This window comes from Callorhinus ursinus, unplaced genomic scaffold (assembly GCF_003265705.2).
Source record: "Callorhinus ursinus isolate GAN/ISIS: 27379988/994484 unplaced genomic scaffold, GSC_fseal_2.0 scaffold23, whole genome shotgun sequence".
NCBI lineage: Eukaryota > Metazoa > Chordata > Mammalia > Carnivora > Otariidae > Callorhinus > Callorhinus ursinus.
Genome location: NW_027397085.1, coordinates 13,805,546 through 13,877,634, shown reverse-complemented (window position 1 = coordinate 13,877,634; position 72,089 = coordinate 13,805,546). Strand labels below are relative to the sequence as shown.

At 43.2% G+C, this 72,089-nt stretch overlaps 1 protein-coding gene and 1 long non-coding RNA gene across 3 annotated transcripts in view; both read left to right on the top strand.

Annotated features, from left to right (window-relative positions):
* IPO11 (importin 11) overlaps positions 1-14,924 on the top strand; it is a 194,692-nt gene extending 179,768 nt beyond the window's left edge. Inside the window, exon 30 of the mRNA XM_025892346.2 lies at positions 13,508-14,924. Coding sequence (XP_025748131.1) covers positions 13,508-13,672 — 165 coding nt within the window. The 3' untranslated portion in view covers positions 13,673-14,924. The remainder of the gene's footprint in view (positions 1-13,507) is intronic.
* Positions 14,925-18,058: 3,134 nt separating this feature from the next.
* LOC112839503 (uncharacterized) lies at positions 18,059-44,437 on the top strand. Of its 2 annotated transcripts, XR_003212220.2 has the most exons (6): positions 18,059-18,820; positions 19,141-19,261; positions 25,650-25,794; positions 41,295-41,387; positions 41,667-41,773; positions 43,889-44,437. It is a non-coding gene; the product is annotated as an uncharacterized lncRNA (long non-coding RNA). The 2 variants fall into 2 exon arrangements; XR_003212221.2 differs by lacking the exon at positions 19,141-19,261.
* Positions 44,438-72,089: the final 27,652 nt, after the last annotated feature.

The following is a 72,089-nucleotide window of genomic DNA, read 5'->3' as shown; positions in this document are numbered from 1 at the left end:
TACCATATGGTTTTACTCATCTGTGGAGTCTCAAAAACTAAACAAATGATAAACCCAAAGCAGAAACAGACCTATAAATACAGAGAGCAAACTGATGGGTGGATGGGCAAAATGGATGAAGGGGAGTGGGCTATACAGGCTTCCAGGTATGGAATGAAAGCTGTGGGGGTGAAAGGTACACATAGGGAAAATATCCAGTGGTACTGAATTAGTGTTGTATGGTGACAGACCGTCGCTACATTTATGGTGAGCACAGCATAAGATGTGGAGTTGTCAAAGCACCATGTTGTACACTTGAAACTAATGTAACTGTATGCCAGTGGCACTTCAACAGTGCCCTCCTTAATACCCATCCCCCATCTAGCCCAGCCCGCACCCACCTCCCCTCCAGCAACCCTCAGTTTGTTTCCTAGAATTCAGCATCTCTCGTGGTTTGCCTCCCTCTCAATTTTCATCTTATTTTATTTTTCCTTCCCATCCCCTGTGTTCATCTGTTTTCTTAAATTCTACATATGAACGAAATCATACGGTATTTGTCTTTGATTGACTTATTTCACTTAGTATAATATACTCTAGCTCCATCCATGTTGTTGCAAATGGCAAGATTTCATTCTTTTTGGTGGCTGAGTAATATTCCATTTTACACACACACACACACACACACACACACACACACACACACACACACACCACATTTTTTTATCCATTCATCAGTTGATGGACATTTGGGCTCTTTCCATAATTTGTCTGTTGTTGATAATGGTGCTGTAAACATCAGGGTGCACATTCCCCTTTGAATCACTATGTTTGCATCGTTTAGGTAAATACCTAGTAGTGCAATTAGTAGGTCGTAGGGTAATTCTGTTTTTTACTTCTTGAGGAACCTCCACATTGCTTTCCAGAGTGGCTGCACCAGCTTGCAGTCCCACCAACAGTGTAGGAGGGTTCCTCTTTCTCTGCATCCTTGCCAACATCTGTTATTTCCTATGTTGTTAATTTTAGCCATTCTGACAGATGTGAGTGAGGTGGTATCTCATTGTGGTTTTGATTTGTATTTCCCTAATGATGAGTGATGCTGAGCATCTTTTCATATTTCTGTTAGCCATCTGGATGTCTTCGTTGGAGAAAGGTCTGTTCATGTCTTCTGCCCATTTCTTAACTGGATTATTTGTTTTTTGGCTTTTGAGTTTGATAAGTTCTTTATATATTTTAGATACTAGCCCTGTATCAGATATGTCATTTGCACATATCTTCTCTCATTCTGCAGGTAGCCTGTTAGTTTTGTTGATTGTTTCCTTCCCTTTATCTTGATGAAGTCCCATAGTTGTTTTTTTTTTTAATTGAACAGCTACAGATGCATATTATAATGGTTGTTGGGTTTTTGTTTGTTTTGTTTTGAGAGAGAGAGAGAGGGCATGCGCATGTGATGGGGGGCTGAGGGGCAGAGGGAGTGGGGGAGAGAGAATCCCAAGCAGCCTCCATGCCCAGCTCAAGCCCTAATGCAGGGCTCAATCTCATGACTCTGAGATCATGATCTGAACCAAAATCAAGAGTCGGTCGCTCAACCAACTAAGCCACCCGGGCGCCCCTACACTACATAGTTTAAATCATGCATGAGGTCATGCGAGGTACTCCAGCAAATTTAGGTTAAAGAGCCATAGAGCAGTATTTCCCTTCCCAGAAATAGTGAGTTAATGCAGGTCTTAAAATACTGCAGTTTCTTCAATGATTTTGCTATATCAGCAGATGGTCACAATAGAAAGTTTTTGTTCCCCCATTCATTCCCATCATATTCTGTCATTTTTTATAAATTATTGATGGCTTTACTTTGATGAAATGATAAGCCCAGTTTTTGAAATAGATTGAGAGCATTGGCTTATTATTAAATTTTTTTGCCTTTGTAAGTTCCCTTTCAGCATTTCCTATTTATAGCACTTTTTAACCTTTCATCTGATTAGCTTAAGCTTATAAAGCATGTTATCAAAAACCTTGAGATTCTCATAAGATGTGCTCAATGATCTCACTTCTTGGAACCATAGAGACAGTTGGAGCAGTAAGGAGATGTAAGGGAGCAGGTGTTTCCTATAATAGGGTGGCTTACACTTGTGATGTTGATTTCTCGATCCCTTTCATAACAGTATTGGCAGGAATAAGTGATATTCAGAAAACTCAATCCAAAGATGACATTTAAATTGTGAATAGAAATCTCATCTGATTTTTCCTGTTTCTCTTTATCCTCTTTCCATTTTCTCATCACCTGGAAACTACATATAACTGGATCAAGGTATTCGGGCACATGTTTGGTTTTATAGTATATTCTCTCACAGAATGGACCAACATGAATATTGATATTTCTGGAAAAGAAGTAGTAGAACACAGGCACTACTGAGAAGTAATACATTTAGATCAGTCTAGTAGGCTTTTGTTGCCTAATTTAGGAACACTGATTGCACACCCCTAAATACTCGGTTACACTTTGTTACGTAGTCATTTTATTTTGATAACAACATGAATGCAAGAAGAATATCTTTCAATTATTTATTAGTTTAATGATGCATTAAGAATTTTTTTAATATTAGAGATACTCCATGAAGATCGTTCTTGATTTACTGCTGTAATGTATAGGATTCTAAAAATGCACCTATGATCATAATTTTTTTTTAAAGATTTTATTTATTTGACAGAAAGCACAAGCAGGGCGAGTGGCAGACAGAGGGGGAGCGGCAGAGGCAGAGGGAGAAGCAGGCTCCCCCCTGAGCAGGGAGCCCGACTCAGGGTTCTGTCCCAGGGCCCTGGGGTCATGACCTGAGCCGAAGGCAGACTTTTAACCGACTGAGCCACCCAGGTGCCCCTGATCACAACATTTTTAATGGTCCAAAATTTATTGTATTCTCCTTAAACGTTACCATTTTGTGATATGTCCTCTTCCCTCTGCCCTTCTGAGTAAACTGATGCTAAAAATAGCCTGTGATGGTCTTGGGGTCTTACATGTTTAGTTGAACCTAAGATGGTCTCCTACAGGGTATGTGGTGACAGAACTGAACAATGTAATCAGTAATATAATCAGGCACTTAATTTAGTGCCTATAAATAAAAATTCTATCCTATCAATGGAATAAACATTTTTCAAATGTTCATGAAATGTGTATAAAAACTGAGCATATTCTAGGCTTACAAAGGAGACCAAATTTCTCAGAGTAGAAATAGTACAGATCATATTTTTTGACTACAGTGAAGTAAAACCAGAAATTAAACAACGGTTGAGAAAAAATACTGGTCACATAAAGTTTTTAAAACAGTATTTTAAAGAGGAAGCTTGCAGTTTTGAACAGGTAGGTGACATACCACAGTGAGATTATTACACTTAAAATATGTGGATGCAACTAAATTATTCATAGCCTTAAGTAATTTTATTAACAAGAAAGAATGAAAATAAATTAACTCAGAACTCATTTCAGGGGCGCCTGGGTGGCTCAGTTGGTTAAGCGTCCTGGAATCAAGCCCGGAGGTGAGTCGGGCTCCCTGCTCAGCAGAGAATGTGCTTCTCCCTCTCCCCCTGCTTGTGCTCTCTCACTCTCTCTCAAATAAATAAATAAAATCTTAAAAAAAAACCCAGACAACTCATTTCAAGATGTGAATAAAAGAAAGCCTTAAGGAAACCCAGAACCCAGTATGGGGATTCTGCCAGATGCTAAATATGTTCAGTCCAGTTACACATTCTGGAACTGGGAAATTACCAGAGGATGGGCAACCCACGGGGGCCCGCTGGAAAATGGACCTGAGCAAAAACTCCATTGCTCACGTGACCTCCCTAAGCCCTACTCTGGTGGACCACAGTCAAGGGGGGATGTGCGCGGGTGAACATAAATACAAAATACTAGGTATAAGGGCACCTCTAACTTCAAGGATTATACATGCAAGTCCTGGCTAGTCAATGCAAAATCTTGTCAGAATAGACAATTTTTTCATAAAATATAATTACCAAAAAATGAAAAATTAAAAAGGATCAGGTAGAGATAGACTTATAACCATGGAAGAAACAAACTGAGGGTTCTAGAGGGGAGGGAGGGAGGGGGATGGGTTATCCTGGTGATGGGTATTAAGGAGGGCACATTCTGCGTGGAGCACTGGGTGTTATGCACAAACAATGAATCATGGAACACTGCACCAAAAACTAATGATGTAATATATGGTGATTAACATAACAATAAAAAAATTAAAAAAAAGAAATGTTTTAGGTTGTCTCCCCATTTTTCTAAAAAAAAAAAACAAACTAAAAAAACCCTCCCTTAGTGATGTTTCTTGTTTGCTCATTTCATAAGTGGTGTTACTGGGATGTACTATTAATTTAAAAAGAAATGTAGTTTAATGCATTTAATTTTACTAGTGGTATCCTTTTAGCAGCAGCTTGTCTTCCCTCTCTCTCTCCCCCCTTTGTCCTTTTTCTCTCTCCCCATTTTTCCTTCATTCCTTTTTTCTTATTTCTTTTTGAACTATCAAATTTTAAGGAAAAGATTGAACCTAGAAAACTGTGGCACCTGTCAGGAGAAGAATAAAACAAAAAAGATAAGAGTAATTTTTTTAATTTATAAAAATAGATGCAAAACAGTAAGTTACTATTAGCAAATTTAATCCAACATTAAAAATTTGGCATTTATTCCCGGCAAAATTTGTTAATGAAATAGGAATAGAAGAATATGACTTTAATGTGATTTTTGAAATAGCTATTTGAATCTAAACATAAACATACCACTGTTGAGAATGATCTAAATGCCAGAGAATGTCATCTTCAAAAACAGACCCCTGGAATCTCAGTATATTTTTTTCACTCAGGAAAAACAAAAAAAAGGAGAGAATTATGAGTGGCTATGTAATTCACAGAGTCATTCAGGGATGATCTAGATGTATTGAGGATGCTGCCATCTTGGCTTCTGTCTAGTTGGAAGATAGGGAGAAAAAGAATGAGATGGAGTGGTTTAAGGGTCAGGCTGGGTTATGACATATCTTTTTTGCTCACATTCCATTGACTGGGAGATGTGATCTATCTATGTACCTAGGAAGAAGAGTAAAAAATTTTGGTGGTAGTGTGTCACGTAGAACTTTTAGCCAATGTGATGAGAAGAGAGTAAGAGTGCGTTTGAGTGAATGTGGATATAAGTATTGGCAAAGAGACAAGTCATTAGTCATTTAAATGAATGTTTAAGTCAGAAAAGTCCAGGAAGATCAACAAATCAAGTGGCAAGTAAAGAGAGTTTAACAAGGTAACCAATTAAGTGATAAACATGCCAGTGTGTATTGCTGATGCTTACTAGCAATAACCAGTTAGGAAAAGCAGGCAAAATAAAGGTCCCTTACAGATTTGTATTTTACTTACCTTGTGATGTGGGGAATCAAAAACTACAATCAAAAAGGCATCAAACTTTTGGTTGGTGAAGGAGTCAAACATTTATTAAAAAAAAAAAAAAAAAAAAAGGGACACTGCCGCTTCCTAGTCTGCCTACAGTAAAGCAAATGTCTCTTGGAACCGAAGGAGAAAGGAAGCCCTGAAGAGTTTGTAGAATACGGGGTTGTATATGGGAATTAAGTTACAGGGCTTAGAATTACTAGTTTAAGAGTTTTTATTTTGAAGTGTCATATGTTTTATTGAGTCTATTACCTATACTTACTTTAATGAATATGAAGATATCTGTAGAGATTTTCTTGGGTTTACTTGAAATTTCAGTCCTCAAAACTTTTTTCAAAATTTTCTATAGCATTCTTTCTCTTAAATACATATCAGATTCTTGTGAGCTTTTAAAAATTCTAGTGCTGAAACCCAGTTACACCAGAATCTCTAGAAGTGAGACTTAGCCATCAGCAATTCTTAATGTTCCTCAAATGATGCCCAGTGTGCTGCTCAGGGTGAAAACCTCTGCAGAAATGTTTGGTTACATGGTGTGGGTTTCCTCTCCTCCTCAGGATTCCTTATTGTGAGTTTTAAATGAAATAATGTGTGTAAAAGCCTTAACCTGTGCTTAGCACATGCCTTGCTTGTGATTAGAGTTTAGTAAATGCAGATATAATATTGTGATTGCTATTTAATCACTCTGATGAAGAACATACGATACTGAAACAAATGTGAAGAAATAAGCAGATGTTCTCTTGCTCAGATCTGGGCTTGAATACTTACTTTGGCTCACTGATTAAATTGTGCATTTTTCTTAAGCTTACTTTATAAAGATTTGAATGAAGCACCTAGAAAGACATAACCAGAATAAGACTGAAAGTAGAGTAAAAATACCCAAGTAGTAATGGTCTCGGACTGATGGAGAGAAAAACAGTTTTATCAGAAAACCTGGGTTATAAACTCATTGCTAAATTATAATTTGCATTTTTGTCACTGAGACATATATGCACTGTCATTTTTATCTCATGAAGCCTGGGTCCCAGTCATTCTAGACCTAGCAGTGTAAAACAGCTCCTTTACTCACAAGTTCATCAGATGGAAACTGTGGTCTAAATTCCTCAGTGGACAGCTACAGCAGTGATGATAAAAATCTTGCTGGCTACCTTGGAATTTGAGTTCCACACTGGGTTTAATTAGTGACTGAATTTGCATTGCTGGGCCCTATTGATGAGATGGGTTCAGGTTGGCATCTATAGGACTCAAACTCTTTGTTAAGCCACTGAATTAGGAGAGTTCACATCCAACAGATTTTAGAAATTTAGATGTAGATATATTTCAGAAATTCACAGTTCCCTATAGTGAAACAATGAGGGATCAAAAAAGGGAATTTTATTTTATTTTTTTTTAAAGATTTTATTTATTTAATTGACAGAGAAAGAGAGAGACAGAGAGAGGGGGAACACAAGCAGGGGGAGTGGGAGAGGGAGAAGCAGGCTTCCCGCCGAGCAGGGAGCCCTATGCGGGGCTCGATCCCAGGACCCTGGGATCATGACCTGAGCCGAAGGCAGTTGCTTAACCAACTGAGCCACCCAGGCGCCCCAAAAAAGGGAATTTTAAACCAAAGATCAAACTAAGGAAGTTTTGAAGACTACATGGTTAAATGCATTGTTGTAGGCAAATTTTCCTTTTAAGATTTTTGGTCTGTTGCATAGCTAGTGTGGTTATACATATTCTACCAGGTTCCATGGAAAGTATATCACTATTCTTACAAAAATCTTTTGCATTTTTAAAGGTAGGAAACTTCTCTCTAGCAAAATTCCAACAAAAATAACTTTATAGAAAATTTCTGAAAAATTATCATGGGTATATGGAGGCTTATAAAGTGAACAGTGATATGATATGCCACATAACCTAAGAAAAATAAAGGATTCAGCTATGTGAATTCCTGCTGGGTGAAATTGCTGATTTAATGCAGTGAAATATTTTTTAGTTTTAAGGACTCAAAATCTCGAAGAACAAGAAATGTACATCCTGGTAAGTGGCACCACAGGAGCTAAAATCTTACACCAACTTGAAGACTAACCACATTATGGGTCCAGGCAAATGTCAGAAGGCTATAATTACCAACAGAGGAACCTGATAAACCGTTCAACCAGAACCATTCTGTCTTAAAGTAATAATTTCACAGTCAAGGAGTACCAAACTACTTGCTTATTAAAATCCAGTGTATGGACTTTTGAAGTGAGTTAGGCTATTAGCACTTAATTTATTTGGCATTGCCCTGGAGTCAGGATTTTTGGGTAATTATCTTCTAATAACGGAAACCTATTATAAGTTTCTAATTTTATCTTAATCATTTTAATGGAAATATTTCTTAAATGATCATGTACTTTCTTGGAGGATGAGAGTGGGCGTTAGGCATATGGAAGTAATAGGAAGAGAACAAAGCCAGAAATTTGGAAGTCTGTATTCTGGTTCTCTTGATGTCATTACCTTGAGAAAAATCAACCTTGGATGTCACTCAAAGCCTAGAGACCTCATTTTTTTCTCATTTCAAAAATGAGCTTGCCAGCCTTGCTGCTTAGATGTTGTCTAATTGAACATTTGTTTAAGTTAATTGAGGTGTCTAAGGCAGCTTGTACCCGCACCAAATGACCTGAGGGATACACTTTTTAAGTTTCTTTAAATAACTTATAAAATTTGTTTATTGTAGTCTCCCTTGCCAGTTTTCCTTTTGTTGACGTATCTGTGAAATCTTCACCAAGGCCAACCGGCATGAAGCTTTTCCCGTTTTTTGCTAGGAGCCTTACGTTTAAGTCTTACTTATTTTGAGTTGGTTTTTGTGTGTGGTGAAAGATAAAGATTTATTTCTTTTTCATTTGGCTATCGAGTTTTCTCAACACCATTTGTTGAAGAGACTATCCTTTCGTCATTGTCTACTTTTGGTACCCTTGTTGAAGGTCACTTGACTATGTATGTGTGGCATTACTTCTAGACGTTGTTTTTTGTTAGTTGTTCTGTACATTCTACGTAGTACCTGAAATCCTAGTCGGAGCAATTAGGCAAGAAAAAGAAATGAAAGCACGCAAATTGCAAAGGTAGAAGTAAAATTGTCCCTTTTTGCAGATGACGTGATCTTATATATAGAAAACACTGAAGACCTATTTTTATTTTTTTAAATAATTTTTTATTATGTTAATCACCATACATTACATCATTAGTTTTTGATGTAGTGTTCCATGATTCATTGTTTGTAACACTGAAGACCTATTTTTAAAAACTCCTGGAGCCAATAAACAAATTCAGTAAAGTTGCAGGATACAAAGTCAATACACAAAAAATCAGTTGTATTTTACGTACTAAATGAACAATCTGAAAAGGACATTAAGAAAACAAATCTCACTTTATGGCAGCATCAAAAAGAATAAAAGACTTCAGCATAAATTTAAGGAAGTGAAAGACTTGTACACTGAAAACTACAAAATATTGATGAAAGAAATTAAAGAAGACACAGGCAAGTAGATACTTGTATTCATGGGTTGGAAGACTTATATTAAGATGTCCATACTGCCCAAGGCAATCTTCAGATTCAGTGTAATCCCCGTCGAAATTCCAGTGGCATTTCTTACAGATATAGAAAACACAGTTCTAAAATTCATAGGCACCACAAAAGACCTTGAGTAGCCAAAATAGTCTTGAAAAAGAACAGAGCTTGGGAAGCATCACACTTTGTGATTTCAGAATTGATCACAAAGGCGCAGTAATTAAAACAGTTTGGTACTGGCATAAAGAGAGATGCCCTTTTTATTTTGGAACAGTTCTAGGTTTACAGGAAAGTAGCAGATGTAGTACAGAGCTCTCCTCATGTGCCCCTCAGCCAGTTTTCCCTAATGTCAGCATCTTATGTTACCAGGCCATGTTTGTCAAAGTTGAGAAACCATGGGCGCCTGGGTGGCTCAGTTGGTTAAGCGACTGCCTTCAGCTCAGGTCATGATCCTGGAGTCCCGGGATCTAGTCCCACACCGGACTCCCTGCTCAGCGGGGAGTCTGCTTCTCCCTCTGACCCTCTTCCCTCTCGTGCTCTCTATCTCTCATTCTCTCTCTCTCAAATAAATAAATAAAATCGTTAAAAAAAAATGTCTAAAAAAAAAAAAGTTGAGAAACCAGCAATGGTGTATTACTGTTAACTAACCTGCAGGCTTTATTTAGATATCACCAGTTTTGCACTAATGGTCTTAGTTGCGGGTTGCGATCCCCAGTACCACACATCACATCTAGTCTGGGTCCGTTTTGAATAGTTTGCTGTCTCTTCCCATTATTCCCAATATTTCTGTGTTGTCAGCAGAGCCTCAATACTGTTGCCTTTGTTTTTTCTGTAGAAGGTTTTTATGTCTTCATATTTGTACATCTGAGCAAACCTGCACCTGAGCAAAAATAATCACACTTGTTGGAAATGTGTGGAAAAGAAGAATAAACGGTTTCTGATTTTATAAGATTCTTTGGTGATTAACTTGTTTCAGTTTGGGCCCGTAGGTACCAAACTGTTTTGGTCATTTACCTTCAGGAAATTAATGCCGCGGCTCCCAGTGTACTCTTGGTGTTTGAGGTTAGCAGATCACTGAGCGCTCTGGTTTGTGATGTGTTGCTGTCCGTGTCCCCCACTCATAGCATCTTGCAAAACTATAGCCTCACGACCAGAATATGAGTCAAGATACAGAACATTTCCATCACCCAAAGACCCCTCTGTTGCCCTTTTGTAATTAAACCGTTTTCCCTCCTGCCCCTGACACCTCTTTTTGGTGATGAGTGATTTTTTTTTTTTATTGAAACCTGGATATTTTTTGGTATTTCTGGATTCTGAATCTTATTAAACCTTCTGTTTTAGCCACCTTCTTTTGACACCACTCTGACAGAAGTGCCTGTTGCACTTGGTCACTGCCAGAAGGGTGCAGAAGGCAGGGTTCCCCACTAGGCCTCCACTCATACCTCCCTGGGACTGGAAGGGGGTTCCAGGCTGGCCAAGCATCTCCACAGACTCTGTTGCGGGATGGGTGGGTCAGATCCTTTTCAACAGCCTGGCATGAGTGGGATGGAACCACAGTGTAGGCTTGGTGTTTGGCTGAATGAAATAGACCAATTACTGTCTGAAAGTTTTCTGTCTTGCTATGCGGTCCCTTACTGGCCCTTTGGATAGAGGGCAGACTTTTTGTTGGAGCTTTTTTCATCTGTGCTTGTTAGCATGTCCGGGTTGTGGGCGTCTTTAGCCCCAAATTCGTGATCTATGAGGCGAGAAGAAAGCCAGGATGCTCAGCGCTGGGACTTGCCTTCAGGACTGGAGCCCTATCCACTCCGCCTTCTTCTCTTCACCTTTTTGTTTCCTATGTTATATATATATATATAATGTCCAAGGGTTTTAGTTGTACTTAGCTGGAAGAATTAGCAAAATACTTTATTCTCTTATTTTGGAATTAGAAGTCTACTTCATATCTACTTTTGCAGTATAGTTTTCTCAACAGCAGAGTTATCTTCCTAATTATAATTTGCTTATTACCTTATAAAAATAATTATTTTCTCAGGAATGTACCACCCAGTGAACATGTAAATATTCTGTATTTTTTCACATTAAATCAGGTAATTGAGTTTATTACATAATGTGGGCATTATTTATATAAAAACAACAGTTTTGAAAATGCTGTTAACGACTTCAGTGTCTTTTAATTCTAGCAACGGCACTGCAACATTCAGAGAAATGATACCTGGATTTTTAGTGGATGCACAGCAGGAATTTTTCTCCAGAAAATCATTTAGTTAATCTATTTCATAGATTTCTTCAGAAGAAAGTATTAATAGCTATGATTAATGAATTTCTACCACAAGCCAAAATAGACATTTGTTTGCTAACATGGTATTTTAGCTAAGAAAAGCTTTTTTTTAAAGATTTTTTTAAAATGTCCATTTGGAGATTATGTATTTTTTCTTCCTTCTCCCTTCCACAGCTTTCCTTCCATAGGAGACTAATGCTTTTAATCTTTGTATGACTGATGAAGATACCTAAAAAAAATATTATACCAATATAGTGGTATGCCATATCTGGTGGGTACTAATATGATACTTTTCCTTTTTATTAATCTGTTGAAAATTAAAGGGTGGAGATTTGATAAGTTAACTGTTCGCAGTTGTTTATAGGAAATTGAAACAGCGTTTAAACCACTCTGCTAAGCTCATTTCAGTAGTTGGAGTCCCTTGTTCGAACATCAATTTCAAGCTCGGTTCTGTTTCTCTCATATTGTAGCAGATGGTTTTAGTTACAGATAATTCATGATATTTCAACAAAGTGCACATCCTCTTTAGCAAGAGATCTATTTCACTTTAATTAAAATAATACTAAACATTACTGCGTTTTGCTTAAGAGAGCAAATATTTGGAGAAGTTCATCCTCAGTTTTTGTGCATTTTGTACAGTGGTATCTTCAGTCTTGTGAAGGCAGGGCTTTGTGTTTGCAGTTCTTCTTAGTGTTCTCCCTCCTGTCCACCTTCAGTGAGGATTGAATTCATCCTTGCCTTGGATTTATCATACAACTCTGGATTGGTCACCTACGGGGTTTAATTTCAAATTCATGCCATCTTTGTCTCTGCCTCTCAGTTATATTTCCCATTTATGGGCATTATTTTAAAATTTCTTTACATTGCTCAAACAGCAGATATGATCCAACTACTTCATCTACCTACTTCATCTACCTAAAATAAAATTGAGAATCAGTAAGGAAAAAGAAGAATTTCTGTGCAGCCATATTGGGCACATAAGCTCATGTTCTTTACTTAAGCCTTGCAGATGTCCACCTTTATTAATGATGAGAGAAATGTACGGCTTCAAGTAGGGTGTGTTATTTTTCACTTCTTAAATTAAAAAGAATTTAGGGGGCGCCTGGGTGGCTCAGTCGTTAAGCATCTGCCTTCGGCTCAGGTCATGATCCCAGGGTCCTGGGGTCGAGCCCAGCATCAGGCTCCCTGCTCCGCGGGAAGCCTGCTTCTCCCTCTCCCACTCCCCCTGCTTGTGTTCCCTCTCTCGCTGTGTCTCTCTCTGACAAATAAATAAATAAAATCTTAAAATTATAAAGAATTTAAATAATGGTAATACCAGTGTTGAAAACAATGTCACCATCTGAAAACTCTCATACCTTTTAAATCTGTACTAACCATAGGAAAAACAACTTGATAATATGTATCCGGAATCATAAAATTGTCTGTGTCTTTTAGTAAATTCTTCTAAAGTCGAGCTAGGTCTAAGGAAATAATCTGAAATGTAGAGAACAGCACTTGTGAGGGATTATTTGGCAATATTAGAATTGTATTTATACCACGATTATTTCAACATGCCTATAACAAAATTATGACATGAGTAGATACAGAATTCTTAAAATGTGTTGGAGTGGAGTTTTTGTGTGATAGTATAAATTTGAAGAGCAGCACTAATTGTGTAGCTATATGTTTGGCACATGCGCAGAAAAGACAAAGGAGGCCACGGTGTTTTCTGTTTTGATCGTTATCATTAGGAAATGGAATGGTGGGTTCCTTTTCGTTTTATTTCTTTGGATTTCCAAATATCCCAGGGGGAGAAGAGGAGTACGTGTTTGTTTTGTTTTTTTAAATCTTTTTCTTGATTTTCTTTCTCTTTTTCTCTTAACTGGAAGCATACGTGTGAATGTCAGTAGCTTGGCAGCGCAGGAGAGGGCAGTGTTTCCTCTTGTCGATCCTGAGGGCCTCCCTGAGCTGCACCAGGAGCACCTGAGCTGCCTAGGAGGAACCCAGACAGTTGTGTTTAAATGCTCTGCGGCATGTTCTTTCTCCCAGGTTCTGAATCTTTACGTGGATGAACCCTGAGCTGTTGAGAAATTGGGCTCATCGGACAGCTTAGGCTCAGAGGCCCTAGGGAACTGAGGATGGACAGACTGAATGAAATCTCTGGCAAACTTTTCCACAGTGGGACTATTTGAGAATCCCTTATAAGAAGGGAGGTAGAAGCAATTGTGTTGCTGCAGAGGAGATTACAAAGCCTTGTAGTCACAGGGAAGAGGGACGTGTTTTGCCTCTTTAACACAGTGTGGCTCCTCTCTGTCCCACAGCTGGCCCTGAAGGACCCGGTGCACACGGTGTCGCTGCAGCAGTTTATCTACGAGAAGCTTAAGGCACAGCAGGAGCTACTGGGAGAGCAAGGCTTCCAGTCCCTCATGGAGACGGTGGACACAGAGATCGTCACCCAGCTACAAGAGTTTTTGCAGGGCTTCTGAGAGCACATGACCTGTGGCTGCCTCCCCTTTCGGAGACAAGCCGAGGAACCCAGCCTGCCGTCTGTGTGTGAGAGCCTGCTGAGGCGATGAAGAAATCCCTCGTGTATTACAAAGACGTGAAGACCATGCATTTTTACTACAAAATTGAGTGAATAAATGTACATCCCGCACAACTAAAATCACAAACCTATTCCTCAAAAGAATTTAATTTTGTATTTCAGAGGGGCCCTGTGTTTACTAGGTATAGATTTGATGACACTAGCTGCTTAGTTTTCTGTTAAGAGAGAGGAGACCGTGTGATTACCTTTTAATCATGTGCTCTTAACACTTGAGAAGATGAAGGTTAATGTCTGCGATGTCTTTCTGCAACCAGAATTAGTATTAATTTGGCTGCTTTATCCCTTTTTTAAGCTAATGAAACTGCAAGTTTGAAAGATGACAAAGCTGTTCAGATGATGCGATTGAAGAAATGTGTGCACCAGGCAAAAATATATAAATAGTGACAAATATATATTACTGAGGTTATCTTGCAAGGGAGTTGCTTTCATCTGACCTAGAAAATATGTTTTATCAAATGTTTTTATTTTCATTTTACTAATTTGATACAAAAAATTAGTAAAGGAATTTTTTTCTCATTTTATTTTCAGTAATTACATTTAGTCTTTAAATGCATATCGTAAGGCCCGCGGAAGGGAACCTGTGGTACTGCGGCATCAGGTGGGAGACCTCTGGTGGTGATTTGGCCCCAGCTCCTTTATTACTCCTGAAGGCCAGGAGCGCTGTGAGCCCCGAGAATCCCTGGGCAGCCCGCAGAACCCCCTGTGCTATGACGTGGCTGTGACAGGCCGCTCCGCACTTACCCATCCCAGGCTCCTCACCGCAGCGGTGCATCGGGCCCACAGTATTATGGGTGCACCTCAGAGGACCCAGCAGCAATCCCCAGGGTACCAACACTCATGTGACAAGTCTTCCTTCCTTATTCCTCCAACATGCAGTACCAAAAAAGGGGAAAAAGGAGAAAATAAAGCCTTACTTTGTTTTACTTGCCATTTATTATAAGGAACCTTTAAAGCATTTTTAAGGAAATACCCAAAAGCAAGGTTGGAAAATGATCTTTCTATAGAAAGTTGGGTACAGTATGTGACTGCAGGAAACCCACTGCCCCTTTGTAAGCTCTGGAACCCAAAATGTACGGAAATACTTGGTGTTTTCAGCAAGAGAAAGAAAATATGGTCCAAATTAAATTTTCAAAGCTACCTTTGATTTGTCTGATTATTTTTCCCCGCCCCACGAAAAATGAGTTTGTAAAAATTGCCCCATGGATTTGAAAGGGATGTTTTCTTTCATACTCTGGGTGTTGGCTCTGCCCTGGTAGGTGGTGGTGCTGTATGTAGCAAATCCTGGTTATTCTTCTTTTAGTTCCTCTTTTCATTTAAAGACTTAAAAGTTTCTCTAGTGTGATATTTCTTTATCATTTTTATTCAGTCCTCAAGACTGATCTAAGAAGAATTTCTTTTTGTTGATGTAATTATTTTCATTTAGGGCGCTATTCCCAGCGTTACCAGAAATTCTCACATGTGCTCCAGTTTTTCAGTTATAGTAAAATAACTCCTCTTTTCCAGTTCCCGACAGATTTCATTATAGTGTTATAGCAAATACTACTAAAATAGCTACATTGCAGAAACAGTAAAAAACTTACCTCAGGGAGAGTTTGGTTCATTTTTTTATTCTGAAATGTTTAAAATAAGCTTTAAGTAGGAACATTAAGTAACATGACTTAAGGGACATTAAGTAGGAAATGTTTAACACAGCTCAGAAAAAAATCATGTATCTTGAAGTTTTAAGTGCTCAATTAAACAAAATACAAGTTTTGATTTATGGAATTCTGTTCATTAATGCAGCCTTATAGCAAACATTATTAAGTTTTGGACAAACGAGTAAACTCAGGCCTCTGGTTGAACTGTGGCTCCTGATACAAGGTAATGGTCATTTCTATTCCATAAATATAGCTTCTTTTCTTTTTATCTTACGTTTCAGAGACTTCTCCATTCCTCTAACAAAGGCCCATGTGGCCAACAAAAACATTTTAAAAGTTTTTATTACAAGTGGTCCTTTCTCCATCTGTCTCCCACCAGTCATTTTAGAGAAACCACATCATTGCATGTTAAACACTCATGTTTATTGTTTCCCTTGAGAATCTTCACCTTAGATCTTTATTTTACCTATTCCTCTCTTCAACTTGTAATTGTTCAAGTTCCTGTTTTGTGCCATGGTGCTATGCTAAATTCTGGGATTAGAACAGAGTACTTACACCTTATGAAATTTTTTTTTTTTTAAAGATTTTATTTATTTGAGAGAGAGAGAGAGAGCATGAGAGGGGGGAGGGTCAGAGGGAGAAGCAGACTCCCCGCTGAGCAGGGAGCCCGATGTGGGACTCGATCCCGGGACTCCTGGATCATGACCTGAGCCGAAGGCAGTTGCTTAACCAACTGAGCCACCCAGGTGCCCACACCTTATGAAATTTTATAATTCAGTGGGAACACATAGTTGCCAACATGCTATATTAAAAAATAGTGGTTCTAATGGAAACGTATGTTCTGGAGCAACAGGAATGTGGGGGAAGGAGACCATATACAAAAAAGAATGTATAATTTGGTATGTATTTAAAAACTACCCCGAGACAGCATAGTTTGGCTATGTAGTTATGTAGAAGTCAGGGACATTATGCTTCAACTGGGACGCTCTGATTTCAGACTCAGCTGGAACTGGGACGCTCTGATTTCAGACTCAGCTGCTTGAAATTACTCTGACATAAGGTATCATCAGTGAGATTCTGGAAATGTTAGAGCTTAACAGCTTCACAACTATCCCTCGTTCCACGAATTAAAACAAAGCTCACCTATTAAGGGTAGTGGTCTTCTGCTCTGCTTTTAGGAACCTTGTAAATCCCACATGAATAAAAACTTGAAAGTTGTCGAAGTGATAAAAGGAAGACGAGATACATGTCGTGGAAAAAAAAAACTTTCTTCCCTCAACTTAGAAAGGCATTTTAGTCTACAGAAGCATTGGGAGAATAGTATAACGACCAACAGCCCTTTATCTGGATTCACAAAGTTGTTTAACATATTCTCCATACATATGTACACACACACACACATACATACATATAGTTTTGCTGAATCATGAAAATAAGTTATAGACACTCCACCCCCACATAGTCCAGCATACCTCTAAGAATGGCATTTCTCTATATATCTACTAATATGTTAGAAGGTTCACACAATGATATAAACAGTTCATACTCCAGTTTTCCCCAATATCCCAAAGATGTCTTTTATCTGCTGCCCATTAGTTTTACGATCCAGAATCCATTGAATGTGTATCATTGCATTTGGCTGTTCAATTTTTAAATCTAGAATAGTCCTTTTTACATGTCATTGGTTTTTTTGAAGAATCCCAAGCAGTCGTCTAGTAGAATGTCATTTACGGTCCAGGGTTCTGATTATTTGCTCATAATTCGGTGCAGTTAACATTGGTTGGCAATGAGACTGCATCAGTAATGTGGTAACCTGCCCTGGCATCACGTCCGGAGGCCCGTAATGTCTGCTTGTCTCCCTGGTCAGACTATAATGGTTAAGGTGGTGATAGCCAGACCTCTCCTTTATAAGGATAAGTTTTCAAAGACAACCTTAACAGTCCCAGAAATTTCCAGTGGTGGTTATGTTTCTTTTCTGTTTTTACCCTAGAATTCTTAACCGCTACTAGCCTGCTTTTTCATTCACAAAAAGTTCCGCAATTGTATTTTAACTGGAAAGGTCTTGTGGCTGAGCTATGGAAAAAGTATACTGAACCTGGTGTGGGTTTCATCAACCTTTTCAAGTTCTGAAAATCCATTATTGCCTTGGCACACCTCTTAGCCAACACTTCTTTCCTCTTTTTTTCCTCTTCCCTCAGTCCCCCACTCCCTCATGTTTTTGAGGGGTATATAGATCTTGGTAAATACCAGTATAAGCTGAACTCAAACACCACTAAAAATGAAGAAACAAAGGGAGGTGCTGTCTTTCTATTTTTCTTTTTTTTTTTATTTTATTTTTTTAAGATTTTATTTATTTATTTGGGAGAGAGAGAGAAAGAGAGAGAAACAGCATGAGAGGGGAATGGGTCAGAGGGAGAAGCAGGCTCCCCGCTGAGCCGGGAGCCCGATGTGGGACTCGATCCCAGGACTCCGGGATCATGACCTGAGCCGAAGGCAGTCGCTTAACCAACTGAGCCACCCAGGCGCCCTGTCTTTCTATTTTTCATTTGGGTTTGTAAGCCGTTGGCCAGGAGGTAAAAATAGTTTTTATTATTTTTATCTATCTTTTCTTTAAAATGCTTTATCACATTTGGGCTGGACTTAAAAGGCAGAAACATGCCAGACTTTAGAGAGTTTTCATTTCGTGTGGTTTAGGAAGAGAAGCAGTACATTATCAGCTGGCAAAATGGGGAGAGAAAAGAAAATAATCATTTCCTGAAATGTGCAGCTTTGATCTTGGTACCTCCATAGGACTGACATCTGAAACAGCAGTTTAAAGTCACCCTTTTCTCCTCAAGAAGTGCATTCTGTCCCAATCACATCCAAATTAGAACCTGATGTCCTGTGAAGATCTAGCCATGGAAGCTCAAACTTTTTCCACAGCTGCTGCTCTTGTCTGAGTAGAGCTTTAGAGCCCTTATGTGAATACCCTAATGTCCTGGAAAAGGCTCTAGCTATTAGTCTGAATTTCTCCGTTTTTAGTTCTGGGAAGTTGAATTCCTGGCCTGAGGGACTCCTTGTGGCCTGCAGCATTTGGATAAAATTCAAAACCGAGAGGCATTGACCACATTTTCTCTTGAATTCTTTCTTACTCTAAGAAGGAGAGTCTCCATTAGCCAAAGATTTTAACAAGCAAGATTTGCTCCTTGTTCCAGCTAATGCCGGCATCCGACTCATTTGGACCACTGGAATTTATTTAGTCAAGTGTGCTTTGAAGAACTGTCTAATCCGGGAAGGAATGTATTGAAGTCTGGTCATCCAGCCCTTTCTTCCTTCAAAATGAAGTATTGATTTTCATGCCACTTTAATTTCCCAGGAGGGCAAAAATGGAATGGAAGTAACTCCCAGAACAGGTATGAGTCCAGTGAGGCTTAGCACACTTATATATGTCTGGTACTGGGCACTTGGTTTTAAATTTGGAAATTGGCCTTGTGACTAGAAGACTGCCAGCTGGGGATTTTTATTGCTGGGGTTAGAGCATGAAAGGCTGGAGATGAGACTGGGAGTAGACCTTCAAGTGAGCTTTTCAATGATTCTCAGTAGCTTTAACCTGAAGCAAGATCAGTATCTCATTTCAGAAGGGGCAGGTCATTTTCCCAGTGCTCTCTAGGCTAGCCCCAGAGTGACTTTTTTTTCTTCTTTTTCCTTTTTTAATGAACTGCAATTTAAGCAGTGATCTAGAAGAGCAAAACTTTTTGATTGACAAGGAAGTTGTAGCTCATCACCGTGTACACCGACCTCATAAGTGTACCGACAGCCAGCCAGGAAACGAAAGTCTATGGACAGATCTGGAGGTAATCACTATGAGCTCTATCTAGGGAAGGAAGGCAGCTTGGTTTATTTCCTTTTGGATTGAAAGTCCCATATCTTGTCCTGTCTCTGGCAATGAGATCAATACCGTGAAATGGCCTTTTCCTTTCAGCCTGGCGTGTTCTTTACTCAGCACAATGCGCTGAGAAATGGGGAGCCAGGTGAGCAATATTTTAAGTTCCCTGTCTGATGGTTCTAGTAATTCTAACACCTGGGTCATTTTTTTTATTATACTCGGTAGGTAAGCTTGCTAAAAGCAAACTCACAGTATGGAAAGAGGAAAGCCCAAACTTAATGAAGTAATAGATTAGGGAATTGATCATTCTAATGGGCTGTTATACCTTACAAAAGCTCCTCCTTGCAGATATCCCTCCTTGTAGATAGAGTTAAAAGAAGGTTGGCTATTTATTTTGATTCGTTTTTTTTTCTTTTTGTCAGAATTTAGAGCAGGAAGGGAATAAGAAATGACTGTCTTACCTTACTCTTTCACATGAAGAAATGGGCCCAGAAGGTAAGGCATACTGCCTTGGGTTCCTCAATAATATATATGTATTTGAAAGTTAGTGGTTGCCTATGTTTACACTGTACATATTTAATCTACCTTCAAATAACACTGTTCTTCATATGTAGTGCATGTAGTGTAGATACCTTATAGTAGAGTTTCCCAATTCCTACCCCCATCCCTTCTGATGTTGCTACCACTTGTCTCATCCGTATTCTATAATCACCAATACGTTGTTACCTTATCGATCAATTAAGAATTTAAAAACTCAAAGATTTGATCTACCTTCATTTGTTTCTGCCCCAACCCCCATCCTTTCTTCATGTAGATCCAAATTTGTGACCTATATAATATTCCTTTTAACATTTTTTGTTTTGCAGGATAGATCTTCAGGTGATAAATTCCTTCAGTTTTTGCTTGTCGGAGGAAGTATCCCCAAATTTTGAAGAATATCTTGCTGCATATAGAATTCTAAGTTGGAGGGTTTTTTCTTACAGTGCTTTAAATACTTCACTTCACTGTCTTCTTGCTTCCATGGTTCCTGAAGAGAAGCCCACCGTTACTTTTTAAAAAAAAAAAATCTTTTAGGGCGCCTGGGTGGCTCAGTTGGTTAGGCAATTGCCTTCGGCTCAGGTCATGATCCTGGAGTTCCAGGATCGAGTCCCGCATCGGGCTCCCTGCTCAGCAGGGAGTCTGCTTCTCCCTCTGACCCTCCCCCCTCTCATGTACTCTCTCTCTCTCATTCTCTCTCAAATAAATGAATAAAATCTTAAAAAAAATCTTTTAAATTTATTTAAATTCAATTAATTAACATATAATGTATTATTAGTTTCAGAGGTAGAGGTCATTGATTCGTCAGTCTTACATAATACCCAGTGCTCATTACATCACATGCCCTCCTTAATGCCCATCACCCAGTTACCCCATCCCCCCACTCCCCCACTCCAGCAACCCTCAGTTTGTTTCCTGTGATTAAGAGTCTCCTATGGTTTGTCTCCCTCTCTGATTTCATCTTTTTTAATTTTTCCTTCTCTTCCCCTATGATCCTGTTTTGTTTCTTAAATTCCACATATAAGTAGATCATATGATAATTGTCTTTGATTAACTTATTTCGCTTAGCATAATACCCTCTAGTTTATCCATGTCATTGCAAATGGCAAGATTTCTTATTTTTTAATGACTGAGTAGTATTCCAGTATGTGTGTGTGTGTGTGTGTGTGTGTATACACACCACATCTTCTTTATCCATTCATCTGTTGATGGACATCTGGGCTCTTTCGATAGTTGGGCTAATTGTGGACATTGCTGCTTTAACATTGGTGTGCAGGTGCCCCTTCATTTCACTACATCTGTATCTTTGGGGTAAATCTCTAGTGATGCAATTACTGGATCATAAGGTAGTTCTATTTTCAACTTTTTGAGGAACCTCCATACTGTTTTCCAGAGTGGCTGCACCAGCTTGCATTCCCACCAACAGTGTAGGAGGGTTCCCCTTTCTTTGTATCCTCACCATAATCTGCCGTTTCCTGACTTGTTAATTTTAGCCTTTCTGACTGATGTGAGGTGGTGTCTCATTGTGGTTTTGATTTGTATTTCCCTGATGCCAAGTGATGTTGTGCATTTTTTCATGTGTCTGTTGGCCATTTGGATGTCTTCTTTGGAAAAATGTCTGTTTATGTCTTCTGCCCATTTCTTGACTGGATTATTTGTTCGTTGAGTGTTGAGTTTGGTAAGTTCTTTATAGATCTTGGATACCAGTCCTTTATCTGATATGTCATTTGCAAATATCTTCTCCCATTCTGTCGGTTGTCTTTTGGTTTTGTTGACTGTTTCCTTTGCTGTGCAAAAGCTTTTTATTTTGATGAAGTCCCAATAGTTCATTTTTGCCCTTGCTTCCCTTGCCTTTGGAGACATTTCTAACAAGAAGTTACTGGTGGCTGAGGTCAAAGAGGTTGCTGCTTGTGTTCTCTTCGAGGATTTTGATGGATTCCTGTCTTACATTTAGGTCTTTCATCCATTTTGAGTCTATTTGTGTGTGTGGTGTAAGGAAATGGTCCAGTTTCATTCTTGTGCATGTGGCTGTCCAATTTTCCCAACACCATTTGTTGAAGAGACTGTCTTTTTTCCACTGAATATTCTTTCCTGCCTTGTCAAAGATTAGTTGACCATGGAGCTGAGGGTCCATTTCTGGGCTCTCTATTCTGTTCCATTGATCTATATGTCTGTTTTTGTGTCAGTACCATACTGTCTTAATGATGACAGCTTTGTAATAGAGCTTGAAGCCCACTGTTATCCTTATTTCCTTCTCTATAGGGATTCCTCTATAGATAAAATGGTTTTCCCTCCCTTTCTCTGACTTCTTTCAAGATAATTTCTCTTTGTCTGTGATTTTTTGCAGGTTGAACATGATACGCCTGGGTATCTTTTTTGTTTTACATCTGTTCAGTGTTTTTAATTTCTAGCATTTACTTTTGATTCTTTCTTAGAATTTCCTTTGCTCTGCTTACATTACCCATCTGTTTTTTGTCTAGTTTTTCCTTTAGAGCCCTCGACATATTAATGATAGTCACTTTAAGTTCTCTACCTGATAATTCTGTGTCATATATGAGCCTCATTTTGATACTTGATTGAAATCTTCTCTAATTTATTTTTGATCACAGAACTTGATCTGTGTGTTTTGTTAGTTAGGCTGTGATTGTTTGGGGTAGCTCTTGGTATCAGAGGTCTCAAATTCTGGGCTTCTTATTTTGTTTCCCTTCTTTGGGCTTCCCTAAGTACTCCTCCATACAGAAAGCCTGTATCTCACAGCTCTTTCAAAAATCCACCATCACACTGGACACCTGCTGGTGTAGTTCTAAAGTGTGTGGACAAGAGAGTGTTCTCTAATCTTAGGATTAAACCTTGAGTCTCTGGCCTATGACCCTTCACATGTGTTTCTTCTTTGATAGCTTCATGTCATGAACATGCTATGAAGGCACACACATGTGCTGTGTCTTTCTACAAAGTCAGCTTTATTCAGTCATAAAGTTAATCACAGTTATAAAGCATGTTCAGGCTCCCAAACTCAGTGACAATTCACCATGTGATTAAACTTTGCTTCTTACACATCACACAGAGCAGGACAGAAGACAAGCCACACCACAAACAAGATAACAAAAGGCACAGGAAGTGAACGAACCAAACACAGTCTGTGGGTGCACAGTTGAGATAAGACCTCCCCATCTGGTCCAGGCCAGCTCTCTGCACTTACTGCTTCTTCTGTTCCAGCAGTGAAGGATCTCGGTTCTGTTCAGAGATCCAACGGGCAGAACCTTTGGCGACAGTTGCCTTTTTTAAGTGGTCTGACATAGACGGGTCACGTCTAAAGAGTCTGACATTTTGCTGCCAAAATCCTTCCCTTTTTAAAGGGATTTCATTAGTTTTGGGTCTCTGCAGACCTCCTCTGTTTCTCTGCTCGTTATCAGTTCTGGGGGGTCAGCTGATGGTCTGAGCAGCGGTACCTTAACTGCTTGCGTCCTTTCTTGACACAGGCTCCCGCTTGATGTGAGAGACTCCATTTTGCTCTTTATACTTCCTCATCCTGTGAGGTGAGGCAGGAAGGCTCACAGGGACTGGAGTGAGAGGAATGCCATTGTCTCACAACTTTAGAACAAAGCACTGCTAGAGTGGTTCCCCTGGTGGGTAGGCCTGTATTGTGGAGCAGGTTCTGGGGGTGTTCACAAGCATTACCAGTCCCCTCCACCTGCCAGAGCCATGAAGAAATCTTTCTCTGATCTTCCCCGTGAGCAAGTGGTGGGGCTCGTGGAGGTAATGCTCACCAAAGCAAGAGGTGGTATCCCCCAGTCGTGACGCTGCCAGTCTCTGGCTCCGGCACTCCTTACGCAGACACTTGGTCCTGCACACTCAGTTCTCTGATGAGTCCAAAAAAAGTCACTGATTTTCAGTTTGTCCTGTGTTTTACTGTAAGGACCAGGGCGATGACTTCCAGGCCCTTTATGTGGTGGAGCTGGAGCAGTTGGTCTCGTGTATTCTCCGTACAGTCTTCTGTTATATAAATAACCTAAAGGATGAACATTAGAAGGAAAATCCCTCAAAGGACTAGCAATTTTGTCCCAGTAATAATTCAGAAATAGCAGTTGAAAAACTGATAAAACACCGGAGAAATCTTTTGAGCAAATTACATGCTCAGTTGCTTTTTAATAACATACTTTCCTCACTATAAAAGGAATGTGTGTTCATGGCAAACAGTTAAAAATACAAGGAGGTATATGGGAGGAAATATAAATTGTCCATAATCTTCCTCCCTAGAGATAACCAGTTGACATTTTGCTGTATTTTGTTTTATTTTTCTTCACTATGATAGAAACACCTGCCCCCCAAATTGGGATCATACTAGTGTCCCTTTGCTAGTCTACTGCCCTTTTAATTATTAAGTGTTCCATTTAACCATTTTCTCATCATTTAAATATTCTTTAAAAAATATGTATGTAGTATCTGCATAAAAAATTCACTGTAAGGATGTATCAAAATTTGATTATCTATTTGAACATAGTACTGTGGTGACCATCCTTGTTCATAAACTCCTGTGTACATGTCTTAAAATTACTAGAAACAGAATTACTAGGTGAAGAGCTATTACTATTGAGACAATACTAACATTCTTATGCTTTTGATGTACGCTGATTGCTTTTGGATAGAAAAAGTTTTCTCACCTGCATTTAGTGGTATCCCCCAGTCGTGATGCTGCCAGTCTCTGGCTCCGGCACTCCTTATGCAGACACTTGGTCCTGCACACTCAGTTTGGGGGGGGAACGCGACCTCTGACCCTGCCTCTGGCAGAGTTAGCAGGGGATATTGTGTGACATGATGAGAAACAGAGTACACAGGAAAGAAGATGAGCTTTATAATCGGACAAACTGATGAGTCTTTGATTATCTACTAGTTAAGTAATTTAACTTCCCCGAGCTTCTTAATTTTTCTCATTTGAAAAATGGGAATAATTGCTTCCTTTCCAGGTGGTCGTGAAAATGAAATATTCATTCAACTTTCATTGAACAATTACTGAGTACCTGCATGTGATGTATGCCGGGTGCTAAGGACACAATGATAAAACCGTATAAGACTGTTTGTGTTCTGAGTTTTCCGACTACTGGGAAAGACACCTATCAAATAAGCCTGCAGATAAATGTAAAAATGGAGGTGTGGCCTTGAGCTCTGAGAGCATCTGATAGGGATTTACAGAAGGCTAGATCTCTGTGGAGGTGATGATGGCGGGGAGGTGAGAAGAGCGAGGAGGTGACATGGCATGGAGTGTGGGATGACAGTGAGTGTTCTTGTCAGAGGAGCAACGTAGAAAAAGGCTCCATGGCCGTGTGAAGGAGGGAGCCCATGGGAGGGCTCGCATGGCCTGGGTGGGAAGAGCAGGGGAAGCACCATGATGATCTGCCTCCCATAGAGGTCAGTTCTGTCGTTCTTCCAAGAATAGGAAGTTCTAGGGAGAGTGGAAGGGAGTCAAGAGCAGGTTTGCATTTTAAAGCCAGAATCCTGAATGCAGTCAGAAGACAGTGTGTGGGGGACAGGGAAGGTGGGATGGGGCATAGGACAAGTGCCTGGAGGCCGCCACCCTGCAGAAACTGTGGCAAGCCTAGGACGGAGACGAGGGTGGCTTGGGTTAAAGTGGTATTGAAATAAACTTCTAGGCCCAGGGTGGAGCCGCTTCGGCCCGGGTGCTATGCTTCCTGCCTTCTGCCCTATTTTGCAGTTCTCTGGACTTGGGAATGGAGACTGCCCGCTTCCTGAACGCGAATGCTTCATGTTACATAAAGTTTCTTTGTATCATCTAACTTGTCTTCTTTAATCATTTTTAACAGTGGTGATGGGCAAAAGAGAAGTGACTAATCAGAGAAGGATTTAAGAGGCACTCTGAGTAGGAACCGATGAACTCTGAGTGAGACGACGCTCAGTGGTGTGTGACTCTCGCCAGCGACCTTGCACCGCACAGCTGCGTCCACAGAGGTGGGTTTTGGAGATGCTGTTGCTGAAAGTCAGAGGATGCACAGAGTTCGAGCCCGTTGATGGGCAGCGGATTCTAAGATGTGTAAAAACGAAGTGCAGATAGGGGAAAGCCAAGGAGGGGTGAAGAGGGGGCTCAGTGGCCTGCAGATCCTGACGCGGTTACACGTGGTGGCACGAGTGGTTGATGAGCAGCTTGGACGGACTGGCAGGTGGAGGCGGTGAGAGACAGATCCTGAGGACACCGCCTCAGAAGGAGGAGCACTCCCAGGGATGACGGGGTCACTGTGGGACTGGGGAAGAGAGTTCTTGATGAGATTAGTCATTCCTCTCCTCCTCCCCTCTGCAGGAGGTCACAACCCAGAGGAAAACGTTTTTTTGTTTTTGTTTTCATTTTACAAAAGGGAGGAGTAGTGGTCTGAAAAAATATGTCTGTACAGCACCCAGCACAGTGCTTGTCTCCTAGTAGGTGCTCTACATGTAAGCTGACTCAGCGGCTGAGCTGTCTCCTAGGTCCAGGCTCTATAAAGTTACTGTAGAACTTCTTCCTGAAACCAGGCTTAGAAATGCCTGTCTACTTTATAATGAATAGTGTCCTGGCAAGATTTCTGTTGTGTGGTTTAGATAACATCCTGTAATTAAAATCATTCTCTGGGACCACATCTCCAGTGTTGAAATCCTGTTCTGACCACAGTTGGATCTATATTCACCCATCTTTTCCAAAATACATGCATTCTGTAAAGTGAGAAAAAGAAGTTGTAGCATCCTGAGAGATGGTATTTATCAGCTTGCCAGGGCTGTCCTTGCAAAGCTCCCAAAGCTGGGGGACTTTAAACAACAGAAATGTATTCTCTCGTGGTTCTGGAGGCTAGGAATCCAAAATTAAGATGTTGGCAGGGTGGGTTTCCTTCTGAAACCTGTAGGGGGCGTCCTACCTTGCCTCATCTACCTTTGGTGTTGGCTGCTCTGTTTGGTGTTCCTTGGCTTGTGGATGTGTCACCCCAGTTTCTGCCTCTGTCGCCTCCTGGACACCTTCTGTGCCTCTTTCCTCTTATGAGGAAACCAGTCATCTTAACTAGTTACATCTGCAATGACCCCATTTTCAACTAAGGCCATATTCTGAGGTATTGGGGGTTAGAACTTCAGTTCTTTTTTTGTCAGGGGTACATAATTCAAACTGTAGCAGATGGGCTTAAGAGAACTCACATTAAATATTTCTCTGTTCAAGGGTGCCTGGGTGGTTCAGTCGGTTGAGCATCCTGACTCTTGGTTTTGGCTCTGGTCATGATCTCAGGGTTGTGAGATAGAGCCCCGGGTGGGGCTCTGTGCTCAGCATGGAGTCTGCTTGAGTTTCTCTTCCTCTCCCCCCACCCACTTTCTCTCTCTCTCTTTCTCAAATCAATCAATAAAATCTTAAAAAAAAAATTCTCTCTTCCCATTGCCCTCATGATGTGTCTAATAACTATAAGCTTGCTTTTGTGGATGGAACTGCTGCTCAAAAAATAAAACCAAGTTCTGAAGGCACTCATGAAGTGTGGAATGAGTTTTCGCTCATTGTAAGGGCTAAACCTCTGTGGACAGGACTGCCTGTCTGCCGTGGCGGTGGGGAGTCTAAGTGATAAAGTGATCACAGCCCCTCAGTAGTCATCAAGCTTTCTGCAAGAGAGTTCAATGTTCAAGGCTCATTTACGAACCTTGCTTCAGAATGCTTGCTTGGACCTATAAGTAATTCACTGCCAAATCTTAAAGATATCCCTTGGTTTCCATCTTTTTTTTTAAGTTAGGTTAAATAATGAGGGGGAACCGCGGGTAGATATTTGTGCTTTCTCCCAAGGCTTTGCCATTGTGCAGAAGGACTGGGTTTCACTGAGTCTAAGGAGAATGCAAAATGAACTGCAATAAACAAAATGTGCTTCAGCCCTATTTTAGTTCAATTTAAAATGATAAGGGTATTCAGGCTGCCTACAGCTGCAGCGGACTTAGGCTCCTCTCTTGATTTGGTCTCCAGAAGACACAACAGCAATGTTCAATGCAGCTGCTGTTTTGAGTTGTGTGCTGGACGAAGTGTGGGCTCTGGAATCAGATCTGAGTTTGATTCCAGGTTCCAAATCTTGGTTTTCCTACCATGGTAGGCAGAAGAACGGCCCCCAAAATATGTCTGTGCCCTACTCCCTGGAAACTCTAAAATATGGTCATTTACGTAGTAAAAGAGATGTTGCAGATTTGAGATGCAGGAGTGCCGTGCATTATTCAGATGGGCCCAGTCTAATTACATGAGTCCTTAAAAGCAGAGGTGCTTTCCTAGCTACGGTTGGAGATGTAACGAAGGTAAAAGGGCCAGAGATGTTGGCTTTGAAGATGGAGAAAGGGACCCTGTCCCAAGGAATGCAGGTAGGCTCTGGAAGCTGCCAAAGGAAGAAAATAGATTCCGTCCTAGAGCCCCTCAGAAGGAATGGACTGTGTCATAGATCCTCCTAGAGCCAATGCCTTGATTTTAGGACTTCTGACTTCTAGAACCAAAAGATAATAAAGTTGTCATGTTTAAGCCACCCAGTTTGTGGTCTGGTGTAAGGCAGCAATAGAAAACCAATACACCCTCTTACTGACTGTATGACTTTGTGAGTCTTGGTTTTCTCATCCATAAACAATCCTATAATCCTGATCTTGTGTGGTTTATGTGTGGCTTTGCTGAGATGATATATTATCAAATCCGCTGCTAATCACTTCATGACTTAGTTACGAGTTCAGTCCTGAGGAGTCTGGCAATTTTCTTTCTTGGGTCTGATCTCCAGTTTGGGCCCAGGTGCCAGCAGGTGAGAGGCCGCACTGTTTGGTAGTCTGTGCCATGTGTTCACGGGGTGATGTGGGGACCAGCAGCGGCAGCCTCAGCTGGGAGCTTGTTAGAATTACTGAATCGCAGGTCTCACCCCAGATCCAGGGAGTCAGAATCTGTATTTTTTTTTAAAGATTTTATTTATTTATTTGAAAGAGAATGAGAGAGAGAGAGAGAGAGAAAGAGAGCACATGAGAGGGGGGAGGGTCAGAGGGAGAAGCAGACTCCCTGCTGAGCAGGGAGCCTGATGTGGGACTCGATCCCGGGACTCCAGGATCATGACCTGAGCTGAAGGCAGTCACTTAACCAACTGAGCCCCCCAGGCACCCTCAGAATCTGTATTTTTTAACAAGATGCCCAGGTGATACATATGCACTTTAAAGTTTGAGGAACGCCAGACTGGTGGTTCTCAAACAACATAGATTCTAACAGAACAGACGCCTGGGCCCAGAATTTATGGGGGTGGGACTTCATCATCTCTTTTTTTAATTTGCTTTCCAGTTATTTCTAATGCACAGAGAGTCATAACTACTGGAATAACTACTTAGAAATGCACTTGAATATATGAGACAAATCAGAACTGTGAAATTTTCAGTTAATACCTTTTTCTCTGAGGCAAACAGCTATGCTATGTAAGTATTACTAAGTGCTACATTTTAAAAAGGTATGTAAAGGAGGAAACATCGAAGAACAGCAGAGACACTTTCTCACTGTTCTGATTCCTGTTCCGGCTTTATCATGTGCACTTAATTAGACTTCTTCCAGAAGACTCATCCAGTTTTGCTTCATTAAGAAGCAGTACTTCTTAGATAATTCTATGACATGGAAACTTGGCATTAAAAGCTGTTGGCTATTTTCTCTTTAGCAAGAGAGATCTTTTTTTTTTTAAAGATTTTATTTATTTATTTGAGAGAGAGAATGAGAGATAGAGAGCACGAGAGGGAAGAGGGTCAGAGGGAGAAGCAGACTCCCCGCCGAGCAGGGAGCCCGATGCAGGACTCGATCCCGGGGCTCCAGGATCATGACCTGAGCTGAAGGCAGTCGCTTAACTGACTGAGCCACCCAGGCACGCTAGCAAGAGAGGTCTAAACACTTCTTACTATTATCAGAAGACAAGCAACAATATTTGGAGAGCTTACTCCGTCCTAGGAGTACCTGCATCCCTCCCTTCATAGACAGAAGCATAAGGAGGAAGCTTGGCAGTTCTATCCCACACTTCCAGTGGCCATGACCCAGAGCACAGAGTTGCTTTCCAAGAACCAAAACTAGCATCTCCAGCACATCTAGGGCAAAAGATCCAGAGGACAGCGTTCAGATTCAGACTCATATCCAGGAGCTCCAAGTCCAAACAGCTGGGTAAGGGCTACAGACAAGAGCCAAAATCGAAAATAAGGAGCTGGGTGCAAACCAGGACAGGAGGGCAGTGGATGTGGAAGATTGTGACAAAGTTCCTGCATGGTACCCACAAACAGCTTTGGGGGATTTGAGCTTCCACTGTGAAAAGCAGAATGAGCTGGGACCTAGGTCCGACCAAGGAGCCATCAAGAGAAAACTCGCCATGGTATCCAGCAAGGCCTTGGCAACCCTGCACACTGACCACCACACTCCTTGCAGGATTTCACAGGATGTGGTCTTGTGGGATCTCCCCAGCCCCAGCTTACTGACCCAGAACCCAACAGTCATGCCCATGGGCAGGCATCTTCGGTAGAGTCTGGAAATGCAGGCCGGGACAGGCCATTCTGGGGTTTCCACCTCAGTGAACATAAAACCCTGTGACAGCCTTTTTATTATCAGAAATTACAATTTTCCATTGTTGGACATTTGGCGGCGTTTTATTCGCTACTGCTGGCTGGCTGTGGCTTCTAGCTAGGCTTAGGATATTTCTCCCATTCCTTTCTTTCCTTTCCCTTGTCCCTCCCTTCCACTCCCCCTTTCCTGTCTTCTTAGTCTTACACGCAGGGTCCCAAACCGCTCTTGTCTAACGCTGTTTAATCATATCAAATTACACATCATCCCTGAGTAACTTCCAGTAGATTCCAGAACATCAGACTCCCCAGAGGTGGGGGTTGTTAGGGCCCTAGAGTCCTGGGGAGAGAGCCTTGGGCTAACACATCTGAGCTGCCATCACCCTAGAACCCATCTTCAGAGACGGTGGGGAGCCCAAGTGTCTGCTCTTCTCTGAAGTTGTGCTTCTCATTGTAGATTAATGTATTGGCTTTCTATTTTCATAAAAAAATCATATAAAAGTCAGACTCTTAAGTCTGAAAGCCACTCACTAGGTGGTCCCATTGCTCAAAGAATACCTTCCTTCACTCTGGAGCGAGGATTATAACCCAGCAAATAACAACAAAAATAATTATGGTGGAGGTACCTATTTGATGTGATTCTCACAATACCCGTAAGAGTACAGTTTCCTCCCTTTTCTAGATGTGAACACAGGCTTAGAAGGGCCATGGAATCTGCCCCGGGTCATATGGCTGGCCCCTGTTGTCCCTGGCGTCAACCAGGCTGCCCGACATCTGGCCGTGCACTTCAAGCACGTCACACTCGTCCCTCTTGCCATCCCTCCTCCACCTCTCTCCCCTGCCTCCCCACGCCCACCAGGCCACCCTCCCTGCTTTCCTCCCCCTACCCCGCAGCCTTCTCCAGCGCTGCCCTGCCCCGTCCTCCCCCCCAGGCCTCCCACCCCCGTGCTGCCCCCCGCCCAAGCCTGCTCAAAGCCACTAATGTCAGCCTCCTTGAGCACACAGGGACAGCCTGCCAGGTGCAGGGCAGCTAAGTGGCACGTGGGTTCAATCATCTGAACCCGCTGCTGCCCTTACCCCCAGAGAGAAGCCTCGTTGGGCGAGTGATTGGGGCCTCACGCTGTGTGCCGGTGTGCGGGAAATATTCCCTGTGCACTTTGTGCTTATTAACTTATTTACTCTTCATGATATTGCCCCGTCTATGGAGGAGCCACACACGTCGTAAGTGATTTGCTTTGGTCACATTGCAAGTGGCAAAGCAAAGCTCCGAAGCCAGGCTTGCAGCTCCGGTGTCCACGCAGCCAAGGATAAACCGGGGTCCATAGGCTTCCTGCCTTCTCAGCTCTGCAGACAGCCAACACCACAGGATCCGATCTTATCAAAACAAGGCAGGAGGAAATCGGGAATGATTGGAACCAGGCCCCCACACTCCTTCCCAGGTGGTGGGGCTTTGTGTCTTGGGCAGCAGTTATGCTTGGGCAGTGGTGCTGCCGACAAGGTCTTTTCTTGTGGCCGTACTGGAGACAAGTATGAGCTGTACCCTCCTTCCTTCATGACCAGCCCCCTCAAATCTCTGAGATCAAAGGCGCCCCAGGTGATTAGGCGAGACGCAGTGCACTCTGGGCGGGAGCGGATGAAACCGTGGGGCAGGCCAGCGAAGCTGTTGGAGTTTGTGGCTGACCCGTGGGTGCCCTTCTGCTGCAGCCTCTGCTGGAAGGAGAAGTGGGGCTCCCTGGAGAGCAGAAGTTGAGTGTCTGGGAGGGGCACTCTTTCCCACCTCCCACCAAGGGCAGGGCCCTATGGAGTCTCCCGTGAGGCTCAGGTCATTCTGGAAGCAAGGCTGTCAGCTGCCTTCTGTTGGAGGTCAGGTGAGGCCAGGAGCAAACTTGAGCCCACAGGTCGTGGAGGTGACTCTCACCTTCCCCCAGGAGCCATTGCTGCCCAGCCATGGGCATGGACAGGACCTTCCAGTGATGTCGAGGTAGACCAGAGCAGGGAGGTGGTAACAAAGGGAGCCCTCAACTGAACAGTCAGCCAGAGCAATCGTAGCTGAATTTGAATACTTACCCAAGAAGGACTACATTTTCAAGTAGTAGTAACTAAAAAAAGACCATTGTGGTTTGAGTTTACTGGATTGGGACAAATTTCATTTTCCCACTGCTGTGTGAGAGCGGGGCTCCCTTTTTAAGGAAAGACCTTACAGTTATATGGGTAGAACAAGTTTCATGTTGGTCCATGGACGATTTGAGAAGGTCAGTTTATAGGTACCACACATGCCTTACCACATTTGTCTTCACAGCCTGGGGAGGGAGGGCCATGTGGTGGGAGGCAAGAGGAACTGGAGTAGCTTCCCCCTCGAAATTTCAGGTAGGATTCTGCTGGGGACTGCTGTTGTGGGACATTTTCAACAGGGGGAGACTCTCAAAAATAGTTTTTATACACACACACACACACACACACACACACACACACACAGTGTTGTTGCTAAGAAGAAAGATTAAGCCATGTATGAGGATTGAAAAGGCTGACACTAGTGGCTGGTGTTTTAGAAAGGTTGGTCATGGACAGCTGGTGACAGCTGGTGACATTTAAGCAGATATCTGAGTGAAGTGTGATACAGCTAAATCTTGCTTGAAATGGGTAATGAAATTGGGGTGAATTTTTTGTGTTACGGACTGAATGCTTGTGTTCTCCCCACATCTGTGTGTTGAAGCCCTCCCTCTCCCCCCCATGTGATGGTATTTGGAAGTAGAGTCTTTGGGAGGCACTTAGGTTTAGATGAGGTTGAAGGTGGGACCCCTCCCCCTCCCATGATGGAATTAGTGCTCTTAAAAGAAAAGAAGAGACACCAGAGCTCTTTCTTGCTCTTTCTTGTGAGGACATGAGAAGGGGCTGTCAACAGGCCAGGATGACATCTCTCAAAGGAACCAAATCTGCTGGCATCTCGATCCAGGATTTCCCAGCCTTCAGGCTGTGAGAAATGCCTATCTGTTTGTTCAAGCCACCCAGTCTGTGGTGTTTTGTTGTAATGGCCCAAGCTCACTAATATAGTTTGGATTTTTGTCTTGTTGAGTTAATGTCCACTCTTACTCATTTCATAACTTCTGGAGATAAGCTCAAGAAGTTCTCTCTCTGGGATCAGAATGCTGTCTCCCTAGTTTTGGGAAGGTACAGAGTAGCAGTAACATGAACCAGAGAGGGAGTCATAGGAGGAGAGGTAAGGAGTCTAGGATGTTCTCCTTCCCTTAGTTGGCATATAGGGAGGCCTCGGGAGACCAACTCATTTATAGTCCAAATCAAACTTATAAAATTATTAGTATCAACACAAGGGAAACAGACATGAACCGGGCTCTTAGGGCAAATTGGAATGTTGGTTATCTTAGTTTAGTTCCTGGTTTAGTGATAATCGATTGTAATCCAGCCCTGGCTCTTTTCTCATGAGTACCCCTGGGGCACTGTCATCACCGCTCCAGGCTTGGGTGGCTGGCTGGTGATAAACACTGTGTTTAGGTTTAGGGGAAGGAACAGTCTTTCTTAGGCCTCATTCCTAGGTGTCAAGTAATAAAATAGTAGGGAAAGCAGTTACCTTGCCATTGTTCCTTGTAGGTATGCTTCTAGGAGGGGATTTACAGTTTAGTATGGAAGAAGTTTGTGCAGGATGCTGACATTCCTGCACTCCATGCTCTTGTATCATCTTGATCCCATTCAGAGCCGCGGAGTGTACAGTTCAGAATCAAAGCTCAAGCACCCAACTGCCTGGGTTGGCTCTGTAACCTTCTAGTTGTAGGACATTGGGCAAGTTACTGAACTTCCCTGTGCCTCTGTTGCCTAGATGTATTTCAGAACAGTATCTTTCTCAAAAGGGTGCATGAAAGTTAAATGAGGTAATTTATGGAAAGGTTGTAGGCGGTGCCTGATGTATATTAAAATGCTCCATTGATGATGGCTCTTGCAATCATTATGGTTAAACATAATTATGTTTTAATAGCTAAATCTCTAACAGATTACTTGTCCTACTTTATGGATAAGGAATATGAGTTCCAGTGTGGGTTATTGTGGCCAGAGGAAATGCAAAAGAGTTGAGGCAGGTCATGGAATATGGGCCAGGTAGAGGGGTGAATGGGAGAAGGTTGAGGAAGCCAGGCGGGGAGGAGTCCATCTGTGGAGGCAGGAGGACACTCGATGTGGTCTGGGGACAGCACTGAGACCAGTTCTGCTGGAGATGGTGGATTGAGCTGGAGAACAGTGGGCAAGAAGGGGCTCCTACAGTGAAGATTTTGGGGTAGGAAGTATCTAGAGGGCCTCCTACAGCTGGCTTTCCCTCCTGGCTGTCTGAGGCCTCTCTGCAACCAAAAATGGGTGAATATTTCCTGAGCACATCTGGGCGAGGTGCTACTTGGGTCTTTGGGAGTCCATACCAGCTCTCCCTCCAGTAAGGCACAGCCTTTGAGTTAAGGGTCTTGCATGCTGGGCAGGTACAGAGAAGCAGAGTGTGCCTCCCAATCTGGGGGCCATCCCACCGCTCTGGCTGAGATAAGTTTATTTGAGCTCAGCTTCTATTTCTCCACTGGTTGTGACTCTCTTAGTCATGAGGATGGAACCCAATTCGACCTGGCTTAAGAAAAATGGGAATTTATTGGCTAGCATAATTGACTTTGTTGGGAGATACTGGCTTCAGATACAATCTGACCCAAGCGCTCAGACAGTGTTATGAGGATCCACTTTCTCACCATGTCTTGGCTCTCTTTTCCATAGTGTTGGCTTCCAGAGCAGCCCCAAGTATGTGTTATTTTATTTATTGAAATTCCAGTTGGAAAAAGCAAGTTCCTTTTCCCTGCTGCCCAGCTTGTCTTGGTCTTGCTGTATCCCATAGGTTCTTGTTGGGCCACAGACCCAACCCTGAATCAACCACGGTGGCCAACGAAGGTGGCATTCTGATGGCCAGGCAGGCTTGGGTCGCAAGCCTCCATTTGGAGCTGGGACCAGAATCATGAGGATGTGGCCTGAATACAGGGGAGGAAACTGCCAGAAAGGCAAAAACAACAAAAACCAAATAAAATAAAAGTAGCGTCTTTGCACAGAGCCAACAAAGGGATTGGTAAAAATGAGATTATGTGTCTGGAATACAGACCCAAGTGACTTTTAGTCGTAGTTACATGGAGAATGATGTTAGCAGCAGTTTTCTTCTTACTTGCTCTAGAATTCCTCAGGCTTTGCCAAGTGGGTCCTGCACACCCTGCTGTTGGCTTATTTTTGAGCCTGACCACTTCTGGCCATCTATCTTAAATAAAGCACAGTATTCCAGCTTCATTTCTAATTAAAATTATGTGATATTTGCTCTCCTTTCTTGTTCATTTAATCTCGACTTCTCCAATGTCTCCCTCCTGTTCTGCTGCTGTCTGACCAGAGGCCTATTCGCCAAGGACCCAGCACTGCCATCTCATCGTATCCAAAGTTGACCAGTGTTTCAGGATGCACCTTATGATATTTCCTCACTCGGCCTCCCTGGAGCTGAAAGACTAAATGGTAGATAAATTCTGTGATCTATGACTTAAGCTCTGTGATGAAGGGGACCTGTGTCATTTAAATCTTAAATCCTCTTGCAGAGGCTTTTGGGCATTTCTCAGGAGGACTTATGCTGCCAAGATGTAAATGCTGAGAGTTGATTCTGTGAATAATGTTATGAAAACATATAAGCAGGTTGCTAGCCAATGGAGAGCTTTCGTAGCCAGGCCAGGGTGCCTGGGCTTGGGTCTGATTCCAGTAGGGAGACATCGACTATTATTTTTTTAACATTTTTAAGTAATCTCTACTCCCAACATGGGGCTCGAATTTGCAACCCCGAGATCAAGAGTCCCGTGCTCCACCGGCTGAGCCAGCTGACTATCTTTGAGTCGGGGAGAGACACCCTCCTCCTCATGACCACCACGTGTTGAGCACATTCTAAGTGTCAAGCCTGAACATGTATCTTCTTTACGTATGTGATTCTTTCTTATAGCCACAATAATTCTGCAAGGGGAGAATTCCCTTTTCAAATGGCACCCACTCACCTGAAATCCCACCTCATTCTTGGCAGGAATCCCTAAAAACACAAAGGGTCCACAGAAAACCAACCACCCAACCTAGCTGCATGCCCATGGGGCAAGGACGGTTGGCGTGGTGCCATGTCATTGTATGGAAGAAGGCGTGAGGGACGAGTTCATCTCTCTCTGCTTGTTTGGCAGGGTAGCCGAGGAAGACATCCTGCGAGGGTTAAAATAACACGGAAAAGGAAATGATGCAAATCCCCCTCAAATCAGTTGCTTCCCCCTTGCCTCTTCCTTGCCTCTTGCTTTTTCAGGGTGGAGGTACCTGTGCCCCTGCATTTGCAGTCCTTCCTCTTGGCTGACAGTCCGTCCATCTCCCTGTCACTGGTTCCTCTGTTGCTTTCATATCCCTTATGCCTGATTCTCACGTGCTCACTGCCTTCCTCTCCTCGGCCCTCTCCATCACCCATCGGCCTCTTTGACTTCTCCCACTACGACCCGGCCCGTCTACTTCCTGCGTAGAATCTGCAGCACTTTATCTGTCTCTCAGTGAGAATTTGCTCGATGTCCTCCCTTGTTTGTTTAAGTTTGTGTCCTTTTGTCTGTTTGACTGATTTGCTCCCCAGGGAAATCGCACTTTCCATGCTGCTTATCTCTCATTGTCCAACTTTTGTTTCCGTCAAGGACAGCAGCTGTGTACCTGAGCAGCATACTTGGATTTTGTTCTCTGTCTTATTTCTCCTTTGTGATGCCTTGTGCTTGAACTCCAGCTCCACTACACGCTGACTGTGTGGTCCTGGCCAAGTTGCTTTACCGCTTCAGACCTGTGCGTCCTTCTCCGTTAAATGAGGATGGTATTAGTACTTCACTTGTGGGATTCCTATGAAGATTAAATGAGCTATTTCATATATGGAAAGTGTTGAGAACCTTATCTGGCACATGGGAGTCGTCTGATAAATGTTAGTTCACACTGTCGTGTTGCTGGTGCTGTTACATTGTTCTGACATTTTTTACATTTTTTTTTAAAGATTTTATTTATTTGTCAGAGAGAGAGGGAACATAAGCAGGGGGAGTGGGAGAGGGAGAAGCAGGCTTCCCGCAGAGCAGGGAGCCCGAGGCGGGGCTCGATCCCAGGACCCTGGGATCATGACCTGAGCCGAAGGCAGATGCTTAACGACTGAGCTACCCAGGCGCCCCTTTTCTGACATTTTGTTTCACTGGACTTTCCCAAGAACAGCAACAGAAGTGGCTCCATGGAGGGACAGAGGGCAAGTTGGATGGGCGCTAGGAGGTGGGATAACACATGTGCCCTATGCCTGCTTAATGTTCCAATGTCCCTTTTGCAGACTCGGGAGGAAAGTCATCTGTCCTTCAAAAAGAAGACACACCATTCTTGCTTACAGATTAAGCAATGAAATTAAAAAAAAAAAAGGTAGCTTGGTTAAATACTGACTTGATAGAAATTTCTTTTAAAACATAGTGAAGCCAGGGGCACCTGGGTGGTTCAGTTGGTTAAGCGGCTGCCTTCGGCTCAGGTCATAATCCCAGGGTCCTGGGATCGAGCCCCGCATCGGGCTCCCTGCTCAGCGGGGAGCCTGCTTCTCCCTCTCCCTCTGCCTGCCTCTCTGCCTACTTGTGCTCTCTCTGTATCTCTCTGTCAAACAAATAAAAAAATAAAATAAAATAAAATAAAATCTTAAAACATAGTGAAGCCAAAGCAAGCAAGGCTCAGTAGGTTTGGTGCCCCATCTGCTTTGTTCTCTTCTGACGCTCTGTCGAGATTCCTAAATGCAGGTTGGATTTTCAAAACGTCTGGACCCAGCTGTGCACATTTTTAAAGCTGTTCAGCGGTGACATTATAATCTGTATTTCTTGCTACTTGGCTGTGCCTGACTTCTGTGCCCTGACCCCCAGAGGGGAGGCCAGCCCCTGTTCTCTGCTCAGATGGTGGGAACCTCAGGTGACCAACTCATTTATAGTCAAGTTTATTTTTGTTTCTGGTAATAAAGGTAATAATGCTTATTACTGAAACACTGAAAAATAAAGAAAAGGGTATAGAAGCAGCAACAAACACTCATAATCCTTTCCCCTGGAAATGGCCATTCTCAGTGTGGTGATGTGTGTGTAAAAGCTTTTGTTTGTATATATATACACACACCTATTGCTCTATATCTTTTTTTAAATAAAAACAAAACTAGGATCATGTTGTATATACATTTGGAATACTGGCATTTTTGATAGCATTATACCCTCTTTTTTCTATCCTTGTGTGTTTCTTATAAATATTTTTGAAAATTGCCTTAATATTTGGTGGGTGAGTGTTCTGTCAGGTCAGCGCCTCCAAGAAGCAGATGCTAGGAGAGGACTGACCATACAGGAAATGTACAGAAGTCCCTGTGAAGGACAAAGGGACAGGGAGCAGGGAAGTCTGACACCTGGGAAAGGAGAGTGGAAGGAAGGTTTGCGTAGGAAGAGGAGCGTGCTTCTGAGAAGGTCTTGCCCAGGCCCAGGCTGATGGGGAGTTGGTCTCTGGGCAAAGGTTGCCCGTTGGGCCATTCACGTGTTGGACCAGAATGGCCTGGCCCTGGCTCCCACACCATGTTTAGTAAGTGGTTAGGGGCAGCAGGGAGGAAGCATGGCCTCCACACGAACGCTGGTGTGGATCCAATGGATGACAGCAGGAGGCTTCTGGTCAACTCTGCTCCCCCCACAGAAGACTGTGTTGAAGAAGATCTATCTGAATGGCACAACTTCCCGGTCACCACAGATGTGCCGTAAGTTCTTGAGTTAACCATTTACTATTTAGTATTTTGACCATTCTCATTTTTGCTGTTATAAATTATGAAGCAATACACATTATTTAATATAAATCTTTGTGTTCTTTATTGATAACTTCCTTACAGTAAATTAATATGCAGACTTCTGGTTGCACATGGTACATTGCAAATACAAGTTTTTCTGGGCTATCTCAACTCAATAAGAAAGGTAAAGAAATCAACAAAGTCAAAATCTATGAGCTTAATCCTAGAGACAACAATGGATGAGACTTTATAGAAATTTTAGAAGATGGAAAAACATTAAGATAAATGTTAACAGATCAATCAAAGGGAAGAATGTTGAAACACAAGTTGCCTGCAGAGGAAGAGACCAATAATCCTTGGAACCCCTGAAAGCTTTAGGGACTGGAGGTGTCCTGTGTCTTAGAAGAGTGTGGGGACTGAGAGTAGGATTGCTTGGAAGTCTTTATAACAAGTGGGACCTTCTGATGACCGCCTTCCCCCCGGGAGACCACCCTCATCCAGGAGATGGGAGTTTTAATCTCACAGAGGCTTGGTGATGTGGGGATGTTGGACTGGACAGAGGACATAGGCTGGCGATGTGGGGGTTGCCATGGCATATAAACACAGGGATTACATAAAGGTCTACATACATACCCTGGCACCTTCCACCATCCCCCCTTCTTGGCTTCAGTTTTTCCATCTGGGAAAATGGGGATAAGGTAATAATAATACTTTACCTTCCAGTGTTGTTTTAAAGATAAAATATATAAAACATGGGGTGCCTGGGTGACTCAGTCAGTTGGGCTTCTGACTCTTGATTTTGGCTCAGGTTGTAACCTCCAGGTCATGGGATCGAGCCCCACATGGGGCTCTGCACTCAGCATGGAGTCTGCTTGAGATTCTCTCTCCCTTTCCCTTTGCTCCTCTCCCTGCTCAAGATGTGTGCCCTCTCTCTCCGTAAATAAATAAATAAATAAATAAATAAATAAATAAATAAATAAATTCTTTACATATAACATGGAAGACTAGGTACGTGGCATCTAGTAAGTGCTATGTATTTGCTATCATTGTCACTGCTGCCATTATATATATATTGAGCTTTCACTTTTTTCCATTTATCCACTTTTCTGATCTTATGCCATTACACTTTTTTTTAGCTTGTAATCCTTTATAATTTGTCTCTTTTTCTTTAGAATATTTTACTTGAAGCTAACTTAAAGATGTGGATTAATTTGTAAAACACTGACCTCTTTATAGCCGTCCACTTTCAGTATGTGTATGTCTGCTCAGTTATTTAAGTATTCTGTGTCCTTCAGACATGTTTTTAGTTTTCTCATTAGTCATTGCTAATGTAAGTGGAAATTTTGATTCCAAAATATTTTTAAACTAGTAAATACTGACATTTAAGAAGGCTTTCCATACTTATTTTGTAGTTGGCTAACTTAATATTATTAAATATTTTTAGTATTTTTAATAGCTTTTTGGTAGATTCTCTTAAGGTTTTATTTAACAATGCATTAACTCAACAAATATATTTCAAGCTGGTACTATGAGGTGGAAACACAGTGGTCAACAGGACCAACACAGTTGCTTCCTCCGTGGAGCTTATACTCTGGTAGGGAAACATGCAATAATGGGTAATGATGAGAACAGAGCTTGTCACCTAAGGCTTCCAGAATGCCACGGCAATAACTACATCCTTACAGAAATTGAATCAGTAGTGAAAAGTCTACAGTCCTCCTCAATCACCTGCATTATAGGTAAATTCTACCAAATATTTGTGGGACATAATTCCAATCTTGGGCCAGTTCTTTAAGAGAATAAAAGAATGAATGTTCTTTAATTCACCTTATAAAGTTAGTATAATCTTGGGATCCAAACTAAAGGATTCAGATATGAATGAAGATCTGGCAGCAAATGAGGTACGTATACCTATATTTATAGCTAGAGCTTTAATGACCTAGTCTGATTTATCTTCAAAATGCAAAGATGGTTGGATACTAGAATGTCCATGAATGTCATTCATCCCATTAACAAAACTGGAGAGGAGGTGAGAGAGGAAATCAAGTACAGTAGAACCATATCCTAACTTATACACATTCAAGTATATGCTTTTCAGGCAAACAAAGGCAAATGGCCAAGTGACACATGTCAGACCTGCTGGAGCAGCGCTCACTGGAGGGAGACACCACGGAGACAGGAGCAGGAGAAAGTGTGTCTGTCTGCTTTGACCCATCTAGCTTGGGCCTGGTGATCTGGGAGGATCAGGCAGCGGACTCCAGGGAGGGAAAAAAGCTGTGGGCTTTTAAGCTCCATGATTAGGGAATCATTAACTCTTCCCTCACGTGGTAAGGAGAGGGGCTGTGGGCCAAACCTTTTAGCATGTTTGTGGCCAGCTAATACCAGGATTAGCCATCTCAGCTCCATCCTGGCAAGATGGGGAACAGAAGTCCAAATCCTGTGCTTGACCAGAGTATATTGCTTCCAACAGTGGTTCTGAGCCAGTTTCCTTGGAGCTTTGCAGAAGAGCAACTCTTTTTCTGGGAGGTCAGCCTTCGGGACCAATCTTGAAAAAATAAACCCTTAACTGTCAATACTGTAAGTATAAAAGAAGAGAAAAATAACAAAAAATGAGAAAGTTAGCTGTTACTTACCTAGTTCATAGTATATGCCATATATTATTGTATACAATACATACCTTTTTTACAGACTCATTCTGTACAAGGTTGAATATGTCAAATCTTACATTTTTGCACCACCCCCGGAAGCAGAGCTGCCCAGCTGGCTGGCTTGTAGGTGATTCAGTGAGATTTCCAAGGATTGGAACATATGCAGCTGCTTCTTTTAAGGGCTGATATTAGAACCTAATTACTCAGATGAGTTAAGAAGCCACTAAAAATCATTTTTCTCTAACACAGTTCCTATACCAATAGTACGTAAAAGTTCGTAAAAAAATCACTTTGAGGGGCGCCCAGGTGGCTCTGAGAATGGAAACTATGTTGTTAGTGAATCTCGTCTGGGGCTAGTCGATCTTTCTTCCCCCTTTACTCTTCCCACCCATCTCTCCTTCCATCCCTGTGGAATGCTGCCAAGTAGCACCCCTGTTTTCAATAGTATGAAGTTAAAAATAATCTACTACTCTAACATATCTGCTTTTGTCTTTGAGTATTGCCTTTCTGTTCTTGTTGATATGCACCCAGAATTTTGCATGGTCATATCCTTACTACTAAAACTTTGAAGTCTGCTTTTCTCATCTAATATTATCTATAAATATTTTATATACCTAAAAATTTCCATTTTATGAATGTATAATACATTATAATCAAACTAATCATAAAGCTATAAAATAACTTTTCTATTATTGACATTTGGGTCAATTTGGACATTTGGGTTGCTTCCATTTTAGGGTATTGAATATGGTTCTACTATATATATATTTTTTTCTTCTTTTATTGCCAAAGGACATAGTCTCAGGATTGGAATTATGTGGTCACATGAATATTTTCTTTGGTGATGATGCAACCAGCAGTGTATGAGTCTACCATTTTCACCATACTCTTGTCATTGAGTATCTAACAGCTTTTACTCACAAAGAAGAGTGCTTGTACAAGGAAAATGTTCACTTAAGTGATGACAAATCATCTCTGGGTGTTAGTGGAATGAACTTGATCGTTTCCCAGGTTGGAAAATGTCATTGTTTTATTTCACACTCATTTGGTAAAATCTAGAAGCACCACGACCATATAGTTCCATATAGTGCCTTGCATAGTAGGTATCCAGTAACTTACTGATTTAATTTTGTGTCCTAGAAGATGTTGACCTGGAGCAGTCATGCTATACAGAGGCCATGGTACCTACAGTAGAAAAGAGGAAATTAAAATGGGAGGTTAGGTGAGAAAATGTGGAGGAGATGTTATCTCCTCCATGCTTGGCACCCAAACTTGGAGTGACATGCTTGGTGCCCATTGGCATAGTCTTGGCTAATACGTTACTCTGCAGGCATTCTCTTTCACTTCTGTCCCCATCCCTTGGGTTGTATGTTTACTGGCTGTGGAAGACTCTTTAGAAGGCATGTTTACAACAAGCTCCCTTCCTGTATCTGCACCTCTTTCCAATGTGACTTTGCAGTTTCTTCCATCCAGAGGTGGCACCCATTCCTCTGCCCTTGAAGTTTGGCTGGCCTTGGGACTTGGCTTTGAACCATGGAATGTGTCAGAATTAACACATGCCCTCAGGAGGCTTTGCATACTCTGGCTTCCTGCACAGGACAGTCTGCTGGATGATGACGCAGTTGCCCCCTCTGCCTCAGGCCACATGCACCACCCCCGGAAGCAGAGCTGCCCAGCTGGCTGGCTTGCAGCTGACCCAGGGAGGCGCTCAGCAGAACCCAGCCTGAATGGCTGACTGCGGTCGTGGGAGTTTGAGGATGGTTCGCAGCAAAGCGGTGGCTGATACACCAAGGGTCAGAGTGTGCCACAATGTGTGTGTATCCACTGTGTTGTTTTGTAGAAGAATTTAGTCAGATATTACTTTAAAAGGATGAAACATGAATGTACAAATGAAGACATCTATAAAAAAATGGAGGGAAAGTCATCAAAATGTGATGGATTCTACCCTCCAATTGTTTCCTGTATGTATATATATATATATATATATATATATATTTATGTTTTTAGTATATATATATATATATATATATATTTATGTTTTTAGTTCACATTAAGAAGTTGAAGCTGGACACCTCAGATGATCAGATGATTGAATTGTGAGGGAAGACGAAAGCTGGTGAACAAAGAGGCCTCGTAATAATTCTGCGGCTCCTGGAAGATCAACTTTTATTTGCTTGTTTGCTTTTCTATGTAGTCATTCAATGTGAGCACTCAAGGTCACTCCCTAGCATTCTAGAGAAGTCTGTGTGTGCAAGCATTCAGGGCTCCAGGTTTTTTCATCATTTTGACCCATGCACCCTTAAAGTCCCTTGTTATCTAAATGGTTGTAAGCCTGTTATGGGTTCTGGAGTTGGAAGAGGAAAGAGCATGAAGGCATTCCCCTTATCTTAAGCCCTGATGCCTCCGTAAACACTCTGTTGCAAACCCGTCACTTTGGCAAACACTCTGTTGACAACAACTCAGGCAGGAGATCATGCCTCACTGAGAGACCGCGAAATGTACGGTTTGGGGCCAGAAACACACTGAACTGCAATCTGTTTTTATGGAGTGGGGGAGAATAAATTTGGGTGAAGAGCCAGCAGTCTCCACCAGAGTGATGTGTCTGAATTTTTTTTTTTTTTTTTTTTTGCGAGAAGGACAATGGGAAATTTAAATTAATGGACCCATACCCAGTGGGAAGGCCCTGATGAAGTGATGTGTGGGTCTATATTTAAAATAACATGTTTATGGTACGATGTATCTGTTTTCCTGATTTACAGCCTTCATTCCTTAAAATTAATTGACCAGTTAGACACGAGGACTTTGCATTCTTTTTTTTTCTTGGTTCTTCAATATCTCTCTGTAATAATTTCTTTTTTGTTTTCACTTCTGGGGATCAAGAATATGGCAGACTACTTGAGTGCCCATATGTCATTCTGAAGTGACATATGTGTTTCTGAAGTGGCCTCCTGATCTTGAAAGAAAATGTGGAGTTAGCTCAGTGCTTCTGAATAAGGTAAGCCAGGAAAAAAGTCAATCTAAACTGACCCACTCCCCAGTCAGTGCCAAAAGAAGAAAAGGTGAAGATTACAGATGATAAGGTGCTCCCCTGTCCACTTTTGCTTCCAGACAAAGCCTAATAAACAAGTTCAAATGACTCCATTTTTCTTGGGGACTGAGGACCCAGGAGCTTGATTTCTGGAAACCCAGTGAGCTGTCGGAAGTCTGTGTCAGAGTGGCTCTCAGTAAATGGTCCTCGTTGGTCCGTCTGCCCCAGGAAGAGCCATCCTGGAGAATGGAGGAAGTGGGTGCTGGCCCTGGAGGTGGGTGCTTGCCATTTAAAACTCCCACCATCCTCGGCAGCTGTCCCTGCTCGTCCCTGATCCCAGCAGGCTTGGGCCCCAGATGTGCCTTCCTTCGGGGCGCCCACCTCAGAACCTGGTTTTCTTCGACTTCGATGCTTCTTGAAGAGTCCTGCTTCATCATCTCACCTCCCTGCTCATCTCCCTCACTTCACAGTCGTCGGCCTGACTCTGGAAAAGGGCTCTGAAATAGAAGTTCGTGTGTAACCTGAGAGGAAATCATGTTTTTCTCCATGTGCCTACCAGAGTTTTTGAAAACTTGGCTTCACAGTGCTAAAGTGAAGAGTCTAAATAGATAAGCAGCAACAGGATATTACAGACACTTTCAACTTGACAGTGTGTGAGAGAGCTGGGGTTTGGTGTGTCAGCTTCCTGAAATTGTCCCTTATCTGCTCCAAACCAGTCACACAGGGCTGATCTGGGAGATACTGTTTATTAAATGCAGGAGTTTTGCTCTCTCACTTGTTAGATAAGGAGAAACAAGCAGGGCACTGTTGCAGGAAGCCAGAGATTCCAGGTTGCCATGTTATACCCCCTTCCCAGGCTGGGTTTGGACTGTGGACCTACCGGTGACTCCTCTTCCTAAACACCTGCTGTGTGCCCAATGCTGAACCAAAAGTGCGGCTCCTCTCATTTCATTCATTCTCTGCAGCAATCCTGTGATCCTCATGCCCAGTAGGCAGACCATGGACGTACATTTCCAGAGTGCTTCGATGCCTTTCCTAAAATCATCCAGTCAGCGAGTCACGGAGCTGACACTGAGTCCAGTTTTCCCACAGCATGAAGGACTCACAGCAGTGTTCATTCCAGAAAAAAAAAAAAAAAAAAAAAAAAAAAAAAAAGGGACACTACAGGATTCAGCATTCCCAGAAAAGAGGTTGGTCTGTAGGGCTCATTTTATGGAGGACACTTGATAGTGCATGAAAAAAAAAGGCAGATTATACTCACTGACCTGTGACAGAAGATAGTTACTACCCATTCCCTAAGAATAAATAATATTTTGCAGTTCAAGATCTGAGCATGGTCTTGTTTTCTCCAGCTCTGATTCTGCATGTGCTCCTTGGCATCTCTGCTCTGGGATGATATTTTTTCCAAAGAAGTTTCTGTTATGGCAATTTCTTCCTCCTTGTAGATGACACCAAGCACCCATTTTGTCGGCTTGTTCTCTAGCTTCACACCTACCCAGAGTGTGTCACTTCTGAATTTCCATGTAACCTTGGGGTCTAGGAATGTCGGTTGTTTTTTCCTGTTCTTTCTGGAAATCTCCGTTCCAAATCAGAAAGGAAAATGCCATTCAGGTGCTCACAGGATTTATTCAAAGCACCATCTGGCTTTGGTAAAGAATTGCAAATGAAGGTTGACCCAGACCCCACAGCCACACATGCATGATGATTGGGGGTACAGGTGCGAAGTTCGGAGGACAGGACTAGGTGGGCAGAAGAAAGACATGTGCTCCCCAAATGAAGGGTGGGAACCCTTCTGCTGCATGCTTGCTGTGTTCTGCATTTCCACCTCTGGGCCATTAAAGTTGCTGGTTCTTGGGACATCTGTACACAGTTGGTGAGTGTCTGACTCTTGGTTTTGGCTCAGGTCATGATCTCGAGGGTTGTGAGGTTGAACCCTACATTGGGCTCTGTGCTCAGTGTGGTCTGCTTGACATTCTCTCCCTCTGCCTTGCCCCCTACTCTCTCTCTCTAAAATAAATAAATAAAAACTTTAAAAAAAAAGTTGCTGGTTCTCTTGCTGTCTTCCCTGGTGCACTGTGACACCTTGAGGGTAGTACCTGACATCGACCAGGTGTTCAACAAATGTGGAATGAATGAACAAATGAATGAGAGGCTAAATAAGTAAATAAATAAATATCTCAACACTCACCTTCATTTTACCCTCTAGAATGGAGCAAATTTGGGAGTAAGGCTGTTTGAGTTGCTATTTATTTATTTAAGATTTATTTATTAGAAAGAGAGTGCCATGGGGGAGGGGCAGAAGGAAAGGGAGAGAGAATCTCAAGCAAACTCTGCACGAGCAAGGAGCCTGATGTGGGGCTCCATCTCACCACCCTGAGATCATGACCTGAACCGAGATCAAGAGTTGGATTCTTAACCAACTGAGCCACCCAGGTACCCTGTTTGAGTTGATATTTATACACCTAGAGCTATACCTTCATGTTATGTTTGAACAGGGTTTTCCTTCCTGGCTCTCCCTGTGATTCTAACTTCCTTGGCCTGAGGTAGGCCTATGGAAATCAGTATTATTTTTAAAGGTCCCCAGGAGTTTCTACCGAGCAATCAGGGTTGAAAACCACCATTCCACATACCTGGAGGAATGAGTGCCCCCCAGCTGACAGAACACGTGGATGGCTCCTGTCCTGCAGAATCTGAGCCTTGTGGGGAAAGATTCCCACAAACCATTTACCCAGAGATGGAAGACAAGGACATTTTCTGGAAGCCCAGCTCAGGGGCTCAGCTCTGCTAAGATGCTCTGGTTAAGTAGCTGCTCATCTGTAGGACATCTCAGCATTTAACTGATGCCCTAAGTGGTTTCTCTGAGGAGCTTCAGTGTCTTTCCTACATCAGCTGCCTCCTTCCGATGTCCTAGGAAGGGCGGCGGCTTCCCTGACAAGCCTGACCATGAGTTCAATGTATAGACGCAGCTTCCCGGTAAAAATGCCGAATTGAAGACACTGGGATTAGAAACAAATCTATAACTCTCTCTTGCCTCGAAAATGGCGTTTTGAAATGTGTTAAAATGCTAAGATGCCTGAAAAGTTCTGTGTATGTAGCCAGTGGAGCAAGAACTGTGATTGTTTTTCTCAAGCTGTCATATCAAAGACTTAAAAAGTTTTTTGGCTTCATGGATCTCTGAATTCACATGCCCCGGTGATGGAGTCCATGTATAGGACTGCTCATCGGCTTGCTTTCTGGTGCGTGCCTGGGCTGGGGGCAGGGGGGAGCAAAAGCAGAAAGGGGACAGACGAGCTATATTTTCCTTTTGCCTTGAAATCTCTTGTGTTCCTACTATATCTGTATGTAGCCCACCATTTCCTGTTTCTCTAATGATTTGAAAAGTGGATTTGACCTTACACTTTTATCCCCTGTCCTTTAAAAGAACAAGAAGGATGTGTACAGATGTCCCTGTCCTGGAGTTTCTGGGAACAGGCACATAATGTGCTCTTCCGGGGCCATTTGCAGAGAAATGGACCTTTACAGACACTAAGCAGCATTCCCCTGTGCGAGTTGCGCTGATAGTTTTATACACGGGATCTGTGATTCATTGGTGTCAGGAACCATGAAAGGTCTGAGATTTTGCCCTCTTGCAGTTCAGTAAGTTCATCTGCCACAGCGTCATGGATACTGGCAAAGCCCCGAGCCTCCCGAGGGGGAGACGAAAGCCTTTATTACACACAGCGCTGTCGGCGATTTCTTGCACCCATTCCCCAAGCCCCGGTTCTCAGGGGGTGACACTGACAGGACCAGGTGATGCCTGCCCGTGCAGTGGGGTTTGTTACGGGAGAGGACCTCTGAGCTTACAGAACTCCAATCTGGAAGCATGCTTACCCTGTGCTCCGAGGGGCCATACTCTGTCTTCTGAGGCTGTTCACTAAACAGGAATCCTTGAAAAAATATCCTGGAACAAAGAGTCAGCGCCTCTGCTTGGAAGATAGGCAGAAATGTGAGCCACCGTAGGGAGTTGCATCCCCGGAGTAAGTCTGTAATCCCAGAGCTTGGATAAGGCTGGAGGCTGAGGGAGACGGTGGGCTTTATGAGGCTTCCTAGGACCCACCTCCAGTGTACCAGGTCTGTACCCACTGCCCCCACGTATCAGTGAGCGTTTCTGGCTAACGGACACCCCACAGCTTAATGGTTTTCAACAACCACCACCTATTTATCTCAGATGTCTGTGGATTGACTGGGGGGTTCTTCTGGCCTGGCAGGTTCACCTGACCTCGGCTGCCCTCAGGTATGCACAAGCTGGTGGTTGGCGTGGCTATGAGGCTGTCAGGCGCAGGACCACAGGGGTGATTTGTGAAGTGTCTCCTGGCATCCAGCGGGTGGGCCTGGGATGTCTTCAGATGCTGGAAGTCGCAGGGCTCCCAGGAGCAGCAAGAGAGGGAGTACCGATGTGCCCATGCTTTTCAAGCCTTTGCATCACTTTTGCTAATACCCCATTAGCCAAAGCAGGCCCTATGGCCAAACCAGACTCAAGGGCAGAAACGTGGATCCCACCTCTTGAGGGGAGGGGAAGACTATGTGGTGACTTCTAGGATCTTCCACACTCCACATCTATGGGCGGTTCCTTCCAGCTCATTGTCCAGGTCCTCGCCCCTCAGAGTTCTGCCCTGTGCTCTCTTGCCTCCTGTCATCGCTTCTACCCCATGACCCAATTTCATGCTCATCACCATCCTTTCTACATTCTGAAATTACTTCCTTACTTATTCATATATTAAAATAAAACAAGGAAATAAGATAAAGAATATATATAGAAGTAGGCAAAAAATGATGTTTCTCCCACCACAAAACAAACTCTTGAGGGCAATAACTTATCTTCAGCACCCAGAGCAGTGCATGGATTGAGTAAGCGTCAATAAACATCTGTTAGCCAAATGACTTCCGGGACAGTGGATTTGGTCACCTTCATGGGAATGGAGAGGCAGAACCATGAAGACGTAAACCAAACTGCTTTCCTGAGATGTAAAGGCAGGAGGCTTTGGGGAATGGAGGTTTGGGGGAAAGGCAGAAGCCAGGGCAACTCAGTCGTTTAATTTTTTTTTATCTGCCAGTTGGTAGAGACTTCCAGGAATGATTTGAATTGTTGGGATTCAACTGCTTATTATGGAATTAACTGGCATTGTAATGAAAGTAGCCTTTTTTTCCTAGGGGGCAAGCGCACTGCATTTTTAGGATTTGGAAGCTTAGAAAAAATAGCTATTGAATTTGTAATTGTTTCCTCTTTACAATGTTACTTAGCCTTTCTATAAATCACCCCCACCTTGCTTCAAAGCCCTGGGAACAATGACATGAGGCTCTTTTCCTCTCCTTTAGTCTCACTTTTGTTTTTGTGTTGTTTGGTTTGGTTTGGTTCACAGTTGAGGACTTCAGGGACACCTGGACTTCCTGTTTGCTAACCTCACTCCTGGTACCAAAATCTTTATTAGTCAGAGTTGAGCCAGGGAAGCAGAACCAGCTGTAGGAGATCTGCATCTATATATTTCTGCATCTGTATCTATATTCATCTCTATCTGTATCTATTTACCTATCAATTAGCTATTTATCCATCCATTCATCTATTTTTTTACAAGAAATTAGCCTATGTAATTGGAACCGGCAGTGTGAAGTGCGTCGGGCAGGACCCCAGGGTTGGAAGATCACGGACAAGCTGGAATCTGCGGCGTGGGCTGAGGCCAATTTCCACAGAAAACCACCTTCTCTTTCTGTGAAAGCCTCAATCCTGCTTGGAAGGCCTTTCAACTGATTGGTCAGGCCCAGCCAGGATCTTCAGGAGAATCTTCCTTACTGAAAGTCAGTTGGTTAGAGACTTCAATGACATCTGCAGAATGCTCTCATAAGTGGGACTGTAACCCAGCCAAGTTGACCCACCAAAAAAGCCATCATACTGGACCTTGATTATTTCCGTTCTTTTTCAGGTTTTGATGAAATATGGGAACGCTTTGTGGAAGCCTGAGTGGGCAGGAAGGGGCCCCATTATCTGGAGAGATGGGAGGTGAAAGACGCAGAACCCTGAATGGGGGCATTAACACTAGGCATGTTGGTTGACTGTGGGCCCAACCGATCTACAAAACAGAAGTTTCAGGTAGTTTTGCTGATTCACATTTTTCCCCATCCTTCTTCAGAAAACAGTTATAATAATATGTATGGCCAGTCAAGTCTATGTTTGTTTGTTTGTTTTTTAAGAGTTTATTTTTAAGCAATCTCTACCCCCAACCTGGGCTCGAACTTATAACCCCAAGATCAAGAGTCACAAGCTCTATTGACTGAGCCAGCCACACACCCCAAGTCTATGTTATGACCATAAGTTTGTACCAGGTTTATTCACATTTCAAAAGGGAAATTGATCATGAGCACAGCTCTTCCTTCTCAGCCTGTAGCTCTCAGAAATAAGCGTAAATCAATGCTGGAATGGGACTTTTTGGCAAAACCATCCCAGGATTTCCTCAGAGGACAGGAAGAGAGTTGAAGTTCTAAAAAGATAATCTTAGAGCAAAATAAGCCTCCAACTGGTCTGGGCGGGGCCACCAACCCTCCCAGAAGGAGGTTCTGCACTGGTAGCCGGAGAGCGGAGAGCGGGCTCCTTCCAGTGTGGTATGAGATAACCACTGGGAAGTGTGCTTGAAACCACAATGCCCTGGATCCACGTCTGCCTGCAGGCATGTCAATGGATGAAAGTCCTTTGGAAGATTATGGGAAAATATTTTTTCAGAATCAAATGTGAAAACACTTAAAACAAAATTTAAAAAAATATCTGGAAGGTGAAGCAGTTGGAAAGGGCTTCAGTTCTTGATTGAAAACAAAACTGAGGCGAGCTCTTCAGAAGGAATGGTGAAGAGCCACTGAAAATCTCTCAAGTTTGAGTTAGGTCAGCTGACTTGGGGCTTTTATTAGAAGGTCTTGACGAAATAGTTGTTTGACTTTTTGGAGGCCATTCCTGCTGCAGCGCAACACAAGGGCTTAATTAAGTTATATTTCAATTTGTTTAAGCTGCCATTATTCAGGAGCCTAACGCATGCAATGCCAAGTCCAGTGCTGTCTTCCAGGCCCAGTGTCCTGACACTCAAAGTGGCCAAAGAGGCCCCTTGCCTCAGAAAGCAGTCTTCCCTGGTCTCTCCAAGAGTCATGACGTCTGTCTCCATGCCCATGCTGTTGCCCCAGCAGAGGGCAAGAAAGCCTCTGCCTACTTCTGGAGATTGCCCTCCTCCTTGCAGAGGCTCTAGGCCTTGAGAATGGAAGTCCACTGGAGGAAGGATCAGGGGAGCTCCTGCTAGTTAATTCCTTTTACTAATGGAAAGTGTATGTGGGCCTTCTTACCTCCACGTGGCTCTGGTGTACTCAGTCTCTAAATTTCTTATTTATGTTCATAAAACTGTTGGTATCATGGGTCTCTTTAGTTTGTGGTGTCACTGGAAGGTGCAGAGGTTGACCCACTTGTTCACCGGCATCCTTGGCAGTGTCTGAACGGGTGTGAGCTTCTGCCTTTCTGGTTTCAGTGAATGATATGGGACAGATGGGCAGAGGAACCAGGGGTCCCTAATGAGCAGGACTCTGTAGCTCCTATAAAATGGGTGAGCTCAGGATTGAAGTGAGAGCTACCACTGGTTCAAGTCAGCTCAGACATTTTCTATTGCTGTTGTCAGACACTTTTGGTTGTGTGTGAGGATCAGGTCCCTTGTGTCTGCTTTCACTGTTGGGCTGAGGCTGTGCAAAATCAATAAAAGCAAAGGTTTCTCTTTTTTGTTAGAGAGTCAGCCTGGGGACCTTGGGGGTCAGGAATGAGTGGAAAATCTAGGAAGACTAACCACCCCATGTGCACCTGAGGAAGGGAAGGAGTGAGTTTGCTGATTTCAAGAAGAGGAAAGCAACCAAGATTTGCTCAACTCAAGGATATAATTAGCTGAAGGTTTTCTTGAGAGAGGCAAGTTCCCCTTCAACAGATTTTATATTCCTGAATTTAGAAGAGGGAAGAAGAAAGTCAAGACCATCTGAAAAGGACTAATTATAACAGCTTCACCTGGAAACACCCTTATAACTTCAATATTTTCAGGTCCATAATATGGCAAAGGGGTAACGAACATATTTTTAGCACTTAGCATATTGACAGCCACTGATTTGAAAACAAGTGCAGATTGCAAATCCCACTGGTCTCTTGATGTCTAAGAAGAGAGCTTTTCACGTTATCTAAATAGCCTTTGGCTTTCCCTTAGGGCCTCTCCATGAAAAACTACAAGGGAAATGAAGCTTCCCACTCTCCTCTTGATATGCTAAGCCCTGCAACATTCTGTGAATCTCAATATCCCAGGTCATCCATTTTCCCCCTTTGTCACCTGATCTCCAGCGAGGTGGCCCACCAGGAACACACCCTCACTTTATGGCCCCTCTGTGGTCCCACCTCTTCTCTCTCTCCAAGTCGTTCTCTCCCCAGCCCTTTTGTCAACACCACCTACCTGATGCCATGTTCCATTTTCTTGGGTTCTTGCTTTTCTGTGTCCCCAATGATGGCCCGCTGTTTTATACCTCTCTAGAGCATGGTTGCCTGTCAACCCCAGGCTTGTGTACACACACAGATGGAAAGTTTCTACCCTGTAGATGTTCTTGCAAGGATATTTTGGGGACTTCTCCAAATGTTGGTGATTGCCCTCATCCTTCACCAGCACTGGGTAGTCCTCCCGGCTTCTCTTGGTCCAGACTAAGACTCACACATCCGAGGCACAAGGACCCATATTAAGTAGAGGAATACTTCGGAGATATTGTGGATTTGGTTCCAGGCCACTGCAATAAAGCAAATACCACAATAATGTGAGTTAAATGAATTTTTTGGCTTCTCAGGGCATATAAAAATTATGTTTATGTTATCTTGTAGTTGATTAAGTGTACAATACCATTAGGTGTAAAAGCCAATGTACCTACCTTAATTAAAAAATAGTGTATTGCTAAAAAGATGCGAACCATCATCTGAGCTCTCAGTGAGTCATAATCACTGATCATAGATAACAAATACAATAATAACAAAGTTTGAAATATTGAGAGAATTACCAACATGTGACACAAACCAGCAAATGCTCTTGGAGAAATGGCGGATAGATTTGCTTGATGCAGGGTTGCCACAAGCCTTTGCTTTGTGAAGATCAGTATCTGTGAAATGTGATAAAGTGCAACAAGAGACATGCCTGTACTGCTTTGTCTACTCTTAAGTAATGAAGAAGCTTGGAAGTAATCGCCTGCTGGTCCTTCTACTCTTTCATTTCGTGGTAAATAATTAGACATGGTTCTGCTCAAAATAGGGGCTCATTAAGTGCTTTCTGTGGTTAGACTTCATGACTACTGTTGGTGGTGATTTATCATGTCTTCCAGCTCGTCCCAGAAAAGAAATCCCATATTTCATCATTTGCTCTGTGAGGTCCTTAAACAATATTGATGTGGAAATGGGTGAGAATTTCAGTAAGTTGACTTCGATGCAATCTTCTTTCTTTCATGTTTCCTTAGAAGCTTCTAAATGGAGATTTCTTTGAGGAAACTGTTATAGGATGCTTGAATAAAACTTTAGAATAGCTAGAGCATGTAAAGGATACTGATGTCATTTGTCACTATGTATTGTAGAAGGCAAAGCTTTTGACTAGAAGTCAGGAGACTTCGTTTCTTCAAGACTCACCCACTGTTTAGCTGTGTGATTTTAACAAAGTTACTTAATCACTGTGTTTCAGGTTGTTCATTAGGTGTTAACCCCTAAACACATTAGTTAAATACCTTAACACTCTATGGTAGACTGAATAACGTTCCCCCAAGAGACATTCTAATCCTTTGAACCTGAATGCTACCTTGTATGGTAAAAGATGTGAGTAGTTTAAGGATTTTGAGATGAGGAAATTTTTTCGGATATTCAGGGTGGGCCTAAAATTCACGTATCCTTATAAGAGAGAATCAGAGGTAGATTTTATTACACAGTAGAGAAGAGGGCACGTGACCATGAAGGCAGAGACAGCGGTGATGCCACCACAAGACAAGGAATGCTGACAGTCGCCAGGCGCTGGAAGAGGCTGGAACGGAATCTCTCCAAGATCCCCCAGTGGGAGTGTGGCCTTGCCAACACCTCGATTTCAGCTCAGGGAAACTGATTTTGGACTTCTGGGCTCCACAATGGTGAGAGAATAAATTTCAGTTATCTTCCGCTGCTCAGACCCACTAAAGCCTGGTTGCTTGCCTGTGGGCTGCTCTTTCAACTCTTCCCAGCCTTATAATTTTCCCTTTCTTCCATCTTGCTAACCTCCATTTTGGACCATTCAGGGCAGTATCCGGGGATGGGAGAAAAGAAAAGGCCAGGAAAGTTCACACTTGACTAATGCTGTCAGGAACTGGCCTGTTGTTCTCAGGTCTGCCAGGTGTTTGAGGTGGACTCTTTCCTTAGCTATGGTTTTTAGGCTTTTCAGAGACCTGCACTTCCCCACCCACCTCTGCTGGCGATCTCTCACCTGGGCGATGTTCTTATTATGGTTGGTTGCTTCCTCTTGCTCAGCCTGAGGCATTTGGTGGTACCCCTGACATCTTTCTGCCCAGGACTATTTGCCCCTCTTGGCAGCCATCTTGGAAAGAATATAAGAAGCCTTCCATTGGCTCCCTCATGTGAGTTACTGGCCTCTAGTCTCAAAGAATGTGTTCAGGCAACTGTGCAGTGGCCTAACACCCCCATTCTTTGCTCTGCCATTGAAGCAGTCAGCCAGATTTCTCCATGTGGGGGTCACAATATCCCCTAAACCAGAAGCGGACTCTCTGCTTTCTTGTGTGTGTGTTCTCATTGTGTGACAGGAGATGTCTCCTTTTTACAACCTCTATGAGTAGAAAACTCAGCAGTCCTTTCTCCAAAAATGTGTGACTTGACTCAGTTCCCTACCCCCCCATGAGGTTAAACTAAAAGATCAGATAAATCTATTTTGATTTCACACGGAGATATCATTTAAAATAGAAAAGGGCTCAAAATGCCCTCAGAACAATTGGTCTTTCTTTAGGCAGTAAGGAGAAACTGCAGACCAATCCCATCGTTCTTCCCGGGAAAAGAAAGAGAAAAGGTAGGGAAGAAACTCCACAGCCCCAGAAGGGAATAGTGCTGGTTCTTCTGAAATTCCTTTCAAGGAAACAGCTTTGTTCCCTGTTTTTTCATCGCACTCCAACGCAGGCTTGACGCCCAGAGCTTTAAAACTTGAACCCCAACTCTGTAGCCACAGGCTATAGGATCAGAGACAAATGCCTTTAGAAATCTTTCTGTTATTGGAAGGAGTTACTTTCTCACCTTGTCAGACAATATGAGAATAGCTGGTATAGAAATTGTCACTTTAAAACAATCCAAGGAGATATGGGAACTTCGGGGTGTTGACACACCGCAGAACACCACGCAGGATATTTGCTGGTTGAACCATCCCATTTTGGTTGACGATGCTTGGTGCACAAGGAGTGGCTGCGTTGGAAGTGGGACAGATGCCTCTGCGGTGTCCCTTGTCCTGAATCGAGTTCCCTGCCATGCGGACTTTCTGAGTCAGGTCTGACTACCCCAGGTGACGTTAGCACTGCTACCTGAGGACAACGTAACACCTAACGAGCACAATTCGTGTGTCTTCTAGACAAAGGAAGGGACAGAGCTGTGCCTGCCCCTTGTCTTCACATTTCTTTCCTCTTCAGTTCAGCCTCCACACTTCTGCCAGAGAGGTCTTTCTAGGCCCCAAATCTTGGTACAGGAGATCTAGTCTGAAAGCCTCCACAGGCTCCCTCCCCGGCTGGCTGTAGGATGCATTCCAAGCCAGGGAAGGCCACACTTCTCACCATGTGCCCTACTCCAGCTGCTCTCAACGTCTCCCATTCCTGGGAGAGCCCCCTTACTCCTCTGCTGACAGATGTCGTCTTCCCCCTGCGTCTTGCCTCTTAAGTGCTAATGCATTCCAACAGCTCGGATGTCAACTCGCCACGAAGCCTTCCTCGGCTCCTTCAGGATCCATGAGTCTCTCTCTGTTGGCTTCTACAGCCCTTGCTCACGCCTCTTCAACAGTTCTTTCCACATTGTTTTAAACTGATATTTTATGTCTCCTGCTGCAGATCTGGGGCTGTGTACTTGGCATCTACTAAGTCCCAGGGAATGATTACTGATTTGAAGCGTCACCAAGAGGGGGCTGACATTGGTCTGCTTCTCCTGACTCACATTAGAAAGGTTTTGTCTAATTTGACTGCTTGTGGTAAATCTGGCCTCAGATGTTTTAATGATACGTGCAAGTATATATGATTTACATCCTCTGATTCTGTTATTTTGTGGGTAAATTACCAGTTGGGAAATGGGTGCTCTTTTATTCTAAGGCTTAGGGAGGCCTTGGAATTCATCAACGTGTGTTGTATGATTATTTAAGGCTAGCTTTGAGCTCTGGAGAGTCAGAAAGAACTCTGAGAACAACACAGGTCTTCTCAAAGAATTCAATTCTGTCTGGAGATAATATGAGGTGATTAAGTGCTGAATTGTGGGTAAAGAGATATACCATGTGCACACAGTAGGTGCTCCATAAAGCCTGGCTCACTGAACGCTATGTGAAATAGGAAGAAGACAGCTGGTAAGAGATGGTTATTTCCATGTCTGAAATGACTCCAACGTTTTTGGTGTCTAGCCAACGTTTTTGGTGTCTAGCCTTCTGTTTTATACAAAGAGCAAACAAGGTTCTACCGATTTTGAGGTTCAGGGGAAAATTTCAGAAAAATTTCAGAGACTTACTTTAGTATCTCTCAGAGTTGTCTGTCATGGAAAGGCATTTCTCACTTCTTTGAAGGAGACTGTTAAATTTTTATAGAATCTTTTCTCTGAAGAGCTCACATACCAAGATTTACGTATGTATCAAGGACATGATTTTATTTACATATTTTAAATTTGTCATTCCCTTGAAAACAGATCAGGGAATAATATTTTGTATAATTTAATGTTTAGGACCAGGAGATTTCCCTAAAGGACTTTATACCCGGGGGTTACCCCATGAGGCAGGGATCTGATTCAGCACCATGAAAGGTGTAGGAAATGGGCCGTACAAAGTGTGCAGACAGTTGGCATGAAAGAGGTAGGAGAAGGCCTCACCTTCCTTCAGATGTCCACGGGCTAAAGAGCTGGGCCCATCCAGGAACTGGAGCTTGGTGCACTGGAGACAAAGACTTTCACTTATGTTTATATTCCAGTTTTCTTAAGCTTGGTTCTGTGTTGTGGCCTATACACTAAGCAGCAGTGACACAAAAGAAGAAAGAAATGAAAATTGCTCTACCCCTCAAGGTGTTTGCAGCCCAGTAGGGGAGACAGACATAGAAATAAAAGGTGGGGAGGCTCTGGATAATCTTAGGCTAATTTGAAAGCCAAGTGGTGGAAACTATCACCTCAAGGTTATTTGCCATGTAAAGTGCTGGGAGAATGACCCCAAAAGGGGGGCCTCAGAACCATTCCTCTGAACAGGAGGGGAACCCTGGGGATGCCAATCAGCAGCTTGTCCAGAACGGTAGATCCTGGTCACTCAGGTTTGTGGCCTCCATATAGAGACCTCAGGCTCCTGTTTGCCCAATTTGTGGCCCCCTCTGTCCCCTCAGCATTTTGAAGTGGGGGGCGAGGTCCCAGGATGTTCACTGAGTCTTGGTTCATGGGCGATTTCCTGTAGACACCAAGTGGCTGAACTGCGTGTGGTGCCCCAGGCAGGACCTCTCTTGTTCCTTCTCCCTGGGGATAGTCAAGCATAGTTTCTCTCACTTCCTTGCATGGCTGGGCGTGGGGCTAGGACGGACCTGGAGATGCTCCTGGGCCGGGAAGATGCGGCCAGCTCCACCCCAGGCCTTTAGGAGAAATCCTCTCTTTCTCCTTCTTTTGCTAGGACAGCATTTCCTTGAGTTTGTCATCCGTGATGACATCTGGAAGGGCTGAGATGAGGACAGGGCAAGAGGCCGAGTGGCGGTTAGGCCTGCTGTTGTCCTAGGCCTTCGGCCTGCCTGCACTTATAATGCTCCACCTCTCCCCTGCTCAGCCCACCTGACGGGGGAAGCTCTGTTGAGCTCTGGAGCAAAAGCCACAGGAGGAGGCCCCTTGAGGGTTCAGGGATACCGAGTTCCAAACCATAACCCAGCTGCCGCTCCTGGCAAGTCCGAACAAAACGGTGAGAAAGGGGGTGGCAAAAATGGAGTCCTCCGCCGAGTGTGATTTGAACAATTGAGGGATGGTTGCTATAGCTGCAAGTCTAGAAAAACCTTAGATCAATAAAAGAAGGGGGACAAAGAACTCAGTAGGAATAAATAGCTCGTAGTCGTCTTTTTAGTCAGCTTACAACAACTGCAAATAAGAGGTCTCAGCGCTACGGCCTGCACCGTGCTCCCACTCAGGCGTGTGTCTCCTCTTTCCCTGGCACACATCTCATTACCCCTCCTGGACACCCTCGCAGCTCCTCTTCCCCAGGTTTGGCCCACCTGTCTCACCAAAGCTTCTGCCATCTTAAACCTCAGCTCCTCCAGCCGCCCTGGCCAGTCTAGCGCCCTCTTGTGGCAGCAATGCAGTGCCGCCTTCCTGAGGGGAGGGTGTATCTTGCTCGCTTATTCTGGTGGCGTTTGTCTGGTTCAGGGCATCTGACGCCTGGCTTCACATTAGACACACCTGGTATCTGGAAACAAGTACTGATGGCTGAGTCCCGTCCAGAGTAATGGAATCAGCATCTCTGGGAGTGAGGCCCAGTGATTCTGAGGCACAGCGAGGGCCGAAAACTGCTGGTCTCAATCCTACCTACCAAGTCCTGGAGGCGGAGGCGTTGGTGCTGGTGGGCTGGGGTCTTCTGCTTCCTTGACTCTCCCCATCAGTGTCGATGAATGCTAAGTCAGTACTCATGACTCGGTGCTGTGACTTCCCTGAAGGCTCGCTGGGCTTGGGTGGCTCTCCTGGGGCGTTCTCATCTCGCGGTCTAACGTCTGAGAGACGGTGTGCCGCGGCGGGTGCACGTCCCACCTCTGCCAGGAGGAGGCAGCATTGCTCTGCTAGCTAGAGCAGCAGGGAGCTGTAGCGTCCCTTAAAGGAGAATTCAGAAACAAAGGATGAACTTGTGAACGCGGGCCTAAGATGCTGTCAGATTGAGATGGCAGGAGGTTTGAGTCTGAGGGTAAGAGATTTGAGCGGGGCCTGAAGGAAGAAGCAGCCCACGTGGCCAGTCTCTGTGGACTGTGTCTGAGTCCAAATAATGAATGTTCGTCACTGAGGTAGCAAGCAAGTCCGTTAAAGCCCGGTTGGATTAGCTAAAGCTGTCAACTGCTAGGAGAACTCAGCCGGACCCTGAAGTGTAGCCAAGGATGCCCGGCCAGCCTCCTGCCGTGGTTTCGGAGCAGGCATTCTAATTTACTTTTACTGTGATCCTACTGTGAATGAGATTTGTGCTTTCAAGAAAAAAAAAGAAATCATCTTAATCATGTGTGTGGGGGTTCTGGAAAAGACCTTGAACTTGGATGACACAGATTAGAGCTTGACGTTGGTTCAGATGACGTGGCCTGCCTCTCAGAGGCCCAGTGTACTCATCTGTAAATTGGGTTGTGATACATGCTTCAGGAAGGAGTGACATGGGGATGAGAGGAATGCCTTCTCCGGAAGCTGGTGGCACACACTAGAAGTCATAGCCACCAGCGATTTCCATGTAACCAGGAACCCTTGAGGAAAGTCTAGGAAAAGCCAGGATCTTCTCCCCGCCTGGAGCTCCCCACTTCTGGCCCAGATGCTGCTGTTCCAACCAGAGCTCTAGCAGCATAAACTCTCCCGTGGCTGTCTGGAAAATCTTCCCCTAGTGGGCTCTTATTCTTTGAGCTGTCCCTTCCCTTCTTCCACGTCCCCCTTGGTGCCTCCCTCCTCCCCCCCCATCCCCCTAGCTTGGATTTCTGAACATGAGTCTAGAGAATAAAATTGGAGATTGTTTACACTTTCTTATCTCACTTGGTTAGAGAGGCGTGTACAAAAAACACATTCTTTTTTTGCTTGAATGTTTTAGACTTTAACCAGTTATTATTGTTGGACTGTCTGGAATCAGTAATGATAGGTACCGGTGAAATAAATGACAGGTGAAAGTAGGACCAAGCCTCAGAAGGACACAGTTCCCAGGACAAGCGCAATGGAAAGAACGAGCGTCCTATGTGCCACTGCCTCAGCCCTCCAGCAACAGTGAGTGAGGAGCTGGAATTCTGGACACAGGCTCAGGAAGTGGTTGAGGTTTGGGGCTGAATTAGAAATTTTAAACATAAGTAAGCGAGTAGGGCGAGGTTCTTCCCCATAATTGCCAGGGAGGGTTGTTATCAACCCCAGTGAAACAAACATGTTAACATATTAGTGCCACGAATCAGCTTCTGACGGGGGCCTCCCTAGGGAAAACTGAAAGTCAAGGTAATCCAGATGCTTTGCTTTTCTTTTTAAAGATTTTATTTATTTATTTGAGAGAGAGAGAGCGAGCATGAGAGGGGGAGGGTCAGAAGGAGAAGCAGACTCCCTGCTGAGCAGGGAGCCCGATGCGGGGCTCGATCCCGGGACTCCAGGATCATGACCTGAGCCGAAGGCAGCCGCTTAACCGACTGAGCCACCCAGGTGCCCTCCAGATGCTTTTCAACAGGAACCCAGCGGCTCAGTCCTTTGCACGTGTGGAGCCCTTAAAAATACAGGTTCCCAGGCCTCCTTTAGACCCCTTAGAGTTCCCATAGCTCCCCAGGTGATTCTTTTTTTTTTTTAAGATTTTATTTATTTATTTGACAGAGAGAGACACAGCGAGAGAGGGAACACGAGCAGGGGGAGTGGGAGAGGGAGAGGCAGGCTTCCCACTGAGCGGGGAGCCCGATGCGGGGCTCGATCCCAGGACTCTGGGATCACGACCTGAACCGAAGGCAGATGCTTAACGACCGAGCCACCCAGGTGTCCCCGCCCCCCCCCAGGTGATTCTGATATATAACCAGCTTAAGAGCCATTGGTGTAACCTGTGTGTGGGAGAGCTTTTTGTCAATATCCAGACTTTTGTCAATATCCTCTCCATTACCAAGGAAAGGGGTGAGTCTGGGGGCTTTAAGTCTTGATTCTTAGGGGCCCACATGTAATCACTTCTGCTGGTAAGTGGGTGTAACATGGACAGTCCACAGCAAAAGGACTAGAGACAGGATTAGAAAGAGCCGCTGTTCTTCTGTATTGACGGACTTGGCTTTCTCTCCTTTGAGAAAAGTATGGCAGGCTAAGGCAGTACATTTATGTACTAGACCTTGTTCTGGGAACTTGACATAAAATCTCTCTTGTAATCTTTACAAATGGGTCTTTTTGTCTCCCACTTACATACGAGAAAGCTGAGGCTCAGCAGAGTGAAGGAGTTTGCTCCAGGGCCAGATATACTATACAGCTGGGGTTCGAGCCGGGGCCTGTCGGACTCCTCTCAAAGCTTCGCCTCAGAACACACGAATCCTGCTTGCAAAGTTCAGCAGCGAAGACATGTTAAAGCCGCTGGGAAGACTTTAAGAGGAGTTGAGGGGCAGGTGTTTGCTTCCAACAGCTGGGAAGCATGATAGAGCCAGCTGCATGGTTGGGGAATGGCCCTCACAGGCCTGTCCCATCTTCCTGGATTTGGGAGCCAGCAACAGGAAAGCGCCGATGCTCCTGTGACTTGCCTTCCTGAGAGACTTTTGTCCGGTGGAGCTGCGGCTTTGGCGGAAGAGGCAGCCGAGGGCAGGGAAAAGCAGTAAGGAGTGAAGAGCAGAAGGGATTTCTCCATAGATCACTGTGAACTCTGATCTCCTTGGGATTTAAGGAAACCGCCCTCGCTCAAGTCCAGCGTTCCTTGTTCTTGTCAATATTCATGAAATGAAAGAGCCACACATCTTAGAGGAACTCAGCTAGACGGCATCTCTGGAAGGCCCAAATTCTGGAATAGAAGCTGGTCCCAGGTGAGTACACTCTGCACACTCTGCTACCCATATCTGGGTGGAGGTGAGAGGTCCCTGGCGAAATAGTCAGAACCCGATTATCGTGACAGTGGCCTGTCAGATCTGAGTACAAATCTGACTCCGCTCGAAAACCATGATGTCTTTGAAAATAGGCTTCTGAGTGTCTGCGGTCTCTCTAGAAGATACCCTGTGGATTTACAACCTGGGAGTAAAAACGAGTGAGCCTGTTTATAAATACCCGTTCACAGGGACCCAGACAGCTTTCCACCTGCATTCTGTATCACAGATGTGCTAGACCCCAAGTGATTATTCCAGACACCTGAAATAATGAGTGAAATGAGGTGCGAAGCCCTGAAATTCTGGGTGTATTTTGGGTTTTAGGTTCTGTATCTTTTCTAACTGCAAAGTATTTTTGGAAAGTGCTCTCCAGGTCTGTATCTAACCCTCTGGGAAATACAGTAACATGTACTGCCAAGACATATGCGTCTCTCTATGTTACTCCTTCAGGGCTTTGACACGTATTACTAGGTAAGACCTAAGGGAAAGGGCAGGTAATTATATTACTATACCGCAGAGCGGAGTTGACTTGTTTCTGCCCAAGTTGTTTTGAGTTGTGATTTATGGGGGTGCCGTTAGGGAATCTCATAGACATATTGGATGTCTTTAAAGATGAAAATTTTCCAGGTAGTGATGCAGTTTATTTAAAAATGAAATACTCTTGTATCCGAATCAAAGAATTAGAGCCCACAATAAGCAAGAATGAAGCAAGAAGAGAGCAAAGATGACTGATGGTCTTCCCCCTGCCCCTTTCAAAACCCAAATGGCAGCAAGCGTCAGAGTTCCCACATGGAAGAGGAGAGAGCTCTGTGCTGTGCCCCAAGTTGTAAGATGGGCATTGGTGGGTGATTTCATCTCTCCTTGTCTGCTGGCTCATTGGTTAATGAGAAGTAATAATGGCCACCCTTTCTCACAGCAGTCTTGTGAGTATCCAGTGAGAGGTATAAATGATTTGAAATGGTTGAAGTCCTTTACAGATATAAGATTATTAAACTCCACTGCCTCTTCTCTATTTGTCATGCATATGTTAATTTGTTTCAGTGTGCTTAGAGTGACAAATATTGCTCTCAGGCTGTGGGGGATCTGGTGGTAACACCAGACTGAAAAAGTCAAATTGGGTTGGTTTGGCTAACACGAGAGGAGTCCTTTTCTCACGCCCTGCTGATTGAAGAGAATGATCTTTCTAGAAAGAGACACAGAGTACTTCATATGTAAGCGTTACTACAGCAAATTGGTTGAGTCCATCTTCAGGAGAACATAAACTCTTAGGAGATATATTTTCATGATGAGAAAATCAGTGTATTCTACCTTTGCTGTTTGTAAGGAACTTAGCAGACACAAAAAAATAGAAGTTATGGTTCTTATTCACAGGATGGTTGCCCTTTGCTGCAGATAAGCATGTGGTGTAGATACATAGAGACATTGTTTTAGGGTAGCTCCTGGTATGAATGGGATGTAGTCTTCCTCCCCTCATAAGGACAGGGGGTGTAGATAGACAGGCTCCAGGATAGGACCGTGTTAGTCCTCTAACCTGCCTGGGTTATCTAACCTCCCTTACATATTAAACAAACCTATCTGTTGATAACCTAAATCCCCTACTTAGAGAGCAGTTTTCACACTTTTTAGTCTCAGTCCCCTTTACACTATTAAATATTACTGAGGATTTTCTTTTATTATGTTATGTTAATCACCATACATTACATCATTAGTTTTTGATGTAGTGTTCCATGATTCATTGTTGGTGTATTACTGAGGATTTTAAAGAGCTTTTATTTTATCTATCAATCTTTCCCATATTAGAAATTAAAACACTTAAATATTTATTTCTTTGCTTAAGAATAACAGTAACAAAGCCATTCATTATATGTTAACATAAATAACAGCTGTTTTATGAAAAATAACTATATTATCCAAAACAAAAAATTTAGGGAGAAGAGTGACATTCTTTTATCTTTTTATAAATCTTTATAATGTCTGGCTTAAAGGGAGACAGCTGGATTGCAGTCTGCTTCTGCATTCAGGCTATTGTAATGTGTTGTGTTGGTTGAAGCATGTGAAGAAAATTTGAACTTACCTGAACATCTGGTTGAAAAAGGACAACTATTTCATTAGTCTTTTCAGATAATTGTGACTATTCTTCTTTGATAATAAACTACAACTCAACCACAGCAAGAGGTAGTTTCTTAACATTTAGTTGCGATGGAGAGTCTGAGAACATGTCAATTAATTTTTCTCTTCTGTACATTAAAATCCATTGGTCTGTCTTGCACTTTGAAGGGATTGTTCATTCGTACATGATTTTGTAGCATGATGCTTTGGTCATTTGGAAAATATTACGCCACTGAGTTATATTTATATAGGTCTTCCAAATATTGACATGTTTTATTACACGGTATCAAAAAAAATCACGGTTGCTTATGTCACCACCCATCTTATCAGAAAAGTCTTTAAGTGTTTGGAAGTTGTCAATATCATGGTGGTAGATTGAAATTTTCCAAAATTCTAATTTTTGCTTGAGAGCTCAAATTTTTATTGTTGCTAACAAATAACTGTCACTTTTCCTTGAAGTGACAGGCATAATTGATTTGTTGTTGGGAAAATGTCCACCAACCAGTTTGTCAGTCATTCTTTGAGGTAAAGATGTTGTTTCAATAAGAAAGCAGCTAGGGGCGCCTGGGTGGCTCAGTCATTAAACGTCTGCCTTTGGCTCAGGTTGTGGTCCCCGGGTCCTGGGATGGGGCCCTTCATCGGGCTCCCTGCTCCACAGAAAGCCTGCTTCTCCCTCTCCCACTCCCCCTGCTTGTGTTTCCTCTCTTGCTGTCTCTCTCTCTCTGTCAAATAAATAAATAAAATCTTAAAAAAAAAAAAAAAGAAAGAAAGAAAGCAGCTAGTTCAGTTCTCATCTTGAACAATCAGACAATTGCTTTTCCTAGAGACAACCTCAGGATAGCAGAAGCGCTTTATGTGTGCCTCCTATTTTGACTCAAAGCTTATTAAAAAGATGTGTACCGGGGCGCCTGAGTGGCTCAGTCAGTTAAGCGTCTGCCTTCGGCTCACATCATGATCCCAGGGTCCTGGGATCGAGCCCCACATTGGGCTCCTTGCTGTGCAGGGAGCCCGCTTCTCTCCCTCCTCCCTGCTTGTACTCTCTCTCTCTCAAATAAATAAAATCTAAAAAAAAAAAAAAAAAAATGTGTACCCAGGGTTGAGATTAATAAAACTGCTATTTTTTTTAACTGCCTCATCAAGGAGATTTTTAAGTGAAACAGACTTTTTAAAAGTGTGAGTGCATCCTGCTGAAGAAATCAGTGAGCATTAGAACACTTTGGTGTCGCTGCCTTGGTTTGTGTTAAAATACCAGCAGTTTTACTCATCACTGCATTTGCAAATGTCAGAAACAGTGAAGAAAGCAAATGATGTCATAATATTATTATGAAAACAATTTCAGCCTCGTGGACCACCTACCTGACAGGGTCTCAGAGCCCCGAAGGCCTGAGGGCTGGACCCTGAGAACCGCTGACTTAGAGTATTTGACCTCCCTCAGATGATGTGCACAAGTCTTGTAATCATGGTTCTCCCTCAGGCCTTTTGATGCTGAACACAGTTGAGGGACCCCGACACTTCTAAAAAAGTCAGAATCTTTCAGTGCTTAGGGACAACAGGGCATGAGATGCCAGGTGGTCCCAAAGCGAGGATATAAATGGTCCCCCAGGACGTACATCTTAGAGAAGAGCGAAGGTTGCTAGGACGAGCTCATTTCTCCCTTTGGGTAATGTTCTTTGTCTTTCCTGTGGTGTGGGTGCTTATGATGGTGTTCTGCAACTGGGAAAGGGATGTCCCTCTTTTCTTTCTACCTCCATTTCCTTCATGTTAGCTTGGTTCAGAATGCCCAGTTGACGAGCCGTAAGGGAGCCTTCTTATCCGAGAACCATGACCTAAGGATCAATCTTCAGACTTCTCCTTGTCTTTTATGCTACTTGCAGGCCTCAAAGGATCAGGCTATTGCAAGAGGGATCCTGGCCCTGGCCAAAATAAATCATAGTGCGTATTAGTCTGTTTAGCTTCTTGAAGACTTGTGTCAGAGCTCAGAAGAAGGAGCTTTCCTGGACGCTGGGGTAATACCAGAAGGAGGCGATCTGGAGCTGAATGTGAAGAAAGGGCGGGTGGAGGGGACAGTCTGGCTGTGAGACTGGCTGGTACGGAGATGGCTCCACTCAAATAACCCACAGAGTCCTCAGCAAATGCTTGGCCAGCAAGAAATTGCTGCCCACCACAGTCTCTTCACAGGCTGTACATTACACTGAACTGGGCCGAGGCCCTAAGAAAAGGGGGTCCTAGGAAGGCTTCTACCAAGTAGAAGGCCCTTAGGTCCCTCACCTTGTGTAAAGGCTTCGTACATAGCTCTGATGCTTCCTAGCCCCCTGACCTGGGGTAGCTCTCTCTACCATTTTATGCCACATTTTTGTCTATAAAATGGGGATTATGCTTACTGTACAGGGTGGTGAGGATTAGATGGGTTAATACGTGTAAAGCACATGTTTATAAGCAGCACTGGCCAGAGTAAATGATCAATAAAATATAAACTATTATTATTACTATTATTAATTTCACTTCATTGAATCCTCTCATAACCCAAAAAGATAGAAGTGATTGTTTCTGTTAAGGCATAGTTTCACATGGATAAATTCATGAGTCTCATGCAATTATAAAAGGAACACATATCAGAGATTTTAGTTAGCTCGTTAATTAATGAAAACCATTAAGATGTTAAGGCTAGTTCAGAGAGCAATTGAGAAGCTGGATATACTGTAGGCAATGTTAGGATGAGATTGCTGGATAAGATACAAGGGTGAGTAATGTCCATCAGGGGTAAAACCCATAATATTTGTGGTTATATCTTCTGCTGGATAGAAATTCACATCTTGTAGGGGATGAAAAAGTTTTCCTTGACCCTCTTAAAGTCCCTGGCTGGGTCTGAGAGTTAAACTGACAAAGACCAATTGGCAGGAGAAAAGCGGACAAATTTTATTGACATTTTACGGGAACATAGGAGTCTTCACCAAAGAGTGAAGATCCAAAAAAGTGGCAAGAGCAGGAAGCTTTTATACCTTTTAGCCAAAGAAATGATAAGTTTGTGAAAAATTGACAAGACAGAGGCGTTTGGGCTGGAGGTGGTAAATGGTAAAGAAGTAACCAGGAAGATAAGGGTTAGTTTAAGAAGATTTGTTTGAATAGATTTCTCAGCCCGACTCCCTGTTTTTGGTGATGAGAATGTCCTCCTTCCTCCTGGTGCAGGGAAAGGACTTTTCACTTGGGGGTTTTACAGCGTCTTTCAGGGAAATAGGGGGCGACAGAGAGAGAGATCAGAGTAATCTTCCTACTTTTGCCATTTTTGTCGTACTCCTTTAGTTTAAGATAGTGAATATGCTAAAGTGGCCTGTTTTTGGGGTAGTGTGTCCTGAACTCCATCAATTCCTACTGGACAAAAATTTACAGGTTTAACTCTGCTCCTACAGAGCTGAAAAATATTCCAGACGATAAAAAGGCCAACCCAGTACTGTGCTCAAAGAACACCCAGTAATCCTTTTTGCCTGTTTTGAGATTTTGGATAAATATTCCCATAACTTCAAGGTATGAATAGGGAAATTGAGTCTCAAAGAGGCTAAATAGTTATAGGGCTAGAAACGGCAGAGCCAGAATTCAAATGCCTACACATCTATCCATGTTCTTTTCACTAAACCTATTGCTTCCGCTCAAATAGAATTCACTCTTTAAGGAGATGACTAGAGTATATACAAGGAACTCCTGGTCTTTGAGGGATGTGGGAGAGACTAGGAAAGAGTTAAATTAGCAACACATCTTAGCAAAAACATTTCTTTTCTCCCCCCCTTTTTTTTAAATTTACCATGAGATGAAATGAATTTCAGGGCACGATGGGGGTCCAAGTATGTGTGAAATCATTTATAGGTTATTCCTGGATTGGAAGAAAATACATTTGTTACTAATTTAATAACTCAATGTAAATTCTTCTTATACTGTTAATATAATTACTTTCAAATAGTGAAATCTTTTCTTTTTTAGGAGTGAAAATTTTTTATTGTAGTTAGAAAAACAATGTTTTCTAATTTTTAAGGTATTATTAGCTGGGTTATTAGTAAGAATAAAATTGAACTTTTTAGATGAGTTTGAAGTGAAGGCAGTTGGTTGCTTCGTATTCCTTTTTAACTTTGTCAGAATTTGTCAAAACATGATATAAAGCAAAAACGCATGGAGTAGGTGAACCAGAGTAGGTTTATTTATAAGCAGGAACTCAAGCCAAATGCAGTAGTAAACTGAAAAAAATGGAACAAATCACTTTAACTGGTTTTTAAAAATAAATTCAGGCAGAATTAAAAAAAAATTAACGAGCCAATTTTATCCAGATCTGAATAGTGTTGGGGTGGAAAACTTGCCATCTCAGTAATTAGCGCCAGGAAATATTTTAGGGAGGGCACCGTCTTAATTTAGGAAGAGATTTGTGAGCCACTTAGGGAGGAAGGGGCTGCCCTGGGCGTGTGGCCTGGAAGAAGTAACATCATCGTAGGACACACCTTGACGTGGCAGGTGAGGCGACCACAGTGTAGGAGCTTGGAACGTTGGAAGGGGTGCACCAAGAGACTGTCCCAGTGGAGGAGTGGGCAAACCCATTAAAGAACAGGGATTTTTAATACTCACTTTAAAATTATTTATTGTTTGCTTTGTCCCACCGCAAACCCCTCTGAGCTCTGGTAGCCTTACGCTGCATGTGCTAAGGACTCGGGTGAGTGGTGTTTGGTTTTTGTTTTGTTTTGGTGGTAGGATTGTCAAAGTTGCAGGGGACTTCAAGGGAAAATGACTAATTTCCAAGAAAACAGCCATGAAAGATGTCTGCAAGAGGTGGAGGGTCTCCAAGGAATAGAACTTTTTTTTTTTTTTTTCCCAAGGAATAGAACTTCAGGGCTGGTAGTGATCTTGGGATTGGAGCCCCTGGAGGGTGGGGTGTGTGGGAAAAGGGACCTGAATTAATGTGTTTTCAAAGAGAGTATTTTCTGGTGAATTACACAGTGAAGAAAACAAAGACAGAATATTAAAATTTTCTCTGGACCAGATGCCCATTGCCCTGAGCTCCCTCAGCTGTGGCCCATCAAGGATTGGGCTGACATTTTTGTTAAGAAATCAAGGAGACCATAAACAAGGGTTGTTCCTTGTCTATGATCCTTTAAAGGATGGTACCTCTGAGGTAATGATTATGAGTCAGTATGACTTAGTGCTTCTGCTTTTGTAAATAAATACTAGGGAACTTGTGGGGACTGCTCTAGATGTGAGAGAAGGTGACTTCTGTTCTGTGAGCCTGCAAGCTAAGGGAGGGTATGATCATAACCAGAGACGGCCCAGGGCTGGGCTACAGTGCAGCAGTCTACCAGGCTTCCCCCCACAACCACTTGAAGGAAGCTGGGTGAAAACTTCGTCGGGGTTCCACGTGTTGAAGGTCTCTCTCTTCTTCAAGGACCTCTCATCTGGTTAGGAGCTCAGTTTTCTTTCATTCAGTTACATTTTTTTTTTCTTCTTCAAATTCTCCGTATAAACCGCTCATTTTCTCCCTCTTAGGGCAGTGGTTGTAAACTTATAATTATTTTATGGAAGCACACTTTCTGCAGTGTGTATGAGCATTTTCTCAGCAGAGGTGGGCAAAAAACATGGAAGCCTACAACAAGGAGTGAGGGGTTTTGCAAGGAACTTACCAGTAAAGGACAGATGTGAAAGATTTCCTCACAGTGTCCACTGTCCTGGCCTTTCCGAATGTCTTCATATCAAGAGATCCCAAGGCTTTCTTAGCTGTGGCCCCTGTGGCCAGGGAAATGGAAGGAGACCCGCCGACGCCACCACCACAGCTCTGGCTCATGGTCCTGCTCTGTGATTCCTTGACCCCAGGCACTGCATGGTGCCCACAGTTGCTTCAGTTAGAAGTACCCTCCTCTTTCTGAACTGAAGCTGAGGTGGGTACTTTGAAAACTTATGCCCCAGGGTCTCATGAACATCCTCTCACCTCCAGACTTTGCCCTTCCTAGCTTCTGGTTCTTTCCAGCCTTGAGGCCTGGCCTCATCAGGCGGCGGAAGCAGCCTTGCTCTGGGTCTCCGTCCACAGCAGGGATGGCGCAGGGAGGACTGCCTTTTCCTCTCTCTGCTTCTCCTTTCGAAGCCAGCCTGGCTGAGCTTTACCCTGTGAAATCTAGCTCCTTCCTTTGGGCCTGTTCCTTTTTTACCCTGCATCAGGCCAGGGCTGGCAGGCGGGTTTAGTTTCTTTTCTTTCTGTCAGGATTTTGCATTCGTGCGTTAGGGCTGCCCCAACAAAGTTTCTCAGACTGAGTGGCTTACACGACAGACACGTACGTCTCAGGACTGTGGAGGCCAGCCGTCCGAGCTCAGGGTGCGGGCGGAGCCGTGTTCCCGCTGCAGGCCCCGGGGAAGGGTCTGCTCCAGGCGGCTCCCTTTGGCTCTGGTGGTTGCTTGGCCTTTGGCAGCAGAACTCCCACCCTCACGAGGTGTGCTCTTGTGAGTTTCTCTGTTGATTTTCCCATTTTTATGAGGACACTGGTCAAACTGGGGTAGGGGTTCACTCTGCTCCAGTGACCTCTTAACTGGTGACAACTGTAATGATCCTATTTCCAAATAAGGTCACATTCTGACGTACTGCTGTTAGGACTCCAGCATGTGAATTTTGGGGAAACACAATTCAACCCATGACAGATCTGTATAGAGATTTATTTTCTGAACATACTCCACCCATTTTGGTTCCTTGGGGTCCCCAATACTTAGAGGTTTATGAAAAGTCTATTAATTCCTATTAATTCTGGGAGCACCCGAAGCTTTTTTTTTTTTTTTTCAAACCAATCCTCCTCACCACCCTCTCTGAGCAGGCTGATTCCTTCCAAAGCAATGTTGAACACAGGCCTGCACTAACCCAGGGCTGTCCTGATGAGTCTCCATCGTAGGCCAGTCCGAGCACCAGGGCTGAAGGCCTCACGACCAGATCTGAGTGTCCCCTCATGGCACAGGCCAGGCCTGTCTCCCTGAAATGTTCCTGTAACACCTGCGGTTTTCCTCACGGCCTGTGCATATTAGGTTCTTACTGCTGCAGTGACAGATTACCACAGATCTGCTGGCTTCA